The 60,948-nt window shown below is 32.5% G+C and overlaps 2 protein-coding genes across 2 annotated transcripts; one reads left to right on the top strand and one right to left on the bottom strand.

The window, feature by feature from the left end:
• Positions 1-31,434: 31,434 nt before the first annotated feature.
• On the top strand, positions 31,435-34,147 carry LOC145949316 (kinesin-like protein KIN-12C). Its single transcript, XM_083062082.1, has 6 exons — positions 31,435-32,086; positions 32,191-32,310; positions 32,416-32,526; positions 32,668-32,798; positions 33,362-33,405; positions 33,722-34,147. The coding sequence occupies exons 2-6, from the start codon at positions 32,191-32,193 to the stop codon at positions 33,865-33,867; spliced, it is 552 nt and encodes a 183-aa protein (XP_082918208.1). The 5' UTR covers positions 31,435-32,086; the 3' UTR covers positions 33,868-34,147.
• An 11,492-nt stretch (positions 34,148-45,639) lies between these two features.
• LOC109787990 (glutamate receptor 2.8) lies at positions 45,640-59,885 on the bottom strand. The gene is made up of 6 exons (XM_083061418.1): positions 59,565-59,885; positions 48,644-49,854; positions 47,642-47,960; positions 47,195-47,285; positions 46,597-47,056; positions 45,640-46,358 (listed from the first exon to the last, which is right to left on the bottom strand). The coding sequence occupies exons 1-6, from the start codon at positions 59,812-59,814 to the stop codon at positions 45,939-45,941; spliced, it is 2,751 nt and encodes a 916-aa protein (XP_082917544.1). The 5' UTR covers positions 59,815-59,885; the 3' UTR covers positions 45,640-45,938.
• Between the last annotated feature and the right edge of the window lie 1,063 nt (positions 59,886-60,948).

Raw genomic sequence — 60,948 nt, forward strand, 5'->3', positions numbered from 1 at the left:
GCAATCTTGACTTAGATGAGAAAGGAATTGTTGTTGATAGTTCAAAGTATAGAGGCATTATTGGATCACTCTTGTACTTAACAGCAAGTAGGCCTGACATAATGTTTATTGTGTGCCTATGTGCAAGATTCCAAGCTAATCCTAAAGAATCTCATATGAAGAGTGTGAAGAGAATCCTTAAGTATTTGAAAGGTACAACCAATGTGGGGTTGTGGTATCCAAAGGGAGTCTCACTAAGTCTGATAGGCTACTCAGATTCAGACTATGCTGGGTGTAGACTAGATAGAAAGAGCACAAGTGGAACTTGTCACTTACTAGGGAGTGCACTTGTTTCATGGCATAGCAAAAAGCAAGCTTGTGTTGCTTTGAGTACAGCTGAGGCTGAGTATATAGCTGCTGGAAGTTGTTGTGCTCAAATTCTTTGGATGAAACAACAATTAAAAGATTATGGAGTTGAGTTGAATAAAATTCCTTTGAGGTGTGACAATACTAGTGCAATAAATCTGACCAAGAATCCAATTTTGCACTCTAGGACAAAACATATTGAGATAAGACACCACTTTTTAAGAGATCATGTGCAAAGGAATGATTGTGTTGTAGAGTTTGTAGAAACTAGCAAACAACTAGCTGATATTTTTACAAAACCTCTACCAAGGGAAAGATTCAACCATTTGAGAATTGAATTGGGAATAATCAAAGAATCATGTTTAAATTGATTATGCTTTGAGAGTGATAGTTAGAGATGCTTGGAAGAGAGTATTTAAAGTGACAAATAAGACGGTAAAATTTGAGAAGTTAAAATTACTGAGAAGCAAAACTTCTCTGGAATAATCGATTATCTTAAGATATAATCGATTATCTTAAGTAATCTCATGGAAATAATCGATTATTTGGGTAATAATCGATTATCTGGAACATGAAGAATTCCAAGAGTCTCTGAAATAATCGATTATTTGGGCAATAATCGATTATCTGGTGGGAAGAAACTCAAGAGTCACTGTAATAATCGATTGTCTTGGGAAATAATCAATTATCTGAGTAGTGGAATTTGAAAGGCCACTGGAATAATCGATTATTCTATAAATAATCAGTTATCTGGGTTGTGTTAGGAGAAAATACCCTCTGTTATAATCGATTATCCTTAAAATAATCGATTATCCATATCAGATTGTGTTTTTAAGGGATTCTACTGATGCAAATAATCGATTATTTGCATAAATAATTGATTATCTGGACTGCTCTTAAAAAAATCCTGAAGCATTTTTAAACGGTTATCTCCGCGCCAACTTTTAAAACCACCCATTACTCTTATACCCAGAATGTGCTAGGGCATAAAACACTTCTCCCAACTTCTCTCATTCTCTCATTTTCTCTCAACCCACAAAACCCTAACTCTCTCAAATCTCTCATCTTCTTCATTTTCTTCAAGACCCATCCATGGCTTCTTCATCCAAAAGACCAAAGAAGCTTGAAGTGAGGGGGAGCAAGCGTCCTCTACCCTCTGGGTAGCTGATAATTAACTAAGTGGTTTGCTGATGAGAAAGCTCAAGAGTACTATTTTGAGTGGTACGCCGGACGGAGAATCATTCCTCCAAAGACCCTTAAACTTGATTGGTTTAAGAATGAGGGTTTCAGTTTTCCAACCCTTCTGGAGCACCAGGAGCTGAAGAGGTTTTTGGAAATGGAAGGTCCCTATTATCCTGAGTTAATTAGGTTATTTCTCTGTTTCGCCTCGAGTAATGAAGGAATCATGCAATCGGTGGTGAAAGGAAAGCTGATTCGGTTGGACGGGCCAACTTTGAAGGCGGTTGCGGGTCTGATCGGTATTGGACAAGAGAAACCCCAACCCTTCAATTTTGGGGATTTTGAAGAAATGATTACATTCCGGGACTGTCAAAGGAACCCGTTGAACACCAACTACGAGAAATTCTTGGCGGGAGGTATGAAAAAGAACTCTCGTTTAATTTCTTTTATTATTGCTTGGATGTTGAAACCCAGGTTGCACAACCATGCTCAGATGTCAAGAGATGACATTCTGTTGATGCATGTGATTAAAAAGAAAATAAAGATCGATTGGGTATCGGTCGTGAACGATTGTATGTGGAAGGCTAGACGGAAGGAAGACGGCCCAATTCCTTATGCTCTTTTGTTGTCTAAGATTTTTGAAGTTGCCGGTGTAGATTTATCTAGGGAAAGAAAAATAATTTTGCATGCCTCAAACAAAATAGCGAAGTCTTCATTGCATCACATGGGGATGCTTAAACAAGAAGACAAATGGGTGTTTAAAGGCGATGTACCCCCTACTCCGGAGCAGGCAACTGATGAAGACGGTGTTCCGTCACAAGATGAGGATCAGCCACCACAGGTGGAAGATGAACCAAGCAGGGAGTCTGAAGCGGAACCAAAACCATTTTCACCGTTTGAGCAAATAATGATCAACAAGATGGATGCAGTGATGGAAATGTCGAGAAGACATGAGTCTTTGTTTTCCGGTATTCTTGACAGATTTGATGATCTGGACCATGAAGTGAGGCTGATCAAGGCTCAACTTGGGATACTGGAAAATGAAGATTGATCTTTGTTTTGATTAGTTTTAATTAGGATTTTAAATTCTGGTTTGGAACAATTAATTTCAATTTGGTTGTAAGGTTTTTAATTTCTGAACAATTTTAATGCTTTTTGTTGAACAATTAAATTCTGATGAATTTGGAGTTTATTTTTCCGTTATGATGGCTTGATTGTGATTTCAAAGTGTGATTTGGAATGCTGGTGCTGAAATGCTCTATTTTTGTGAGCATGTGTGGTGATATTTTAGTTTTGATTTTGCTGATTGGAATGCTCTGTTTGTTTATATTGTGGTAATGTGTTTCTTGGCTTGACTTGTTCTGAATTGGTGTACAAATGATTCAATTTGGATAGCTGAGCCAAAGTTTTTTTTTTTTTTTTGGTTATTGCTGGACATACTTGTAGACCCCTAAAATTGTCCGGGTCGGAAATAAAGTTGGAAGACTCTCGAAGACCAAAGGAAAGTCAGCCGGAAGGACTCCCAGAAGACCATAGGATGACTATCTGTAGGTTTAGAGGTCTTAGAATAGCTAAAATAAGAAAAGTGGGAGGAATGAAGCCCAATACGGCCTCCCAGAGGTTCAGTACGGCCGTATTGAACATTTTGAACTTCAATACGGCCGCACTGAACTCAATACGGCCGTATTGAAGTTTCTGAACTTCAATACGGCTGCATTGAATTCAATACGGCTGCACTGAACTTCAATACGGCTGCACTGAACTTCAATACGGCTGCACTGAACTTCAATACGGCTGCACTGAACTTCAATACGGCCGTATTGAATTCAATACGGCCGTATTGTAGTTCAAAATTTCAATGTTGACCGTATTGACCCCCAGAGACCGTATTGAGCCTTTTCCCTATAAATATGATGTCAATGGGACGTCATTTCACACTTTTGGACGGAGTTTTAACCCTCTTCTTGAGTATTCTGGGTTTTTTTTGAGCAGTGCTCTGCCTAGAAATCACTCGGAGAGTTGATCCGACGAAGTTTTTGAGTTCTGAGCATTTTGCTTGAGTCTCAAACTAAGTCGAAGGGAAATCCATCGGATTTCCAAGTCAAAAATTATTTTTTAGGAGGGAGCGAGCGGTCTTGTAGAGGGAGGGAACGCCAAAACGCTTCCCAATTTCTGTCAAGATATATAAGAAAGCACGCTTCAAAGGTTTATATCTTTAAAGTCCCTTCTTTTACCGCTTTCTGTGTGTACATATTTAAACTGTCATCATGTAGATAGTTAATTTATAATTGCTTAGAATAAATAGGGGTAATTTAGTAATTTTGCACTATTATTTTTTAAATAATCTGTCATAGGAAACCCAAAAGGGGCGCTGTGGGGTGCTAACACCTTCCCCACGCGTAACCGACTCCCTTACCCGACTCTGGTTGTCATGGCCGAAGTTGATTTTTGAATCGATTGCCTTAAAACTTCTTTTTCCAATGTTTTGAGTAAAACATTGGTGGCGACTCCACGAACCCTTCCTTTTTATGAAAACCGCTGATCTATGGAGGGTCCCGCTTGGGATTAACATGGATTGGTGAGCCTTTTAATAAAATTGCTCGTTTGACAAGGTCTCAGTTTGAGAATAAGTCATTCTAGCAATCCATATATTTAAACAAATAAAAGAGTCCAACCATCCTTCGCGAATGCCGAAAGCCCGTTTCGGGCCGGTGGCGACAATACTCTGTACATGGCTTATAATTGTCAAACTTGGCTTACTTTGTTTTTGATAATGCCAAAGGGGGAGAAAAGGTTAAAAGGTTGTGTGTATAGTTGTTATAGTTGTTGTTTTTGCAGGTATTATGCTTGTGTGTGTGTATTGTGCAGGTTTTATACAGGTTTTGTATGTTGGAATTAAAGGGCACAATGGCTAAGAAGCCTTGAAGCACAATATCATTAGCATTGGATTGATATAATATGAATCATGGGTTGTCATCATCAAAAAGGGGGAGATTGTTGAGCTTAGTGAGTTTTGATGATCACAACACAAGTGTACAACAACAACTTACACAAGTGTACAACAACAACTTGGAAGCACAAAGACAAAGTCAAAGAAGAGTCAAGAGAATGTTATGTAATAAAGTATAGAGTTTATAAATTGTTTTGATTGAGTTTTTATGTTGTGTATGCTTTGTGCATGATCAAATCTATATCTAAACTAAGTAGAGAGTATATGATGATGAGTTAAAACATTGAAAAGTTATTTTGAGACTTAAAATGAAGTTTTAAGTACTAACTCAAAATAATCGATTATTGTTAAATATAATCGATTATTTCAGCAAATAGGCTGAGTAGAATGCCTTGCTGTAATAATCGATTATTTTCCAAAATAATCGATTATCCCAGGAGTAACTCTCTGGAATAATCGATTATCTAGCAAAATAATCGATTATATTGTTCTTGGTTGGTTTCCATAAAACCTGAAGAACAAAATAATCGATTATTCTTTAAAATAATCGATTATCTGTGTCTGAAACTTTTATAAATAGTTTGAACTTTGAGAAACTTCAGACAAGAGTTAGAACTGATAATCAATTGGTGAAAAACGTTTTGTGGAGTCTTTGTGACATCTTGGAGAGTTTTCTTTGCGAAATCCAAGAGTGAAAACGTTTGTGAAAAGCTTGTGAGAAGATAATCATCATCATATTCTTGAAAGGGGAAGATAAAGATTTGTTCAAGAATTCCAGGTTAATTCGTTCCTTTATTCTTTGTGAATCTTTGTAAAAATCTTGAGAAGGGTTTCTCAAATGGTAAGGGTTCTTGTAGTGGGTTCTACAAGGGGTGCTTTCTTGGGGTCAAGAAAGTGGTTATCTTTTGTGTTGAAGTATATGCATGTGTGTGTGCTTGTAAACCTTCTTGCTTAAGATAGTGGAACAAATCTTAATCAGGTGTTGATTAAGGACTGGATGTAGGTCACATGTGGAGTGGCTGAACTAGTATAAAAGACTTGTGCAATCTTCTTCTACCTTATCTTTTACTTTGAGTAATTGCTTGATTGAACATTAAAGAAGATAATTCTTGATTAACATGTGTATGTGAAAATTGTTGGTTTAAATCTGAATTAGAACATTATATTTGAACCTCACAATTTTGTAATCAAGAAAGCATATTGCATTCATACTTTCATAACAAGTCTTTGAGAGAGCTTCATTTGAAAAATTCAGTCTTAGAAAAGTTTAAGTGAAATAAAGATCGTAAATACTCTGATAATTTTTAAAGGGTCATAGAATCCAATTCACCCCCCCTCTTGGATTGTGCCATTCTTTTCTAACAAGAGTGAATAGGAAGAGGCGAAACCCAGTTGCCAGAAACAGCGATGGAGACTGAACGGAAGCGAAAGTGCAGGGAGCAGCTTGCGCAAGAGGCCAAAGGAGAAAGAAAACGAAAAGAGTAAAGTGGAAGGGGAAGAGGCGCGAGTGGGAGAAAAGAATACCTCAAAATTTAAAACGGTCACGACACGTGTCACCCAAGGGACGCGCCTGACCACGTATTAAATGAGGCCCATTATGATAGAAGAAGCCATCATTGCATAACCGCCATGCCCATTAACGCGCTGGCCTCGCGTTTCGAAATATGAAATGACAATTGCCACACGTGGCATCCCGACAGACAGACACACGCGAAAAGTCACTGCTCCTTAACGAGCTCGGTCCTTAACTCCTCGACCCACGGTCTTCGGAGCTCAGGGGGCTAGTGTACTATCTGTACTGCGAAGCCGAGCTCCCAGCTCGGCATCACAATGCAAGACGACCTCGAACATGCGCTGGGACGACCTCGGCCTGGACAAGATCCGCTATCTTATCAGATCATAACTGATCTCGGACCCAAGGCCCAACGCAATCCTAATTCACACCAAGGTACGTGTATTATTTATATGAGACTCGTACTCATACAAACCCTAACTTTAGCATCGGAGTCTCTTTTGCAGGTACTACCCCCATCTTGGAGCACCAACGTACCAGTGAAGGAGGCTCACCAACCTTACCCAGTAGATCAACTCTACCTCAGATCCCCGGTAAGAACAAATCTTATTATAATACTTATATATATATATATAATATAATATGATCTTATGCATTAAGTAATTAATTATAATATAATAAAATATATCACTTAATTATTTGTATTAAAATTATTTATTTAAAAAATATATATAAAAAAGAACTTGGATTGGGGGCTGAGGCAAGATCTCAATAATTTTTGCCGACCTTGCCTTAGCCACATCTCCGACCATAGAGTGCAGGTTAAAAAGGAAATTATTGAAATTAAAAATATATATATTATTTTATTAGTTAATATAAATTTTAGATATAAATTTTTTAACTATGTAATATAAATTTATTATTGTTTTTCTTACAACAAATAAGTTTATTATTGTTAGTAATACGATTTGTAAAGAAAAAAATATTATTACAAATATTTTGGGTATTTACATGTATATAATATTTATATCAATAATTTAACATTAATTTCTTCAAAACTTAGTTTAAAATGAATATTAAAACATTTATATTAAAATTAGAAAATGTAAAAACAATAATAAAATTAAATGAGTAAGAAAAATAATAAATCTATATTTATTACTCATAGTAAATATTTAAGTAAGAAATTTAATGCTATAAAATTAGTTATTTTGATTTATGTGTGATAGAAAAGAGATGAACTTCATAATAGATTAATAAGTTCAATTCACAATTTTTGGCACTCACTTCTAGCAATTTGTGGTAGAGTCTTAATTAAAAAAATTTCCATTATTCGTAAAGAGAATTTGTTTGTAAATATATTTATATTTATTTTACTCAAAATAAAAAAGAAATTAACTTAATAAATTATTTTAAAATAAAAAAAAAATTATACTAAAATAAATGTGTTCATTTAATGAAATTTCTTTCTACTTAAAGCTATTATGTTTTCAATAATTCATGCTCTATATTAAATTTCAACAATCCAACCGTTGCATTTAAAGTTTTTAATATATATATATATATATATATATATAGAAGAGATCCCTTCACTCCAGGAGTAAAACTACTTACTCCTTTCAATAACTCATGCTTTACATCAAATTTTAACGATCCAACCGTTCAATTTAAATTTCTTAATGCATAGTTCAAATCTGCAAATTTTTTAGAAAATTTGATGATTATTCGATACTTCATTTCATTAATTCAAATCAATATATAAAATGATTTTATGATTATCCGTTAATTTGAATTAATGAAACGAAATATCAAATGATTTTCAAATTTTCTAAAAATTTGCAGATTTGATCTATGCATTAAAAATTTTAAATTGAACGATTAGATCGTTAAAATTTGATGTAGAACATGAGTTATTAAACGGAGTAACTCTAGGTAATTTTATTCTTGGAGTAAAAGGATCCCTCCTTATATATATATATATATATATATATATATATATATATATATATATATATATATATATATATATATATATATATATATATATATATATATATATATATATCATATCTAAAGGTATATTATGTGTTGTCCTATTTTAACAACTTCATATAAAAAATTGTTATTTAAAATTAATATATATATTTTTTTATTAATGAACATAAATGTTAATTAATGATGATTTAAAAGTATCAGTTACTCTCTATGACTTTGTGTCGGCGTACTTGTGTGCCTTCATAGTGAGTGAGTGGTGGTGGTGCGAGTGAGACAGCGGAAACAGAAAAGAAAGGGAGCTCAGAAAATTGGACAAAGAAGACAATGTAGAATATCTTCGTTTTGGTCAATTTCTAATCCCTTATATTTAAGGGTATTTTGGTCATTTCATACTTTATATTTTGTAAAAAATAAATTAAAATATATTATTTTTTATATTATTAATTTATTAAAACATTATTTGTATCGTAAAATTCACGAAAGTTACTTTACAAGAACACTTTATTTATTTGGCAGCGGCTTTGGAGCATATTGTATTGTTCATGCTCATTGCTCACCACACACCACCTCGGACTTCATTTTCTCGGGTTCCTCATGCGGTGTCGCACCACAGGTCCCACACACATGTCCTTGTACAACAAATTATTGTTTGTTGTCGGTCCAACATATTTTTAAGGTCGAAGGCAAATATTAAAATGAGATATTTTAAAAATTTATAATAACATATTTTAATAAAAAATATTTTGATAAAAATATTTTTGTTAAAAGTTTTCTTTTAAACTTTTAAACATACAAATTATTTATCAAATTATTATATTCAATTTTTTATCAATTTTTTTTTATATTTTTAAAGTTAATTCATTTAAGCTTTTATGAGACATTGGTTTAATTAATTATAATTTTGAGAAAAAAAATTCAGTCCACGTAACACTTACCTAAATTGTTGACATTATTCTATATGCATTAACTAATACGTTTTTCTATTTTCCTGTTTATATTATTAATTTGTTCATTAAATGAGCAATCATTTATATTTTTAATTTGTTTTGATAAATGTATTTACAGTCCTTGACTTAATTAAAGCATCAAAGATTTTTAATATTTTTTTAAAATAACCAGATTTATATTTTGTAGTTGATATTTTAAAATAAAGTAATTAATATTTGATAATATATCAAAATATATATATATATATATATATATATATATTAGAATAATAAAATTTGATTATCAAATGACTATTTCACGCAAAAATTTCTTTAAGATGTTTTTGTCAAATGACTCTTTCCATCAATAAAAAATTGTTGATCAACTTTAAATATAGTAATTTTAAGACATAAATATCTCATATGCATAACATAAGTTCAAATTACTAGAATGAACATATATATATATATATATATATATATATATATATATATATATATATAAAAGTTCATTTACATAACATAAAATAATTGGTTAAAGGTAATCACATTTATATTATTGAATATAAAAAAATAAAATAACATCAACAATTTTATAAGCAATTTTTTATAAGTCACAAAAAAATATAAAAGAAACTAAAGTTAATTTATCAATATGAAAACAGTCTCAAGAAATAGTATCAAACAACAATACAATATAATTATAATTTTTATTTTATTTTAAAAAATTTGTGATAATAAACTTATAATTTTATGATATAAATGGCAAAGGATAAACCAATTCTATTACATTTTATAATCCTCGATTCCTTTTTACTAATTTCACTAACTTCCAATTTCATGTAATGAGTAATTGAGAAGGTAAGAATAATATAGAATCATAGAAATATGAGCAATTAAAATGAAAAAATCAATAATTTTTTTTATATAAATATAATATTCAAAAATAAAAATAATTAAAAATTAATACAAGAAAAATCTACCAAATTTAATAATAGGGATAGTCAAGTAGGTGTTAAGAATAATTTCACCTAGTTAAGAAAAACTTGTACTATTAAAGTTGTGCTATTAAAAGTCTCTCTTAACTTTTGTAGTTGTAGGTGTTGTGCTATTAAAAAGGCTTTTACTTCTGTTATTAAGTGATATTAAAAGAAACAAACAGGAACAAACCCTCTCTTAATTTTTAAAAAAATATAAATAAGATAAAGAAGACTTAAATTGGACGTGTGATTGAGGACGATTAGTTAAAAATATGAGTAGTTATTTTCTTATTTTATTATTTTTTCTTAAAAATTAAAAAATATTATTACTAAAAATTAAATGAAGATTAAAAATAATTATTTATTTGTATTTTCTTTAGAATAAGTAAATAATTAGTATAGACAAAAAATAAAAAATAAAAACCTCTTAATGAAGTGCTTTGTGCACGACAAAGAGAGGAAAAAATCTAGTGCTGACGTGTAGTGTTTTATCGCATAAAAGAGACCGAAAATCTTATTCATTTCTTTTTCCAAATAACATCAATCGAGGAGAGAGAGAAGGGGAAGGAAGTGATATTTGAAATCTCATTATCGTACTTAAATTTAATTATTTTAAACAAAAATAAATGATATTTTTAAAGATATTATCTTGTAAAAAAAATTAAATAAATCTTTGAAAGCTTTTCTTAAATTTGTATCTTGCTTTAAGATATTAATGTAGTAATCAATATTATTAATTAATATGAATATATTGAGAATCCACCCTTATATATAAAATGTAACATCCTGTTTTTTTAAAAATAATAATATTAATATATTATTATATTTTTTGGAGTTAAAAATATTTATTATTATTGTTGTTGTTGTTGTTGTTGAAGAAGAAGAGAGTATTTTATTTTATATTTTTCATTTATTTACTTAATTCTTTTTGGGAGAAAAGAGAAGTGGATCGAGAAGTGAAGCGCGTTGGGTTGATCCGACTCGAGAGAATGTTAAGAAGGGGGGTTAGCAAATTAATTAATTTTCATTTGGTATTCTAAAGGTGTGAGAGAAGAGGAGAGAAAAAACAGGAGTTTTGAGGAGGAGTGCTCAGGAAGTGATTCACATTGCATCAAAACTAGTTGGATTTACGCAACAAGGTAGGGGGGAAAAAGGGATCTTCATATACATAGTCACAAGAGGGAATAGGTAGATGAAGAGTTTCCTAAGATTCTTAGAAATTTTATAATTATTTTTGCATGTTTAATAATTCTAATGATTTATGTATGGATTTATATTGATATTTTCTGGTGTTAATTACTGTAATTTCTATTTTGGATGATGGATTAGATTGATTAAAATGTGCATGAGTTAAGGTTCATGAGGAATTGGGGATTCCATAATTGATGCATGTTTTTATGAAATTGATGTGTTATGATGTGTTTTCGAGTAATTGTGACGAGTTCTGACCGATTAGAATATGAAAATAGTGTTGTTTGATGATTGATGAATTATGAGATGTCTATTTGCATTTCTAGAATTGTAGAAAGTTGCATTGGTACCGAGCTTAGTTCTTCGCATCGAGCACACTTTCATGGAGATGAAGGTAGAACCCACAAGATTGTGCCAGGCAAAAATGTAATTTCGCTTGGCGTGATCCCTTGGAGTGGCCTTTCGCTAGGCGAAATTATAATTTTCCTTGGTGTAATTCCTTAAGGTGGTCTCTATTAAGCCTTAGCGTTAGGCGATATTTCTCGACGTTGGGCACGGGTGAGAACAGGAGCTCGGGTTAAGCTTGGCATCGGGCAAAATTGTAATTTTGCCAGGCATGAGTCAGAAATAGAATTGTAATTAGATGAAGTGTGTGTGCCTGAGTATGCTATTTATAGACGTCAAACCTGAAAATTGGGGTGTTACAACTCTCCCCCCCTTTTGAAATTTCATCCCCAAAATTTACCTGAAAATAGAAATGGGTAGGCTCCTCGTATCTTGCTTTCTAATTCGTAAGTCGTAGTCTCTCTAGTTCCTTTTCGGAAACTATACTAGTAGAAAAACCCATATAACCTCACTACCTCACTAATGTACAACTCTATCAATCTCTCTAAGGAATATCTATTATCAATAAGGGTAAGACAAGCAAACTTGGTGAGTCTATCTACTATAACCCAAAAGAATCAAATTTCTTAAGCATCTTTAGGCAAACCTACAACCAAGGTCTATCTACACACCATCTCACTTCCAAAATGGGACGTCTAAAGGCTGTAAAAATCCTAAAGACTTCTAGTGTTCTACCTTAGACTTTTGACATACTACACACGAATACACAAATTCCTCTACTCCCCTCTTCACCTTAGACCACCAGAATATCTCCCTAAGGTCCTGATACATCTTAGTAGCTCCTAAATGAATGCTAAGAGTACTCTTATGTCCTTCTTCTAAGATCATCTTCCTTAATTCAGGATTACTAGGTACATAGATTCTATCCTTGAACCCCAAAAGACCATCAACTTCCACTCGTAAAAGGCTATCTATACCCCTACCAATCCTCTCCACTTGGTTCACTAAGAAAGGATCTAACTCCTGGGCTTCTCTAATCTCATCCATTAATTCACTAGTCACTTTCAACATACTCAATTCAATGCTCCTAAGGGTAAGCTCACACACCAAGCTTAAGTGTCTAAACTCTTTAATCAAATCCAACCTTTAAATCATCAAAGATGATAGGTGAATGGTCATCCTAATCAAGGCATCTGCCACAATATTAGTTTTACTTTTATGACCCTCTCCAAGGATTAAGCGCCTAAGTGTAAGTTCACTACGTACTCATAGTGATCGGTCTCCAAGTCTTGTCACCAAAATGAATCAACTAATTATATTTCTCCATTTTCCTTCAACAATCCATTCGTTACTTGATCCATACCTAGTTTCACATTACTAAGAGTAATCTCATAAGTCAAACTTAAATCCTTAGATTGAGCCAAAAGGTCCATCTCTCTAATCTTAAGGGAAGTTAAATGTAGAGGTTTCCTACTCAAAGCATCGACCACCACATTGGCTTTACCCAGATAACAACTAAAATTAAAAGCCTAGTCCTTAAGAAATTCCAACTATCTCTTTTGTCTCATATCTAACTCCTTCGGGTCAAACGAATATTTAAGGCTCTTATGATCACTAAATACCTCGAGCTTAGAATCATATAGGTAGTGTCTCCAAATCCTATTAGAAATATTACAACCGCTTACTTAAGGTCATGGGTAAGGTAATTCCTCTCATGAATTTTCAATTTCCTAGAAATATAAGCTACTACCTTTTCTTCTTGCATCAAACTCCACCCAAACCCATCTTAGAAGCACTACTATATACCACATGGCTTACTAAAATATGATAATATTAACACTAGTCAATCTTGTCAAAGGTAATGTTATCTCGGAAATTTACTGAATAAATCTCCAATAATAAAGAACTAACCCAAGAAAACTTCTAACCTCACTAATTGACTTAGGTATCTCCCATTTAAGCACAACTTCTCCCTTAGATAGATCTACGTTATACCTCTACTAGAAATTACAGGACCTAGAAAACTCACTTCATACAATCAAAAATCATATTTAGATAACTCAGCATAAAACTGTCTTGGATACATCTTCACCTTGAACTTCCAATATGATGATATCACACCTTAAAGTCAATCTTACTAAACACACAAACATCCATTAATTAATCCATAAGGTCATCTATCCTTGTATCAACATACACACATATCAAATCATATTAGAATACCTGCTTTAAACATTCATATATACCATCCCTAAACATGTACGAATTAATCACCATTTACTCCATATAGCATGTACATGAACCAACTTTATCACATAGCATCATACAACCTTAAAAAACCTTTCAATCCACATGAAAACGCCTCAAAGCATCATAACCAAATTAGTTTTTATCCTTGCATTGCCTAACAACTCAAAAACATTATGACAGCATACATCTCCCTTCAAAAACTATCAAAGAAAATGATACACAGAGAGTTATACTCATTGAAATAAGGTCAAACCTATCTCAAAAGAAAGATAAGAGAATAAGTTACAACTCTTATGAAGACATGAGATTCTATAAAGATTATATTCGTAGCTAAAAATTTGAAAAACCGCAGCAAATATATTCAGCGCTTACAGCTAGATCTTCACTAAAACAGTCATATCTAAAGTTCCAGACCTCCGTTTTACATTATTCTAGTGCCATTGGAAAGATAACATCTAAGGCTAAAACTTTCATGAAGACTACAAAAGTTAATTCTGTCAATATAGCACTTGTCCTGGCATGACAAAACTGCAGCGAAAACATTTCCTGCACCAGACAAAAAACAGAGTGCACCAAAGTCCATGACCACGAAAATATCTTATAATACTTCCAAACTCACTTTTTTCCATCCCAAACTCATATCCAAGCTTCCCACCACAATCATAAACCAAAGAAACTCACATATTCAACAAAAAAAAAGACTCAGAACTAAACTAAAACCCAAATGCAACCCAAACCATAAAAAAGGTTAACATGCAAACATCAAAATTCAAAGAAATCACCAATATTTCAATCTCTAATAAAGAATTCCCAAAATCTCGCTTTTCAACATACAACCTCTTTGAATTCAATCGCTACAACTATGGATTTTGGAAACTCCATCAACCATAGGCTCTTAATACCTTTGACAAATTAATGTCTCAACCAAATCTAAGGTTCCAATAGTTTCTAGTTGATTAGCACAATATGTCGTCCACCACTACTTGCACATATGTTCACAGCACAAGCGATACCACCGAACCACTACTTCTTACATAAGGAAAGAGTATCAACGCAAATAAGAAATAATCAGAATGAAGTAATATAGATAGCATCAACTAAGCTATATCATATCTACTACCCATATTTTGATAACTCAACACACAATCAAAAACAACACTAACAACACAAGGAAACATCACATCATCACACAACAAGTAAAGCACTATCAGAGTACACAATAGAATCATGATAAGCACATAACACACACGTCCAGTTTGAATCAAACTGACTCTGATACCACTAAATGTGACACCCTCTACCCCAACATACATATATAATAATTATAAAAACATCTTCTTGTGTTAAATAAAATCTTTAGAATTAAAGCAATGGTTCCACTAACATAAGAGTAGAGAATTCACATTCGTAAACTGAAATCATGGTCAAATGCAGAATTTATAAGAAAATGAAACATGAGTTTTTCCAAAACAAAATAACAATAATGAAATCCTAAACTAAGCCTTGCTACGCCCCGATGTCACATATCCTATCAGAGCACGCCCAACTAAGGCCTAAGCCTCATCACCAACACCCTCATATTGATGATCACCTGCAACACAATAAAATACACATAGAATAACAAGGGAGTGAGAAACATCTCACTCAATTTCAGGTGCAGAAATAAAGGTTAGACAGCACACACCCACACAACAAACATAATACAAGTCACAAACACAAATCACATGTAAACAATACACATACACAATCAGTATCACATGCACACTCATTTATCATGCAATGATATCATGGACTCGACTCATAAATGCATGCATGTGGCGCCAATCACATATCACATATCACATATCACTAGTGTGCTGCCTAAACAACACACCTAAGGTAGTCTAGGAGTACATGTAGGGAGCTACCCATACACTCTCAACTAGAAGGATGTACTGCTAGGGTCTGGTCGGGATAGCGAAGCTGCGCAAGTTACGTCTCGTGCTCACAAACGGGCAGAATCGAGACATCCAAACCGTACTATCTCCTAGGACTCCCCTAAGCTGTTACATAAGGAGGGCCTTCCCTAACAGTGTACTCCATATTGTACCCATCACATAGATGCACATGATGCATGTCATAGACATTCACACTTCATGGACTCATCACTTCACTTATCATGGAATTTCATGTCTTATCTCATTTCATCATGTTTCACATTCTCATAGTCATAGTATTCACAATAGCATGCAGTTCACATCATGTCACATGTCACTTGTTCACATTTCACATTTCTCATAGTCATACTCATAAGATCATCATTTGAAGATCCTTGTCCTTATCATGCTCATAAAACACATCATTTATGTTAACAAAGTAATAAGGAAATTCCCACATAATTTGCACCTTCAAACAAGACATAAAACATGTAAAATACCGTAGGGATCATGCCCGACGCACCCCAACTCGCGCCCGACACATTAAATGTTGCACTAAAAGTGGAGCATCATGCCCGGTGTGCCCTGAGTGCGGCCGACGAATTAAATGTCCCGCTTAAAGCGGAGAAATTCGCCCGACAAGACTTTCTTGCGCCCGACTAAAAAAAATCGCTCGACTTAACTGTTAAGCCCGGCTTAAAAAATTTGCGCCTGACTTAAAAATTGCACCTGACGCTAAGAATTGCGCTCGGTGCCCCAACGCAAACCTGCATTGCTTAACTTCGCAAAATCTTGCGTATTTCACAACTAAACATGTAATATAGCATTCAATCGGTAAAAACACTTCAAATAACACCCAAATCACGAATCCATACTCAATTTTATGTAAACTACCTCAAATCTTGTCAAAAGATCATACCCTTAATTGTTTCTCATAGGGTTTCCCACAGGAACCCACAGAGCACTCTAATTCATATCAAAACTTATCTAATTTCAAAATCAAACACATATTCACACATCACATCCAACCAGAAACCCAATAGAAAACTCAGATATTAAAACAGAAAACTTTCATAATTTTTTTGTTCCTAAAACATGCATCAAGCAAGGGATTGGAGGTCAATCTTACTACCCAACAATTATTACCACACCCCCGAGCAAGGTTTCTCACTCCCCCTTACCTAGATGAGCAAAAGATGAAGCACGTGCAAAATCTGGTTGGTCTTCTTCTCTTGGTTCTCCTTGGTCTTTAGAGAGTGCAGAAAGAATACGTGAAATGGCTTGGTAACCTTTGATAACCTCTCTTAACCCTTTTTTTCTCAATTAATAAAATAAATATTAATAATAAATATCAAAAGACCTCCACGTCCCTCCTTCCTTTCTCATAAATAATAATAATAATAATAATAATAATAATAATAATAATAATAATAATAATATTAAACATACCTTCTCCCTTCGTGATAGGCGAGTGGCAGAAGGTGAGATCTCGAAGGTGTGATGGGCGGCGATCCAAAGTGAAAATTTATCCTACTTTTTACTTTACCAATTTCCCAAGTCAGTATGGGGAAGAAGCTATGCGGAGTGTTTTCACCAGGTGGGGAACAATCGGAAACCTTTTTATATCCGGTAGATTGAATAGAGGTGGTCAACGTTTCAACTTTGTTACAATTGGTCCAATGGAAGATGTGTTTTCTTTGGAACAAGAATTAGATTCTATCTGGATAGGTACGTTTAAACTAAGGGTGAACGTGCAGCGGTTCGATAGGAGGCAAAAGGATCAAGGCATGTTGATCTCACAAGAGGCGGTGATCGGCAAGGAGGGAGGTTCGGTACAGAATAAGGCTATGATTTCAATGAAATCATCTGTTCCAAAGGCAGATCCGAAGCCAGTCGTATCTCAGGTTGCTAGAGAGGTGTGGAGGGTGAAAAGGTCAGTGAAAGGAGAAGGTTGTGTCTTATCTGATTGGCATGGTTTATCTTTTCATGTGGAATCAGAGGAGGTAGCAATGTTGGAAACGTGTTATGTGGGCCGAGTTTCAGCGCTAGAATTAATTTATGCGTTGCAAGATTGTTTGCTTAGAGACGGCCTGTCGTCGTTTACTGTAGTCCCCATGGGAGGGGATACAGTGCTGCTTAAACCTTTGCCGGGTGAAGCGTTAGAAGATTTGGTGAAGGACGCCGAATCTATGTTGGCAAATTATTTTGTTTCGTTGTCAAAATGAAAGCCTGAGGAGGTGGCTACGGAGAGGCAGGTTTGGGTTCGTTTGAAGGGCGTTCCGGTTCATGCGTGGAAGGGTAGCTTTTTCAGCCTTGTGGCTGGCACAGTTGGTTCTTTTTTAACCTTGGACGAGTGCACAGCGCGTCAAACTAGATTGGACGTTGCAAGGATACTGATTTGCACTTCCAAGTGGACACCCATTAATAGGACAATGGAGGTGAAGATTAATAATTCAATTTTTTTGATTCAAATGGTGGAAGAAATATTTACGCCGGTGGATTTTTTGAACACACGTAGGCCGACAACTAAGGCTCAGTCGTCGGAAGTCAATTCCGAGTGGTGGTTACAAAGATGGGAGGCGTTTGAGGATCAACTGTTAGATTCAAATTTTGAATATCAAAATTCTGGAAGATTTTCTTTCGGCATGGTCACTATAGACCCAAATCATGTGGAGGATCATGTTAAAATTTTAAATGCTGAGGTGAGAGAAAATATGGCAGGTGCAGATTTGATGGGCGTCAAAGATTCTCACAACGCTTGCTTCGAAGTGCCGTTGAAAGTAGGATCGCGGGCATAAAAGTTTGTTATGGCTTCGGGTGGTGTGAAGAGCAATGTGTTGGGTGTGGACAGTAATGTTGTTTCTAGACCTAATGTGGGTCATATGTCATTGGGTGAAGGAACGCATTCTTCTCAGGCGGTTGGGTTTCAAGCGTGTTCATTGCCACCGAAACGGAACAACCATGTAAATTCCTCCAATCATGTTTTGTCCCCTCTAAAACATCAAGACGGTGTGATGGGGTCACGTATTTCCTACAAGAATCCTGTTCGTGGGTTGGTAGATGGTGAAGGTGATGTTGTGCGTGAGAAGGCATGTGGTGTTTTGAATGCAACTGTTCCTGAAGGTCACAAGGTGGTCGTGAGTCATGCTAATTTGGTTGGACAATCGGTGGGTTTTGGCATGACTAGGGAGGGGTTTGGGCAGGGTTTGACGAACCTTAAAGATAGGGATGTGGGTGTGCTAGATGGGGTCTCTAGTGAGCCCGGGGTCAGAAAGGTGATGAACACTAGGGGGAGGATGATGGGCAGGAGGTTAGTAGGGTGGTAGTAGGAGGTTTGGTGGATGGTGGGGTGGAGTTTGGTGGGGTAGAGGCTGGCGGGGTGGTGAGCGACGGGATGGTGGTCGGCGATGCGGTGGTCGGGGAGGTGGTGGCTGGTGGGGTAGAGGTTACTGGGTTAGAGGTTGGTGTGGTAGGTTCGGTGGAAAAGAGGGGGATGGACCAATACGTTAGTGAGGTGATGGGGGGAAGCATCTCGTGCGTTCCATGGGAGGATTTTGAGAAAAATTTGTTGAACGTAGAGGTGGAATATATGCTTGAGGATCGTGGGGTGCGAAGGGGGAGGCCTCGAAAGGTGGGTAAGGAAGGTAGAATTTGTGTAAAGTCAGAGGTTTTGCCACAATCTGGTAATACTGGACTTCATAAGGCTTTTATTGTTCCTAATAAAGTCCTAGAGCCGAGCGAGGTAGCTATTCAAATGAAGGAAATAGGGGAAAGGTTGGGGATTGTTTCATATAGTGATGATTATTTACGTAAACTGGAAGGATTGGAGGTTAGAGACAGGAACAGTAATCAATCGAGGAGGGGTGGGAATAAAACGGGTGTCAAACAAAATTAATCGTAATAATTCAATACAAAATTTCATTAAAACGTTTTAGAGATAATTTTTTTTTTAAAAAAAGCATAATATAACGTCAACAACAAATTTTTGTTTTTTCTGATGATTTTTTCTTTTTTCCGACAACCAATAAATCCTTGTCCCACAGATGAGGTTGACAACACAATTAAGTCACATGACATAAAGTATCATGATTAAAACAATTTACAAATAAATAATTTGATTGAATAATTTGAATAAATGTACGCTACGTGCTCAATGAGTGTTACATCTTCTCTTTGGATTCTTATAAATTAACCAAGTGGTGATTATGAACATTTCATAGATAAGCTACTCTAAAACATAACTATGTCTAATCTAGCCTCTTCCCTTCCAGTTTTCGCCCAGGATGCAAAACCACCCTCAAACATTCGACCTATTGCAGATTATCATCCTACCATTTGGGGGGATCATTTCATTTCATATGTTTCTAGTTCTGAGGTATATGCATTATCTTTGAGATTTAATTAGATATGTGAAACTTAAGATGTCATATTTATATATATTTAACATTTATTTTGGAATAAATTTTAGTAGTCACTAAAAAAAAATGTGTTATTTATGGAGGTTATCTTGGTGGTACAAATTGCATTACCGGCGTCATTAATAACCGCCGGATTTATGGTCGCCAAAAACCGTTTGTAGCGGATATTTTGTAAACGCTGGTTTTGAGCGTCAGAAAATTCAATCTGTTTGTGGCGGTCTAAAACCGCCACAAAATGCATTTTAATACCAATTTAAAAAGGTTACAATTGTAGTTTTTTTACTTGTTTGACATTTTCTGGCGGTTTAAAACCGCCACAAAATTCATTTTAATTATACCTAATTCATTATTTCTGACGGTTTTAAACCGCCACAAATGTTTTTTTTTTTTTTTTTTTTTTAAACTTTTTTACACAATGCTTAAACAAGTCATCTACTAGAGGATAAAAACAAGCATATAGAAAGTTGAAGATTCTTCACACTACTTGAAAAATCTAAAGTTTTTTTTTTCTACATACTGAAGGAAATATGATGCAACCACCAAACAAAATTTAGCATTATGGAAGACATAAAATTTACATTCGGAAGTGAAAATGATGACTAAAAATAACAAGAGAATAGTCAAAAGCAGAATAACAAGATTCTTTAAACTAGATAGCCTATAACAAGGTATATATATCTTCCTCCAAGAACAACACATTTATAAGATCTAAAATGAGCTATAAAATACAAAATTGAAAAGGAGAGCAAAGAAAAAGATATACAATCTTTGGGTGCAACTCAAGATAAATATTTGGGATTTTAACCTATCAACTTGGCTATCTCTCTGTTGAAAATACAAAGATCACATGAAGAAGTTTAGAGATGAACAAGAAGCAATAATTCATAAACCGATTCCAAAAAAACCACCAAAAAGAAATAAATTGAGATCAATACCATTTTTCTGATGGTTTTTCAAAAGAAAAAAAAAACACAGTAGGGCAAGTGAAGGAGACTAAAAAGAAGTAAATTTTGATAGCATTTTTCTGTAAAACGGAATATCATTCTACACTTAAATACTTGGTATAAAACTGAAGGCCTTCAGTAATGACATTTAAAAGTCCAGCTTTCCGCCTAAGTTATTTCAAAGAACTCAAAGTCCCATATATGAGAAAGATAACTACACACATGCTGGTGGACTAATGAGGAGTGTCTTATGCCAACCAGTGTTCCAATGCCTTTTCTACAGCGTATTCTCAACATTACACACGTTTCATAGATGTGTTCTATAAAGACAAAGATAACTACACACATGCTGGTGGACTAATGAAAGAATGTATTAAAGCTTTGCTAATAGATCCAGTGCCAATTTAAGCATTAATTTCTATCGTTTTTTTTTGTTGAATATGAAGTTGTTTAGAAAATTTGTTTGATAAGATGCATCTATCAAGTATATTGGAATGTATTTTCATTTTTTAATTTATTGTGAAAATATCTTTGACATTAGTTCTAGCCTTGCTAATTCTTGAATACCTGTTATAAACAAAGGACTATTGAATATTAATTTGATCAAAACATCATTAAGGTTTATGTGCTTTGGAGTTTCAACATGATATAATGTTTTCATACAAAAATTCAAGAAGGAAATCAATTAAAGAGTATCAAATCCTTGGAGCATAAATACGTACAATTAATTAAAGAATATTTTCAATAAATAAAGTCTCTCTTAAAGAAATTGATTCTCACAAGATGGAATTGAGTTCTAAGTGAAGGAATCAATTTTTGAATGCTAATTTTTAGATGCAACTTGATTTCTATTAGACTTTTTTTAAGCGTTTCTTGTAAGTAGTAAAATGAAAAAAGAAGTCAAAGTATTGAATGCATAAGGACTTGCGTTGTGATAATTAGGAAAGTTTGTAAAATTAATTGTTTGAAGAACACATAAAAGTAAAGAACGTTTTTTTTTATGGATTTCAAGAAAAGGAGGAGAGATAAAAAAATTAAGAATTGAAAATCAATTAATAAAGACTAATAGAGAATGAATTCACTAACCTTCCCCACATATGTCCTCCCAAATTCTCATTCAATTTCATAAATTAATCAATTAATTCAAAAACACTAAAATATATTCAAACCCCAATTCCTTGGTAAAATTTGTTGAGAAACACACATTAAGGTTAGGGGTATAAAAATTGACTAATAAGACATATTATTCTTAGTAATAAGCATTATTAACATTTTTACCAAAATCATAATTCTAAAAGGGTTTTCGAACGTCAAATAAAACTATAAAAACAAGTCATGGATGATCAAACCATAACATTAAGAGATAGATGAAGATGATTAACTAAATAAAAACCTTTTATTGAGTGAGAACGAGGAGAATTACATGGTTGTGACAACTACATCAACCTCTAACAATGGAGAACTTAGTAGCTTATGGCTATGGAATTCTCTTAGGTACAAAAGAAAATCTTCAAATGATCCATGATTACATGGTTTATCACTCTTACTCTCTCTAATCTCTATGAGTATACTAGAAAAATGAAGTGCCTTTCTGTCTAATTTTATAATGTTTTAAATAGGATTTCTTTCGTGAAAACTTGCTTAAAGTGACAAGGTGTGACACCCTCTACCCTGTATATCATATAACATATAATATATTGAATAATTGAATAATCTAAAATATAATAGATAAGCTCAAAATCATACAGCTAGGAAGAATCACATTTTAATATAAACTAGACTTAGCAGAAATATTAAATTATAAAGGAATTAAAATTTAACTACTCAAATTAAATAACATAAACCAAATCTTATCTAGTCCTAACTAATTCCCCAGTGTCACGTGTCTTATCAAAGCATAACCCTTCTATGAGGACTAAGCCTTGTCCCAACATCCTCAACATCATGCTCAAGATCACCTGCAACAACATATAAGAATAGCAACACAAAGCAAGAGGAATGAAAAACACCTCACTCTGGCTCACGACGTAAGATGTAGCCAAATAGTCAAACACAATTAAGACATATATCAACATAACACAAACATATCGATCATATAACATATTTCATTCATTCACAATATAACAACTAAATACCACATAACATTAAGATGCAATATGCAATGGACACAGACTAAATGTTACCACATGCATGTGACACTAGTAAAAACATCACGTATCACACTTGTGCATTGCCACTAGCAACACATGTAGAGTAGTCTAGGAGTGCATACTAGGTCATACCCTCTACACACTCTCACTAGAAGGACATACTACTAGGGTTTGGTCAGGATAGCTAAGTTGTGCAGGATACATCTTATGCTAACGAGGGCAGAACTGAGACTTCCAAACTGAGTTATCTCCAAGATTGGTTCCCAAGCTTTTTACACAAGGGACCTTTCTTGGTGGTGTATTCCATATCGTCTCCTTTAAAAACATTTGATACATATGATGCATGTTAAACATAATCTATGCATTACATTACACATGATCTCATTAATTCATTGTCAATTGATCCCATATCATAAAATCATTAACTATTCTTAATATAGCAATTAACAATTCAACTATATCAATTAAATATTAGCAATCAATGGCATAAGGGATCATATCACTATAACTCATACATAGCTTACAAGCATATCAATAGCACACTCACATACTACATTTTCATAACTTAATTTTCTATGATACCATCACATGGTCCAAACACCTTATTTAGAGCTATATATGTTGTTATAAGTTAATATTAATTTTATTAGAAATCTAAGACAATTATCTCCAACTTCTATTTTGACCTCAAGAGCTAATTATGCCATCTACTGTTTTAAATAAATACAAAACTACAACGTTTTAGCCTAAATATGATAACTTGACCTTTCCTCATTAATTTGATCATAATTTGAGTTATAAACTTCTTTTTAGTTGATTTTAATTGTATTTGAAACAAAAACCAACGCGGCCATCTACTTACTTAACCAAGGAAATCTTTCGCTTAAGCAAGATTAGCTTACTCAGAGCGAGATAAAACTCTCTTAAAGCGAGCATCACCCAAAACTCTTTGTCAGGCCTCACTTAAGTGAGCCTAAATTCGCTTGAAACAAGATAAATTCGCTTAGAATGAAACTATGGTCACTTGAAGTAGGACAAGATAGTCCCAAACACGAAATTACACTATTTATGAATTTCTATCCTTCCTTACACCATTCCCTAACATCTCCAACCCAAATCCAATTGGTAAGAACTTTCCATTGGTTATGTACACTTCTACAAGACACAATTTACGCATACATGCATACTCATACCATCTCCCACTACAAGAAAAATGCTAATTTCCAACGGAAATTTTCGACTGAAAAGGGTAAATTTCTGACGGATTTTGTTTTTTCCGATGGATTTTCGACGGATTTAAATCCATCGAAAAAAGTGGCGTCGGAAAAAAAAATCTGTCAGGAATAATTTAATCTGTCGAAAATTATAATATATTTTTTAATTTTAATAAATTTATTAATGTAACAGTCCTCATATTTGGCCTCTCTAGGGTTCTACTTCACGACATTTCACTTTTTAGCGTGTTTTATTCTTACTTGCGCAATTTCTGGAAAACTTCCCAGAAGGTCACCCATCCCAATACTACTCCAGGTCAAACAGGCTTAACTGTGAAGTTCTGATGAGTAAGCTACCGAAATGTATATGTATGTTGTCGGTATAACTTGTACAAATTAATTCATTTAAGTCATCCTCAAATATACAATCTCATACTTGTACTATAATAATAATATATAATAATTTTATATTACGAATAATAATAATAATAATAATATATTCAATTATTCTTTATTTATATGTACTTACTTTTATAATTAACATCTACTTATTTCTATTTAAAATTATAATTTAAATTATTTAATTTTATAATTTATAATGATAATATAATTTATAAAATTATAAATATTTATTTATTACATACTTATAAATTAATTTTTAACATTTTAAATAAATTATTAATTAATTTCATATATTTATTTACCTTAAATCAAACATATAAATTTTTAAAAATTTATTTATCCTTGTTTTATTTTCTAATTATCAACCACTAATAAAATACTAACTTAAAATCTTATCTAATTATATCATAATATTCTCATATCAAATTTAAAACTACATATTAGTTCTACAAAAATATTAAGATCATATAATAAATTGTCAATAAGATTTTAGTTAAATAATTTAAAATAATTAATGTTTCAATTATATTGTTAATTAGCAAATAATTTATTCCAAAGCTAATTAATTTTTTATATATTAATTATTAGTAAAATTTAATAACTTTTAATTTAACAATTAATTGGATCGATGAAATTCAACACACACCATGAGTTATTGAGCGGAATAACTTTATCAAGAGTTATTTTGTAAGTTATCTTAAATCAAACATATAAAATTCAAAAAAATGTATTTATCCTTGTTTCATTTTCTAATTATCAACCATTAATAAAATACTAACTTAAAATCTTATCTAATTATATCATAATATTTTCATATCAAATTTAAAACCAGTTCTTACATTTTCGACAAATATAAATTTGACGAAAATATTCCATCAATAATATAGCCTTTCCTACAAAAGAATTTTTCATCAAAAATATAAATTTTCTGACAGATTTAATTTTGTTTTATAAGAAATCATCTTCGATTAATATAACATTTTGTATATATGATTTAAGAGTAAAGAATTTTCAATTTATAAATGGTTGGATTTACAAAATTCACATTTAATATAAAGTTATTGAACGGTAAATTTACACCGTTGTAATTATAACCCCCCTCATTTATATATATATATATATATATATATATATATATATTAAATGTGACTTTGACTAAGTATTACACCGCTCAATAACTTTATATTAAATGTGAATTTTGTAAATCCAAGATGATTTGATACTTCATTTTTATAAAAACAAAAATGATGTAATATATTCATTTCAAAATACACTAAAATATGAACACTTTGATTACTTTCCAGTTGTTGTTCAATTTTAACAAAATTTGATATACACGTATAAAGTGATATGAACTTTCAATTTAACGGTTGGATTTACAAAATTCAAATTTAATATAAAGTTAATAAGCGGCGTAATACTTAGTAAAAGTTACACCGGTATAATTATAACCTCATATTATATATATATATATATATATATATATAGAGAGAGAGAGAGGAGGGTTCAAACGACACCGGTGTAACTTTTACTAAGTGTTACACCACTCAATAACTTTATATTAATTTTGAATTTTGAAAATCTAACCGTTAGATTGAAAGTCCATATCTCTAATTTGATATATATGATCTAAGAGATATGAACTTTTAATCTAACGGTTGGATTTTCAAAATTCACATTTAATATAAAGTTATTGAGCGGTGTAACACTTAATAAAAGTAACACCGGTGTCGTTTGAACCCTCCTCATATAGAGGAGGGTTCAAACGACACCGGTGTAACTTTTACTAAGTGTTACACCACTCAATAACTTTATATTAATTTTGAATTTTGAAAATCTAACCGTTAGATTGAAAGTCCATATCTCTTAGATCATATATATCAAATTTTGTTAAATTTGAACAACAACTTGAAGGTAATCAAACTGTTCATATTTTAGTGTATTTTGAAATGTATATATTACGTCAATTTTCTTTTATGAGAATGAAGTATCAAATCACCTTAGATTAATATAAAATTTGATATATATGATCTAAGAGATATGAACTTTTAATCTAACGGTTGGATTTTCAAAATTCACATTTAATATAAAGTTATTGAGCGGTGTAACACTTAATAAAAGTAACACCGGTGTCGTTTGAACCCTCCTCATATATATATATATATATATATATATATATATATATATATATATATATATGTTTGTGTGTGTGTGTGTGTGTGTGTAATTTTAAGCTTATTACTTCTAGAAAATCAAATAAAAAATTTCTTCTAAAATATAAAACTACTCTTTATGTTAAATAAACTAATATATGTACTAATTATTTAATAGAAAACTCATGAAACACACAAATATGAAAATATTCACACTTGAACTTGCTTATTATAATTTTAAAGACAATATACTAACATCTTGAAGTAGTTTATAAATATTTAAAAATAAATATTATTTATTTAAAATAATTGTTAAGATTGAAAATATTAATTTTAGAAAGTTAAAATATATTTTAGTCCTTATAAGATGGGTGATTTTGATTTTGGTCTTTGTAAATTTTTTTCTTTATTTTTCATCCTTGTAAGATTTATAAAGATTGTTTCCTACTTGTAAAATGAGTAAAATATTTTTCTTTGATTTTCATCCCTCTAAAATATAAATTCACTAGTTTGATTATTTTAAGGTAGATAAATAATATTTATTTTAAAAAACAAAAAAAAATTTAGAGGTGTTAAATATCAATACGATAATAGTACGTAATTGTTGTAGGAGACACCTAAGATAAATATTTATCTTTTTTTTAAAATAAAAAGTAGTTAAAAATTATTACATAAAAAATAAGAATTAAAAATAAAAATTTCAATTTTAGAAAATGAAAATAAGAATTTAAAATAAGAATTAAAAATAAGAAAATTCCGACGGAAATATCAGTCGGAAAATATAAATTTTTTGACGGATCCATATCCATTAGAAATTTTCCGTCGAAAATTTTTCGTCGAAAATTTGCATTTTTCTTGTAGTGTCCTCATAAATCACTAATACATTCCCCTAGGGTTTCTCACAAGAACCCATAGAAGCACTAAAATAAACAATTACAAGCCAAACTCGAAATTACCAATACCTTCATACTAATTACATCAATCAAAACATACAAGAAGAAATAGAGAAGATAAAGACACATTTGAGAAAAATCCCCTCATACATAGACATACCATAGAGACATGATTGGGGGCCAATCTCACTATCCAACATACATTTTCTTACCCAAAGCGAGGTTTCTCACTTCCCCCATTACCTAGATAAGCCCGACGGGTACACAATTCTGAAGTAATTTTCTTTTTGCTCTTATATTCTTCGAGTTTTGAAGCCTGAACTGTGACACCCTTACTACCCCTAACAAATATATTGTAATAATAAAACTAACGAATAAATTTCTCAACGTTGGTAAAATCTTTCACATAAAAACCTTCACAAATGTTCTTTAATATCCAAAATGATTGAAAATAAATAAATTAGAAAATAAAACATAAGACTTTACAAATTGTTTTCAAAATAATAAATACAACTCCAAATCTATATAAAAAAAATTTGTCCTAGAATTCGCTACCCCGATGTCACAATATCAGAGCACACCCATAATTCAATTGTTGGCATTCTAGATGCCACTCAGAGCTAGATCTTCCTCACCTAAAACATCCACAAATTATACGGTGAGAAAAGAAAATATCTATATGTAAAGCACATACAAACACACAACAATGTAATCTCATTACATAATAAAATATTTACAAGAATTTCTATATATCATAACTCTATCAATCATGCATCATCTTCACATCATAATTCGCAATCACACCCATTCATCTCAAATCTTGCAATTAAAATTATCATTTTCACATTCATAATTCACAAAAATATTACAATTAACACTATGTCAAGGCCATGCCACAACTGACATAAGTGATACGAGTTAATTGCCTCACTCATCCCACACCATGCCAGGGTCACGCCCTCCCTATAGCATCACTTACCCAAGGGTCGTGCCATCCCTGGTCATTGATGTGAGGAACCACAATCACATCACAATCCACACAATTCTTGCAATTAACCCTATGCCAAGGCTACCCCACATCTGATATAGGTGATACGTGTTAATTGTCTCACTCATCCCACACCATGCCAAGGTCCACTACAAGAAAAATTGTTATTATCTACGGAATATTATCTACGGAAATTTTTCCGTAGATAACATTTAATTATCTACGGAATATTATCTACGGAAATTTTTCCGTAGATAACATTTAATTATCTACGGAATATTATCTACGGAATATTTTCCGTAGATAATATTTAATTTTCTACGGAATATTATCTACGGAATTTTTTCCGTAGATAATTTCCAGTTATCTACGGAAATATCCGTAGATAAGTTATCTACGGAAATTTCCGTAGATAAGTTATCTACGGAAATTTCCGTAGATAACTTATCTACGGAAATTTCTGTAGATAACTTATCTACGGATATTTCCGTAGATAACTGGAAATTATCTACGGAACAAATTCCGTAGATAAATTCCGTAGGTAAAACATTTTTTTTTATAAAATAATTAAAATATTTAATTTAACATCATTAAAAAAAATAATCATTATAAAATTTATTTATTTTAGTTTAATTATTTATTATAATACTTTTTATTTACTAAAAAATTATTTTTAATTAAAATATAATTTAGAATAATGAATAGCTTTAACTTTTGTGTACCATATTTAATGAAAAACATAAAGAAAAGATGAATTCAGTTTTACTTTATTAAACGTAAGAAACAAATTAAAGATTGAATTTTTTTAACAAATAAAAACTAATATAACAATTAATAATTTATATTTCTATTTATATTAATTATAAATATTTCTTATATTATATAATAATTCATATAATTTATTTAATATTTTTTAAGTTAAATTTGATTATCTTATTTTTAAAAGATTCAATAATTAATTTTCTTATTTAAATATTAAATTTATTTTGAAAATACTCAATTGAGTCTTTAATTTTTTAAAATATATTAATTTAATCAAATTTCTTTTCCTTTTAACTTCAATTATTTTTAAAGATGAATTAAATATATATATTATTATTATTCATAATATATAATTAATTATCGAGTGGTGTGTAATACTTAATAAAAGTTACACCCGGTATTACTGTTAGTATAACCTGTTTGTCTATATATATAGAGACAGAGACAAAGAGACTGAGGAAATGAATGGAAGAAAAATAGTTAAATATATAGTTGTTTGATTATATGTATATAGTAATAGATAAAGGGAAATATATATACGTCATCTTGTAACTAATTTTTGTCTCCAAAATAATGGATAATTATATACCCTCAATTCTTAAGAAATAAATAAATAATTTTTAGTTATTAATTTAACTTTTTATTAAAAGATTTAAAGACATGAAATGTATAATGGTATGTGATAACCTAAATAAATAAATAATTTTTAATTATTATTAACGATCAAACTGTTCAATTTAAAAATTTTAATGCATAGATCAAATTTGCAAATTTGTAAAAAATTTAAAAATCATTTGATACTTCATTTCATTAATTCAAATTGACGGATAATCATAGAGTCATTTTATACATTGATTAAAATTAATGAAACGAAGTATCAAATGATTTTTAAATTTTCTAACAATTTACATATTTGATCTATGCATTAAGAACTTTAAATTGAACGGTTAGATAATTGAAATTTCATAGAGAAAATGAGTTATTGAACGGAGTAAGTCTATGTAACTCTTAGAGTAAAAAGATCCATCTTCTTTAATATATATATATATATAATTTGCTTTCCTTTTGTGTTTCATTTTCTGTTTATGGTTTTTTAGTTTATTAGTTGTCATCGTACATGTGTTTGTTACCTTTTTCTTTAATTTGGATTTTATACGATGTAAGTTTTAATTAGATATTCAGCGAATCATATTAATAAAGATTTCAACAAATTATATTACTATTAAACATCCGATAAATAAGGATATATTTAAAGAAATAACTTATTTAAGATATTATATAATAAATTTTTATGTAATAAGATCAATGAATAATGATATGTTTTAAGAAATAATACTTGTTTATCATGAAAATAAATTTTGATTGAAAATAAAATAAAAATATAAAAAGTAACTAAATAACTTTCAAAATGATATTCTATATCACAATAATATTAAAATGATTTTATCTAATTTTTTTTTTAAAAATAATATTAAAAATTAAATATTTTTATAAATACTAGAGATGTTAAATCACTTTGTGCCACTAATAATGATAGGTAGATAAAATATTAGAAGATTTTACGTAGTCATTTAGAGAGAATATAATTTTTTTTATATTCAAAGAAAAAGTGTTATACATAAAACTTTAAGATTTTGTTAAAATTTCAAAATTGAACTATTATTATTGTTATTATAAATATATTATTATTTTAAATTTGAAATACTATTATTTTGCATTTAAATTAAATTATATTAATCATTATTTTCAAGTTTAAATTAAAATATTATTTATATATTAATTTAATTAATAAAAAATATAATATAGTAATTTTAAAAATAATTGTATTTTAAAGATATTTATTTCCTATTATTTATAGGAGTTAAAATGATAGTTTTTTTTTTTAAATAAAAAATATATTCTTAAAACACAAAACGTCACAAAAAGAGAAGAGAGGCAAAGTTTAAACCCTGGTAAATCATACCCTCTCATCTCACAATTAGGGCTTCTCCTCAACACCTCAAGCAGCGCCGCTAACCCTCGCCGCCGCCACACCGGAGCTCTAAGGCAGAGCCACCCCCCACCGCCTCCGCCAGTCACGTCGCAGCCAGAGATCGCTGGGAATCCATGACCAACTCCACTTGCGCCGGCCATAACTCTAAGCTCTGCCAAGACGACTCCACCGCGCTCGTCCTCAAATTCGTTGCCATCGCCTCCATCCTCCTCGCCGGCATGACCTCCATCCTTCTCCAAGTTCCAATCCTCTGCTTCGCGCTCCTCTCCCTCGCCGTGGTCCTCTCCCCGGCGAACCCTCTCTCCACGCGCTCTGACCTCACGCGCCTCCTCCACCTCAACAAGCCCTCCATCGTCTTCACAGCAGCCTTTGTCGCGGAAAAAGTGCGCGAGCTTGGACTCCGAGTCGTGCTGCTCGACTCGCCCTAGTTCGAGTGACTCACCAGGACGCGAACGGACTCACCACGTGTTGGGGTTGATGTTCTATTTAAGGGCGATGACTTTGACGGAGACGGTGGTGGTGATGGAGGTAGCGGCAGACATGTAGAGAAATCATTATCCTATACAACAGAACCTTGAGGTAGGCATATGCTGGTATAATTTTTTATCAACATATTATTGTGTTTCTAGTTGCTACATCTTAAAATGCTTATTATAAATATGCCTTGGTCAAAATTATTGCAGATGAAGGATGATTTCAAAAATGCACCATATGTTGAGAATCTGATCGAGGAATACGTAACTAACTATGATGATGTAGCACAAATTCTGATTAAGGTAGGGAACCATCAAATTCTAATTAAGGTAGGGAACCATTGTTAGCTGATATTTTGTTCAAGCAATTCTATGCATTACTGCAGTTCTTTTTAATCTTTATCATCTAAATTCATTTGTTCATATATGCTGCAGGGCCTTTCAAGGAGAAAAATTGGAGCAACAAGCTTAAATTCTAATAGCTCCAGATCACATATCATTTTCACAATTGTCATTGAGTCGTTGTGCAAGGTGCTACCAAATTTTGTAATTCTACCTAACATTATCTGTAGACAGCAGTTGTGTAGGGAAACTTTTTTTTTTCCAAGATTGAGGGCAGGTCTATATTGTCAATTTTCCCTGTTAGTTTTTTTTGCTAAACATTATTTTCATAAATTGATGTTGCAGGGAACCAAAAAGGGTTTGAGTAGCTCAAAAACTAGCATAATCAGCCTTATTGATCTTGTTGGACCAGACAGGGATGAAGTTGATGATGGAGGTAGCGGCGGACATGCAGAGAAATCATTATCCCAGCTTGAGTAAGAAAATGCCACGACTAAATTGCTTCTTATGGTGTTTTTGGGTAAATGACTGAGTTAAGTACTTATTGAATAAGTTCTTATCACATACTTATTATTTATTAGTTTCTATAATCGAAGGGTAAATAGAATTAAACAATTTTCATGTAAGTTGTAAGCTGTTTTCATAAGCTAGCCTGGAGAGCATATTAAAATTAGCTGGAAACGCATTATAAGCTCTCCCAAACAGTTATATCATAAGGCAAGCACAAATATATTGTAGAAAGCTCTTTTGAAAAGCCTCCTAATTCTTATTTATAATTTCTACAGTCTGAGTGAATGGCTTTTGCTATTATTCAGGTTGAAACATAAAATGACAAATTACTTTTCTTATGTTACTATGCTAGATAATTCCATTTATTTAATGTAATATTTTCTTTTATTCTTTGTGGAGCAAAATAAACTCACATGGTCTGCTTTTCACCGCAGCATACCACTCGAATCCTTCAAGAGTGGAGCTTGATATGATCATTGATATTGTGGAGTAAGACCCTATTAATTTTGCAAATGCTAAATTTTGCTAGGACCAGAAGTCAGCCAAGGTCTACCAGATCTCTGTCTTTGGGAGGTAAGATTTTAAAATTGATAATAAATAGTGGTATAACTAACTCTCTGTTTATATTGAATCAAGCTTAGGTACTTTAAGCTTTAATCAATTTTAAAACTGTCTTTTCTAGCACTTCAGTATAGGGTAGTTTGGAGTCTTTGGACACTCTTGATGTGGCATATGTTGTTCGTAATTTGTGAATTCATTATTTGTCAAAATTCTGTAATTTATTTTATGTTTTGTTGGTTGTTTACTAATAATTCATCATTACATATCATTATAATTAAATTAATGTTTTAAGATAAATTTATTCTTTTTTCTATTTTTTGTCTTTTAGGCATGGATTATGTGGATCCAAAAAGGAAGAGCAATTTTGTTGGAAAAGTTCTTCTTGCTGCAGCATTAACAACACTATGCATTATCGTGATCACGAGACCTCCATCTTTGAATTCCCCTAGTCCGGTACCCTATATTCTTATGTGAGTTTTACTTAACAGTGGGTGTGGGTCTTATTCTTTATTTTGCGGGTTTTATTCCCAAATTAGTGGGATATATATGAATTTAAACTGATTGGTCGGAGGTATGAATAGATGTTGCTAACTCAATCCAGATTATTTGGAAGAAAGCATAGCCTGAGCGGAACCCCTATTGTGTTGATTGTTGAAGCGGATTTTATTTTCTTTTATTTTATTTGATTTGAATTGTTTGACTGTTTTGAATTTGAGTTGCTATTAGATATTTTGGTGCTGGTTTTCATTTTTAATTATTGTTATGCAGTTTTTTGTTACATTTTTTTTTCTGATTGGATCTTGTTTTTGAGTTGCGTTGCTGGTGCTTGTGTAGTTCTGTTGATAATTTAAGAGAAATTGTTGTTTTTTTTATTTTTTTTATTTTATGTTTTATCTACGGAAATTTCCGTAGATAACTTATCTACGGAAATTTCTGTAGGTAACTTATCTACGGAAATTTCCGTAGATAAGTTATCTACGGAAATTTCCGTAGGTAAGTTATCTACGGAAATTTCCGTAGGTAAGTTATCTACGGAAATTTCCGTAGATAAGTTATCTACGAAAATTTCCGTAGGTAAGTTATCTACGGAAATTTCCGTAGATAAACGCATCCGTAGATAAATTCCGTAGATAAACGCATCCGTAGATAAATTCCGTAGATAAACGCATCCGTAGATAAATTTTATATCCGTAGATAAAATCCGTAGATAACGTTATCTACGGAAAATTTTCCGTAGATAATGTTATCTACGACCTTATTATCTACGGATTTTTTTCCGTAGATAATCCGTAGATAATTATCAGTTATCTACGGATTTTCATCATTATCTACGGATTTTTTCCGTAGATAATGCTGATTTTTCTTGTAGTGGTCACGCCCCCCTTGTAGCATCACTTACCCAGGGGCTGTGCCATCCCTTGTCATTGATGTGAGCAACCACAATCATAATCATATTCACATTCATCACATCTCATCTTATAGCTCATTAACATATCACATACACACAACGGATAAGTTCAACAAAATAATGGTTCACATACCTCTTAAGAAATTCACATCTAGATCATCAATTTTTTTATCATATAATATAACAATAACATTTACAAATTAATATAATACTCAATCGAATCACCAATTTAATACAATATTAAATCAAATAGTAAAACTCCCAATTTTCCAAAACCTAACTCACAAGCACTTTTCTATAATTTCTCTCTCTCCCAAATCATCATTTTCACAAATTAAATATATATTTCTAATCCTCAACACATACAGAATTTAATGGGATCATCAATTCCTCAAACAGAAATAATCTAATTTTTCACAACCTAACTTACAGGCACTTTTCTATAATTTCGTTCTCTCTCCCAAATCATCATTCTTACAAATTAAATATATATTCATAATTCTAACACTAGTGCAAAAGAGGCTTTTTACGTCGGCTATTTTAGGTTTTTTACGTCAGAAAAATGTCCGACGTAAAAGCGGGAGACGTAAACTTACGTCAGGCGGTTTAGACCAACGTAAATTTACGTCGAAGATTGTCCAACCCCAACGTAAAAAAATTGCAAAAACCCAAAAAAAATTACGCTGGAACGGCCCGTTCTGCAAGGAGAACGGCCCGTTCCAGATGTAGAATCAACAAATAAGTAGAAGAAACGAGAGGGTGAAGATGGAAAGTAAACAAAAGGAGGTTCACTCACTTCTGCCTTGAGCTTCTTCTTCTCTGGCCACTGCTCTTAATCTCTTAAGTGAGAAGGGGGTGAGGTAAATAAGAGTGGCTTGGTCATCCATAGGCCTCTCCTTATTGGATTCATTCTGTAGGGCGGGGCTGCAGATCTAGACCAACAATCCAGCAAAAGGTAAGCATCAAAGCCCAACAAACCCAACCTATACAAAGAGTTCTTTTCAGCATACCTTGCTTGCTTCGTGGCCATGATCCTGGCGCCATCTCCCTGCTCCGTGAAGTGGTGGAAGATCTTCACGCCATCTCCCTGCTCTCGTTCCACTTCGTCGTGGCTCTTCATGAAGTACCAGTTCGAGAGGAGACCCTGATAATGTGTATATAGAAAGTAATTTTACGTCGGATATAATAGAGTCCGACGTAAAATATAAAATTTACGTCGGACACACTATTTGACCGACGTAGATTTTATATTTTACGTCGGACTCTATTAGGTCCGACGTAAAAAAGTTCACAAAAATTACAATACTGCCACCGCATTTTTTTTACGTCGACGTTGGCCTATTCCGAGTAATTTAGGTGACGTAAAAGGCTCTTTTTACACTAGTGTAAATTCATACAGTGTGACACCCTTACTACCCCATCACATATATCGTAATAATGTAATTAAATTAAGGAAAATAAAACTTTCAAAGTTGGTAAAAGGGTTCACATAAAAACCTTCACAAATGTTTTTCAATATCCAAAATGATTGAAAAATGAACATTGGAAAATAAAACATAAGAGTTTACAAATTATTTTTAAAAATAATAAATACAACTCCAAATCCATATAAAAATTCCATATCCTAGAATTTTCTGCCCCGATGTCACAATATCAGAGCACACCCACAATTCAATTGTTAGCATCCTAGATGCAACTCAAAGCCGGATCTTCCTCACTTAAAACATCCACAAATTGTACGGTGAGAAAAGAAAGAATCTATATATAAAGCACATAAGGAAAACCCAACATATCGTTTCATTATAACTCTATACTTAATAAAATATTCATAAACATTTCAACATATCATAACTCGATCAATCATGCATCATCATCACGTCATAATTCGCAATCACACCAATCATCACAAATCTTGCACTTCACACTATGCCAAGGTCACGTTACCCATTTAACAATCAAAGGCCGTGCTCACCCCTGATATAACATTGTGCCAAGGTCACGTTTCCCTTGTAGCATATCTAGCCCAAGGTCTTGCTCACCCCCGACATGTTATCCAAGGTCACGATACCCACGTAACAATCCAAGGCCGTGCTCACCCTTGATATAACACTGTGCCAAGGTCACGTTACCCCTAACCTACGGCCGTGCTCACCCCTGACATGTTATCCAAGGTCACGATACCCATGTAACAATCCAGGGCCGTGCTCACCCCTGGTCATAAGTGTGAAGAACCACAATCACATCACATTCACATTCCACACAACATCTCATCTCATGTTCACATACTCACATCATAATTAATTGGGCAGTTAAGTCATAACATACCATTCGCAACATCATGTTATCAATTAATATAATAATCAATGGAATTACACATTTAATATAATCTTAACATAAACAGTAAAACCCCCAATTGTTCTAAAACCTAACTCACAGGCACTTTTCTACAATTTCGTTCTCTCTCCCAAATCATCATTCTTACAAATTAAATATATATTTCTAATCTTCAACACATACAGAATCTAATGAGATCATTAATTCTTCAAACAGAAATAATCCAATTTTTCCAAAACCTAACTTACAGACACTTTTCTATAATTTTGTTCTCTCTCCCAGAGCATCATTTTTACAAATTAATCATATATTCGTAGTTCTAAATACAAACAGAGTCACATAAGACCAATAATTCTCCAAACATAAATAATTATAAAATTACTCATAATCCTAAAAGACACTTCCTCTACCCAATTCCCTCATGTAACTCTACATATAAATAATCCCATTTTCTCTCGTACCTGGATAAATAGCAATTGAAACAAAAATAGAGATCTTCTTAGTCTCCTCCTCTAAGTGCCCCTCGGTCTTCAGAGAGTGTAGAAGGGAAAGAAGAGAATGTAGAAGAAAGAAGTCAGAACTGAAAGAAGTCAGAACTAAAAAATATGATTTTGGGAGTGCCAGAGCACTCAATTTATAGGCATAAGGATTCGCGGAATGACTCGTTTCAAATCTAGAATGGCCCGTTCTGAAATCTCACGTCATATGTAAAATTCACATCCAAAACGACCCATTCTCAAACCAGAACGGCCCATTCTGGGGTTGCAATTAAACCCATAACGGCCATATTTGGAACGACCTGTTCTCATCTCTGGAACGGCCCGTTCTCATCTTTGAAACTAGGGTTATAGGCCATTTTGGTGGTTTAGAACGGCCCGTTCCAGTTTGGGAACAACCCATTCCGTGCTACCAAAAATAGGTCTTTTTAGTAGTTTGGAATGGCCCGTTCTGGGCTACTAAATTACCCCCTAAAAATTACTAAATTACCCTCAATAAAAGTATAAAAAATTGGGGTGTTACATACAGAATCACATAAGACCAATAATTCTCCAAACAGAAATAATTATAAAATTACTCATAATCCTACGAGCTTCCTCTTCTACCCAATTCCCTCATGTAACTTTGCATACAAATAATCCCTTTTTTCCCGTACCTGGATAAACAGTAGCTGAAACTAAGGATCTGGTTGATCTCCTCTGTTGGGTTCCCCTCGGTCTTTAGAGAGTGCAGAAGAAGAGAAGAGAAAAAAGAAGAAAGAGTCAGAAATGAAAGGTGTGCTTTTTGGGAGTGCTAGAGCACTCTATTTATAGGCATCAGGCATCATCGGAACGTCCTGCTTCAAATCTGGAATGGCCCGTTCTGGACTCTGACGACATGTGTAAAATTCACAACCAAAACGACCCGTTCTCAAACTAGAACGGCCCGTTCTGGGGTTGCATTTAATCCATAACGTCCATATTTGGAACGGGCCGTTCCCAACTAGGGTTATAGGCCTTTTTAGTAGTTTGGAACGGCCCATTCCAGTTTGGGAACGACCCGTTCTAGGCTACCAAATTACCGTTGGTTTAGTAGTTTGGAACGGCCCGTTCTGGGCTACTAAATCACCCTTGAAAATTACAATATTACCCCCATAAAAAAGTTTGAAAACTGGGGCATTACAATTCTCCCCTCCTTTTAGAAATTTCGTCCCCGAAATTACCTGAAGCAAATAAAGATGAATATGACCCTTTCATCTTTTCCTCTAGCTCCCAAGTAGCACTTTCAAGTGTAGCTCTTCCCCAAATTACCTTCACCAAAGGAATTTCCTTACCTCTAAGTTGCTTCACCATTCGATCCTCGACTCTCACTGGAGTAGTTTCCATTGTCAGGTTCTCCTTAACCTCAAGATGATCCGACTCGATCTCATACAAAGGATCATGGATGTATTTCTGAAGTTGGGAGTGTGGAAAACATCATGAAGATTTGACAAATTAGGAGGCAAAGCAATTTGGTAGGCAACACTACCGACTCTTTTCAAAATTTGGAAAGGACCAATAAATCGAGGAGTAAGTTTTCTGGATTTCAATGCCCTACCAACCCTAGTCCATGGAGTGAATTTCAAGAACACATGGTCACCTTCTTGAAATTCCAAGTCCTTCCTCCTCCTGTCAGCATAACTTTTTTGTCTACTCTGAGCTGCTCTCATCCTCTCTTGTATCATCCTAACCTTATCGGTGGTTTGTTGCACAATCTCAGGTCCTAAGATAACCTTATCACCTGGCTCACACCAACACAAAGGGGTCCTACACCTCCTACCATACAAGGCTTCATAAGGTGCCACACCTATACTAGAGTGGTAACTATTATTATAGGTAAAAAACTATCCCAACTACCTCCTTGATCCAACACACAAGCTCTAAGCAAATCCTCTAAGGATTGAATAGTCCTCTCAGTCTGACCATCAGTTTGAGGGTGATAAGCTGAACTAAGTCTAAGTTGGGTCCCCAAAGCTCGTTGTAGGCTCTCCCAAAACCTAGAGGTGAATCTAGGGTCTCTATTTGACACTATGCTAGATGGTATCCCATGCAATCTCATAATCTCATCAATATACACTCTAGTCAATCTCTCTGGAGAATACCTAATGTTAATAGGTAAGAAATGTGCACTCTTAGTCAACCTATCAACTATAACCCAAATGGAATCATGCCCTCTCCCAGTCCTAGGCAAAGAAACTACAAAGTCCATAGAAATACTATCTCAAAGGTTTCTGATGTTCTATCTTAGCCTTCTAACACACTAAGCAGGCATTAACAAATTCAACTATGTCTTTCTTCATCCTATGCCACCAAAATATCTTCCTAAGGTCACGATACATCTTAGTTGCTCCTGGTGAAAACTAAGCTTGCTCCTATGACCTTCCTCTAGGATCAACCGTCTAAGTGTAGGGTCACTAGGCACGCACACTCAATCTCTAAATCTTAGCACTCCATCTACACCCAAAGTAAATTCTCCTCCAATACCTTGTCCTATAGCATTACGTCTAGCAACTAAAAACAAATCCACTAACTGTGCCTCTCCAATTTCCCTCAATAATTCACTAGTCACCCGAATCATACCTAGTCTCGCACTACTAGGGGTCACCTCACAAGTCAAACTCAAGTCTCTAAATTGAGCCAAAAGGTCCATCTCCCTAATCATAAGAGAAGACAAATGAAAAGATTTCCTACTTAAAGCATCAACCACCACATTGGCTTTGCCTGGATGATAACTAAGATCAAAATCATAGTCCTTAAGGAACTCTAACCATCTCCTTTGCCTCATATTTAATTCCTTATGGTCAAATAAATACCTAAGACTCTTATGATCACTAAACACTTCAAATTTTGAACCATACAAATAATGTCTCCAAATCTTAAGTGTGAATACCACCGCTGCTAATTCAAGATCAAGGGTGGGGTAATTCTTCTCATGTATTTTCAATTGTCTAGATGCATAAGATACAACCTTTCCATCTTGCATTAACACTCCACCCAAACCCATCTTAGAAGTGTCACAATAAACCACAAAAGTCTTACTAAGGTCAGGTAACACTAAAACAGGTGCAGTAGTCAACTTCTCCTTAAGGGCTTGGAAACTATTCTCACATTTACTATCCCACACAAACACAACTCATTTCCTAGCTAAACTTTGTCAAGGGTAATTCTAACTTAGAGAATCCCTCTATGAATCTTCTATAGTACCCAGCCAATCCAAGGAAGCTTCTAATCTCACTAATTGACTTGGGTGCCTCCCACTTAAGCACTGCCTCAACTTTAGATGGATCTACAGCTATACCCTCACTGGAAATCACATGTCCTAAGAAACTCACATCCTCTAGCCAAAAATCACACTTAGACAACTTGGCATAAAGTTGTCTCTCCCTGAGGGTTTGAAGTACTACCTTTAAGTGTTCCTTATGCTCCTCTCTAGCCTTGGAATAAACTAGTATGTCGTCTATGAAGACAACTACAAATTTATCCAAGTACGGATGAAAAATTCGGTTCATGTAATCCATAAAAATTGTTGGAGCATTCGTCACACCAAAAGGCATTACTAGATACTCATAATGTCTATATCGAGTCCTAAATGCTGTCTTAGGTACATCCTCACCCTTAACTCTAATCTGGTGGTACCCCGATCTAAGATCAATTTTACTAAATACACAGGCACCCACCAACTAGTCCATAAGATCATCTATCCTAGGCAATGGATACTTATTCTTAATGGTTACCTTATTTAATTAGCGGTAATCTACACACAATCTCATGCTACCATCCTTCTTCTTAACTAAGAGTACAGGTGCTCCCCAAGGTGATACACTAGGCCTCACAAACCCCTTCTCCAACAAGTCTTCTATTTGTTTCTTAAGCTCCACTAACTCTACGGGTGACAGAAATAGGTCCTGTTCCTGGTACTAAGTCTATGGAAAACTCTACTTCTCTTGTAGGTGGTAAGCTAGACATATCATTAGAGAAGACATCCGAAAAGTCACACACAACAGGCAGTTCATTCACCAAAATATTACTCTCAGAATTCAAAGAAGCTAACAACATGTACACTTGGGTATCCTCTTGTAAAGATACCTTAACTTGGTTGGCAGTCAAATAGTCCATAATCACTTTTTCAACAGGCTCGCCAAAAATAATAGATTTATCAGCACAATTCAAATTGAAAGATAACCAGTCCATACCCAAAATAATATCTAGCTGACTTAGAGGCAAACAAATTAAGCCAACCATGAAATTTCTACCATCAATACTCAAAGGACAATTTAAACAGACATCAGAAGTAGAAACTAAACCACTAGTTGGTGTCCCTACTATTAATTCAAAAGACAAGGAAGAAACAGATAATTTTAACTTAGAAACACACGCATGTGATATGAAAGAGTGAGTCACACCAGAGTCATACAAAAACATTAGAGGAGTTCCATTGATGAAACACATACCCTAGATTAAGTCTTCGGATTGAGTAGCTTCAGCACCACTCAAGGCAAGCACCCTTCCTGTCGGCCTAGGTTTGCTAGCACTCCCTCCAACCTTTGTTGTTTCTTTCCTATTTTGGGGGCATTCACTAGCTTTGTGTCCCTTCTCTTGACATTTGAAGCATGTTATTACTCTTTGCCTCAGACACTCAACTGCCCTATGACCTGGCTTCCCACATTTGAAGCAGTTGTTGTGTGGAAAGTCAAGGAATTCTCTCCTTGCTTCAACTCAAGGAATTCCACCTATTTCCTATGTCTAACATCTCATGGAAAGTATTTCTCCAAGAATAGCCGCTTGAAATTCTCCCAGTTCACTTGGGTACATGCAGCCATCATTCTTTGCAAAGCACCTTGCCACCAGACCCCAGCCTCTCCAAAAAGCATGAAGGCAGCCAAAGTCACCTTTTGCACCAAAGGACATCCCATAGCTTGGAATATCTTTCCAACTACAAAAATCCAGTCAGCAGCTCCATCAAGATTATATCCCCCACAAAAGCTTGGTGGATTATTTCGCTGGAATCTCTCCAGCCAATCCACCTCTGGTCGTTGGTTCAAAGTACCAAGAGCCTGAGCCATCGCTTGTAGAGCATCAGCGATTGCACGATCATTCCTACCTCCTGCCATTACTTTTCTGATCTCCAGAAAAGTTAACAATTATACTATAATTAAATAAATAACAATTTTAATCAATCATCACACTAGCATATCAATAATTTCCACAATTAATTCATTCCATCATTCATCTACCAAACAAGCATAGCAGACTCATAACTAATGACCGATTGAATCGACCTGCTCTAATACCACTAAATGTGACACCCTTACTACTCCCAACACATATATTGTAATAATAAAACTAACGAATAAATTTCTCAACTTTGGTAAAAGGGTTCACATAAAAACCTTCACAAATGTTCTTCAATATCCAAAATGATTGAAAATAAATAAATTAGAAAATAAAACATAAGAGTTTACAAGTTGTTTTCAAAATAATAAATACAACTCCAAATCTATATAAAAAAAATTATGTCCTAGAATTCTCTGCCCTGATGTCACAATATCAGAGCACACCCACAATTCAATTGTTGACATTCTAGATGCCACTCAGAGCTAGATCTTCCTCACCTAAAATATCCATAAATTATACGGTGAGAAAAGAAAACATCTATATGTAAAGCACATACAAACACACAACAATGTAATCTCATTACATAATGAAATATTTACAAGCATTTCTATATATCATAACTCTATCAATCATGCATCATCTTCACATCATAATTCGCAATCACACTCATTCATCTCAAATCTTTCAATTAACATTATCATTTTCACATTCATAATTCACAAAAATCTTACAATTAACACTATGCCAAGGCCACGCCACAACTGACATAAGTGATACTGGTTAATTGCCTCACTCATCCCACACCATGCCAGGGTCATGCCCTCCCTGTAGCATCACTTACCTAGGGGTCGTGCCATCCCTGGTCATTGATGTGAGGAACCACAATCCACACAATTCTTGCAATTAACCCTATGCCAAGGCTACCCCACATCTGACATAAGTGATTCATGTTAATTATCTCACTCATCCCACACCATGCCAGGGTCACGCCCTCCTTGTAGCATCACTTACCCAGGGACCGTGCCATCCCTGGTCATTGATGTGTTGAACCACAATCATAATCATATTCACATTCATCACATCTCATCTTATAGCTCAATAACATATCACATACACACAACGGATAAGTCCAACAAAATAGTGGTTCACATACCTCTTAAGCAATTCACATCTAGATCATCAATTTTTTTATCATATAATATAACAATAACATTTACAAATTAATATAATACTCAACCGAATCACCAATTTGATACAATATTAAATCAAATAGTAAAACTCCCAATTTTCCAAAACCTAACTCACAGACACTTTTCTATAATTTCTTTCTCTCTCCCAAATCATCATTTTCAAAAATTAAATATATATTTTTAATCCTCAACACATACAGAATCTAATGGGATCATCAATTCCTCAAACAGAAATAATCCAATTTTCCACAACCTAACTTACAGGCACTTTTCTATAATTTCGTTCTCTCTCCCAAATCATCATTCTTACAAATTAAATAGATATTCATAATCCTAAAATCATACAGAATCACATAAGACCAATAATTCTCCAAACAGAAATAATTATAAAATTACTCATAATCCTACGAGCTTCCTCTTCTACCCAATTCCCTCATGTAACTTTGTATACAAATAATCCCCTTTTCCCCCGTACCTGGATAAATAGTAGCTGAAACTAAGGATCTGGTTGATCTCCTCCGCTGGGTTCCCCTCGGTCTTCATAGAGTGCAGAAGAAGAGAAGAAAGAAAAGAAGAAAGAGTCAGAAATGAAAGGTGTTCTTTTTGGGAGTGTCAGAACACTCTATTTATAGGCATCAGGCATCGTCGGAACAACCCGTTTCAAATCCGGAACGGCCCGTTTTGGACTTTGACGGCATGTGTAAAATTCACAACCAGAACGGCCCGTTCTCAAACTAGAACGGCCCGTTCTAGGGTTGCATTTAACCCATAATGTCCATATTTGGAATGACCCGTTCCCAACTAGGGTTATAGGCCTTTTTAGTAGTTTGGAACGGCCCGTTCCAGTTTGAGAACAACCCGTTCTGGACTACCAAATTACCCTTGTTTTAGTAATTTGGAACGACCCGTTCCAATTTAGGAACGACCCATTATGGACTACTAAATCACCCTTGAAAATTACAATATTACCCCCAATAAAAGTTTGAAAACGGGGGCGTTACATGAACGTGAAAAAATAAGGGAACATAAAGACATATCATAAATCCTTCTTTTTAAATCCTTAAACCCCCCTTTTAACCTCATAGTTAAGATAATTAACTATAATTACAAATTCCTTCTCTTTTAATAAAATATTATAACCTATTAATAAAATACATTATATTATATATCAAAACATACCAAACAATTAAATAAATATTAAATAGTTCCTATTAATAAAAATACCAAAATTATTAATAAAGTACTTATATTATATTATATAAAAAAAATGAAGTGTTACAAAAAGAATCCTTAAAAACTCTCGTATTAAATAAAAGCACCCTAAATACATTATCGTTAAAGAGAAGATCATAAAAATTTTCTTGCTCAAGATAATCTGTCCAATTAAATATATTGGGATGAATTAATGGGGAAATCTCAAACAAAACTTGAAGTCTGAACATAAATAAGTTGAACTGATGGAGAATATATTATTTGTGCAAATTTCTTTAAGCCTTTTTCTCTTACATATGATTAAATGTTTAATAATAATTATTTGAGTTGGGTCATGTTTCTTTGATTTTATTAATTCAAATTCATTTGGAGACCTTCTTAATCATCTCTTTTTAAAAAAAGATGCCTTTCGAATTAAAGCTTTCGGAGAGTCGAAAGCTTTTTAATTATAACTCAATTCAACACACTAGAATTATTACGCCAGTTGGTTAACATTGTTATGTGTAAATCGTTTCTTTCCCAGATCTGCCACGCTCCATGCCTTTCTGCTAAGGTGTGGACACATCCAAGAACTTTAATTTGTTCCCGCAAACGTGAATGTCACTATCATAATAGTTTTAGTAATGTGCCATTTCTACATGGGACAACACAGTAAAGGTCACAATATTTACAATGCATTAATGAGAAAGTTATGTAGTTAAAGGAGTGTTGACTTCACTGTTTAATTAAACCTCCTAATCCTTGTGCCACAATACTACATAACCTTCTTGTTTAAGCTAAATCTGGCAAATTAGAAATGTTGGAAGAACTTTCTGCAACATTGTGGACTCTTCTTGGAAACAGTGCCTTTTGGAATCTCCAACTTTTGATCACAGCCATCATTAGACTCCACGTTGCTCTCTGTCCAGGGCATAAATAATTCATAGGAAATATGTAAATTAAGAGAGCAGTTGTTGAAGTGCCTCCAGTTAGGATGAAGAGAACCATGAAGCTTGTAGGGCTAAGGCTAGTTGTGTCTTCACCTGGCTCAATTATGTCTTTACATTCCTCTGATGCAAGCATATTGTTTTCTAGATTACGTAGTGTGCCAATTTCTGATATGTCTAGTAGGGCTTGGTTTACACCATGAAGCAATGGAGATCCCTTTGGAAATACCTGCAAAGACATTCCAGTTATTGCATGATACAATATCTATAGGTTTATGTTTTTGGTATTATTCTTCAGTTAGAATTTGAAGTTTCGACTGATCTTTAATATAAACACAAAATAAAATTTCAACTCTGACCAAAGAATAGTATGCAAAATACCTAAAGAATTGCATCTATATTTTGTCCTAAAATAATAATCAAGTTTGTGTTGATGTCCTTGCCGAAATTATTTCAATGCTCTTTCAATATTTTGATTGGTTGTGCATATAGCAATAAAATTACTCTGAAACTAAAACAGGAAAAAAGTGAAAGAAATGTTGAAGCAATACAAATCCATATCCTCCAATTTTGTATGTTGGCCCTGCTTGAACAAACCCTTTACAGTTCTTTGCAAGGAAGATTTTGGCCTCAGGGATATCAAGGAAGGCAGCTGCTATTTCTTTGTTTCTTAGGGCATCAGCATAGCTCTCTTGTGAGTCAAATTGCTTGATGTTTTCAGCATTGATGCCCAATACATCTTGGAGATATCTTTTTAAGTAGGATCCTCTATCATATCCTACCATGGCATTGTTGTTCTTTAGCTGCTGAATGCTGTCTATGGTTGGTTCAAATCTTTCAACAGTCAACATGCTGGCAAGGTTAGCAGTGTAAATCTGTGTAATTATTAGAGCCACAAAAAGCCACACCACCGTTGCCACCCTTGATAAATTGCTATGTAACTTGTCCCCTGTGTCAGCAGATTAAGCAAAGTAATGTTACTTGAGAATTGAGATTGTTGTTAGTGTTACTTGTTAGTTTGTAACAAGAACCAAATTGTGAGAATTTTTTTTCACTCAATGCTAAACTTAATTGATTTTTTCCACACAATATAGTACTGACTTGTTTTCTTTGGAAGCTTTATGTCCAAATGACTTGTGTAAGGAAACATGATATTCTAAGAGTTTGTTCACGAGTTTGAGTGTTAAATTTACTGAAATAAGTTAATAAAAATACTAGTACAGTTTTTCCATCAAATTTGTTAAAATGAACTTAAAATTCACAATTCATTTTGGTAAGAGTAAAGAATTTTCCTAAAAGTACTTCTCAACACCTCTTAAAACTATTTTTCAACTAACAAGTAAGCTTTCCAAATAGTTAGTTCTTGTCAGGTAAAATCAACTAAATCATGACAAAGTTCTAAATTCTAATAGATGTTAGAGGCATCATGGTCCGCTGCAAATATAAAATATAAATGTTCAGTCTTCAACTCTTCATCCAAAATGTGAATGCATGAAATTCCTAACTGCTGCAAATCCAGATCAAAGCTTGAGAGCCTTAGATATTAGCAATTACCATTCAATGAGAACAGAGAATAGAAAGCCAACCACAACATAGTTGTTGTTTGATGCAGAATAGGGCCCTTCAGTTCAGGGCGGTGGTTTCTTTCAATCAGCCATACAACAAAGCCATTGTAGACAATGATGACCAATATGAGAATCCACATGACTTTTGTGAAAGGCTTCAAGAATAACCATGCTCTATTGCCTGTCTTTGATTTAACAGGAACAATCATCACCACTCCGGGATCTGTATAGGACTGAGTGAATGAAACATATTCATAACGCGTGGATACTATTGCTACATCTCCAACAACTAAATCATATTTCTGCATCAAGCATAAATCATTCTGATGAGCAAATCAAGTATTATTAGGCTAAAAGAGTTTCTAGGGGCTACCATATACTGCATGTTACTATGTTAGACTAGGACCAGATAGTTTCGCATCAAATAATCTTGAGAATGAAGGTGTAAAAGATAAAGTATTAAAATTAGTTGTTATGGAAATAAACTCACTCGAGGTTATTTTTCTATCAGTATATTAAGGTCCAATGAAACAAAGATATGATCATAGGACATGGCAGAGTTATAATATAATTTATATGATTAACTTATTGTAGGCATAATAAAACATTAAAGTTAATTTAAATATTATGGTATTCTAATTTGTATAAGTGTATAAGTTTAAAAAATAAAAGTAAAAGAAATTACAGAAAGAAACAAGAGTGTTCAAAGTGTGCATATACTATGAGATAATATATAACCAAAATTCGATGTTGATAAATAGTCACAAATCGGCTGATTTGTTAAGTGACATTTCACTTGACAAATATGTCGATCTCATTATTAATATCGAACAATTTTTTTTTATAACAATTGACATAGATGTGTATCTAACATGGTTGCAACATGGCATGACTATCATTTAAAAGTGTTTTTCCTTTACAGTTTCTTATCAATGATTTTCAATAAGTGAGGTAAAGCATACAAGGGTAATAAACAAAAACTTACCTTTAAATAAACTTGCTTCACCAATTTATCATATGTGTCATTATAGGAAAAATAATCATATTCCAGATGGTATGGCAATTTTTTTACTGTTTCCTCGAAAAGATCTATGGAAAATCCCTTGAACTTGAAGGAAGTAACATTTTCAGAATGATCTTGAATAACATCAACATACTGTTTGAATGTTGATGTGGAGGGGACACCAATTCTTAGTCTTAAGGAACATGTTGGATTAACTACTTTTCCTAATTCCTCCACTGAAGGGCTGTAAGAAGCATTTTGATCTAAAGATTTTGAGAAACCAAGTCCATCTGACCAGAACCCAATTTCCCTGTAGCTCCTCCCAATCACATTAATAATTTGAAAAGTATGTGTTGGTGCTATTTTATGTTCAGTGAACTGAATTTTTCCACTTAAGCCAGTAAAATTACTAAGCAAAATCTTATCTAGCAAAAATTGACCCCCTTTTTGGTTGGTTTCCCTCATTGCATCAACCACATTCCATGTAGCATCATAAGCCTGGGCTGCAAAGATCCCAGGCTCATAACTAAACTCTTCAAAATTCTCTGAGCTAAATTTTTTCCGAAATTTATGGTAGAAGTTCCCATACTGGTGCCATAGATTTGGGATATAACTCTTTACTCCAATAATCCCTTGCATATTGGAGATGGTGGATGCATTCAAGGAATGAACAAGGCTTGTAAATGTGCTAGTAGTAATCCATACATTACCTTCCCCCATCATATTCATTCTTTTTGCAGTTTCAAACAGTTTTAGTGTCAAAGGAAAAGACAAATGGACTATAAAGACTCTACATTGTCCTTCTCTTAGCTTCTCAAGTTGCTGGGACATAGAAAAAGAAACTAGAGGTGGGATTGCTACAACATTGTTTAATTTTGTGTCAACTTCTGTAAGAGCTTCAGAGAGCTTAGATAAAACTTCAGTGGATGATGAGTCTCCATCTTCATATATCATGCTAACATTATAGAGTTTCCAGTATTTTACAATTTCAGCTATAGCTTTCATCTGCATAATTTGGCTAGGTGAGGATTGCAGCAGAATGCGCCACTTCTTCATTGCCCATTCAGGAGTATCTGCTAGAGAAAGGAGGGGTATGCTTTTTTTGCTACAGATTTCAGCCACTAAAGATGTCTCTTGCCATGTTTGTGGTCCAATGATGGCTTGTACCTTTTGATTATCAATCAGATCTCTAGCTGCCAGACAATTTGTCAAGAAACCCTCATTAGTAGTTAGTTACAATATGTAAGAGTTGGTGGTTGAGATTTTTGTAACTTTCAAAATAAAATATTTTAAAGTCATTGTACCTTTTTATTTTGCTTATAAGTTTTGTTAAAGTTTCTTATATCATAAAAAACTAGTTGTGTAGGCAAATGATGCTTGTTTATTAAGTTGGTCATTATTTGTTTTTTACTTTACTCAATCAGGGGTCAAATATCTAGTTTTAATATTTAAGAACTTATTCTCAATGTGTGCAAAACTAAGTTTATTCATTGTATTTGCTTCATCTATTCATTTTATCCCTTCATCTGTTTGGTTTGTCTCTTTGTCTGTTTGGTTTGTTGTATAGTCTACTCAAGCTAAAGTATAGTTTGACCAGTATCTTAATTTGATAGCTATTTTCTATTCATTCTTACACCTTGTTTTTTATGACTTACTTTTTTCTAACATGGTATCAAGAGCTTAATTGATCTTTAAGGGTTTATGGGGGACGGGTAAAAATAGAGTTTTTGAGGGAGAGAAAACCAGTAAGAAAATTGACACAAAAATGACTTCCAACAGTAGTTCTTTACCTCCGTCTCCTATATTCATTTTTGAAAACTATCACTTGTGGGCTACGAAAATAAGGACTTATCTCAGAGCTCAAAGTTTGTGAGAAGTAATCCACCTCTATTACTAGAAAATCCAACAATAGCTTAAATGAGGAGTCACAATGATGAAATGATAAAGGAAGGCAAAACACTTGTCGTTAAACAAGTAGCACTATATGATGGTGTATTTATTAAGATTGTGACTCTTGAGACTACAAAACAAGCATGAGTTAAGTTAGAGAAGGAGTTTTAGCAGAAAGTTGTTGTGCATAGGTGTGCATGGCTCATGTTCAATTGGCAGGCAAATGTTGAAATAGAGCATATTGAACTTACGTCGTCTATTTGTTGAGTTAAAAACTAATTGGGTTGGAGTGTAGGGCTATGCCCTCTTATAAAGATGAATATTAGAAACACAACCACATACAGATATTTGTATATGGTGTCAGAGATAGGTTAAGGCTTTGAGAATGACTATCTAGAATGGCGGAGTAGGCTCTAAGATGATCCACTCAAGAGAAGGTAATTCCAATTTGGCTGGATTAACTATTGAACAATGGTAGATGCTAATAGATTTGTTGAAAGGTCAATAAAGAAGTTGTAATGAGAAGATGACAAGTGAAAGCAACATCATTGTATGGATCATTGATACAGGGGCATCAAATCATATGACAGGAAGTTTAAAAAGGATCAATAAACCTTGATGGGTTTTAAACTTGAAAAATGCTTTAAATTGCAATAAATTTAGTGTTTGTGTCGCAATTAATTGATGAATCAAACAATATTGTGCAATTCACTAATAATTTTTGCATCATACAGGACCGCACTATGAGGATGTTGATTGGAATAAGTGAACGAAGGAATGAACTTTATTTTTTTCAAGGGGTTCCAAGAATACTGAAGGCTTTCAAGACTAATGCAATAAGCCAACTTAATCTCTAGCATAGACATTTGGGACACTCCTCATTGAAAACTACTCAATTGGTTTCTAATATTGGTTGTGATAATAGTAGTAAGTTGTTAACTAAAGTATGTGATGTATCTCAACGAGCAAAATAGACTAGAGACAAAATTTCTTTGAGTTATCATAAAGCTTCTCAGGTTTTTGAATTAATTCATCATGATTTGTGGGACTGTATAAAACTCCCTCTTCTTGTGGTGCTTCATTTTTTTTTTTACAATAGTAGATGATTATTTTCATGTTGTTTGGACATTTTTGTTAGTTGACAAGAAAAAAGTGTCGCATACATTGATAAATTTTTGTGCTATGAAAGTATAATAAACAAGTCAAAATTATTTGAAGTGATAATGGGACGAAATTTGTGTGTATGGAAAATTCTTTTCTTGAACATGGCATTTTTTTTCCCAAACTTCCTATATAAGGGCACCATAACAAAATGGAAGAGTAAGAGGAAACACTGACATATCTTGAATGTGGCACGAGTAGAATGCTTCCAAGGGAATCTTCCCATCGATTTTTGGGTGAGTGTGGGTTAACCAATGCATACTTAATTAATAAAATTTCATCCTTAATTTTGAATGGAAAACTCCATATGAAATCCGTTATGGAAAAATGTCGTTATATGATCACTTGAAGGTGTTTGGCTCATTGTGTTATACAAACAATCAAGGCAAGAAAAGAGACAAATTTGCCAACAAGATTTGTAAGTTATTTTTGTTGAGTATCCTTACTGTAAGAAGGGTTGAAAATTATATGATCTCGAATCAAAGGAATATTTTGTGTCATGAGATGTTAATTTTTTTGAAACAAAATTTTATTTTTCTAAGAAATATCTATGATTGGGGAGATCTTTGACACAAGCATTGTTCGTGAAGGAGTTGAAGAAGAGTCTAGGACACCATATTTCGGACCTAAGACTATTCTTTGTAACATTTGTGGAAAAACTAATCAATCCCATAATAGATGCAAAAATAAATAGAGAAGCAAGTCTAAGGTCAAGGGTACTAGTAGAAAAAGACCCAAAATGATTTGGCTACCAAAGTCTCAAATAATTCTTGTTGCATATATCTTTCATGGAAAAAGGAAGAATTCACATTGGTACCTGGATAGTGGCTATTCATGACACATAATGACATTGAGGCTTATCAATCAGTAGCGCCATGAACTTGAAGACAAATGTCATTTCGAGGTTGCTACGGAGTTAATTTATGAGGGAACTCCTCATAATCTTCCTCTAATGATTGGTAGATTAAGAAGATCATGCATGATCAACCTTGGAACAAATTCTTCCTAGTGAGTGTAGGACAAGGTTGTGCATCATTCTGTCTACAAAGGTAAAGACAAGAAAGCCAACTATCTTAAGGATGTCAAGAAGATAAGGATTGGTAAGTGCCATCAGTCTGGTGGTTCTAACACAAATAAGGATTATTCTCTATATGCCATGGGAAACTACTACCAACAGACTCCACCTCCTCCTACCACTTTGCCCTTTGACAACAATGCTCTTTAGCAACCACATCAAACATTCCATTATCCCTTTCTTCTTTCTCCAACTACACCTAAATCATAACAACTTGATCAAGTCATAATCTTGACACATTTAGTGGGTTTTCTAAGTACAACACTCCTAGCCACCATCCAAAGGCAATGACAAATTGAACACTGCCACCAAAAGCTTTTTGCATGACTGAATATTGATCTTAGCTTGGATGAGGACTTTAGCTGGCTAGGCCTAGTTTTTATTGGTACAAAAAGGGGGAGTACAATACTATTTTTTTAAAGTTTTCTTATATACGTAGTATTTGAACAAGTTGCTCCATCTTAGGGAGAGCTAAAATATTTCAGTTTACTTAAAATTTCATTTTAGTATAGATGCATGTTATATATCCATACCCATATTCTCTAATAGATTATATGCTCTGATAAACATGACTAATTCTCTTATGAACATGCATAAATTCTTTAATATACACGAGTAGATTTCTATGACTCGGAAAATCTCTAATACATGTGAAGAAAATTCTTTGATTGTATGCTCTGATATAAAATGATATGCTCTGATTATGATATTATAGTATAACTCTTATGCATGATATATATACATATGTGTGTGTGTGTGCTTTGTTATTTGTATGCTTTGATAGGAAAGCCTAAGCATGACATGGGAAACTTTATGTTCTAATATTGATAAATCTGATAAAAACATTTATTTGATACAAATGTGCATTTTTCTCTAATAGACAAATTTTCGTTAAACAAACATTTACATTTTTCTAGAGAAAAGTTTTCAAAATCAATCATTAAGACGAAATGGTATAAGATGATCTATAAGACGATTAGTTGTCTTGACATTGAGTCTTACAGATGAAGTACTTCATCTATAAGACATTTATTTTGAATCCATATCAATTTATGATGTTTGATAACAAAATTAGTCTTTGTTCTCATGATTCCTTAACATATCAAAGTGAAAAAGCTTCTTTGGTACTCATAAATAACGAAAGGAACAAAAGACATACTTTGTGTCAAAAAAGGATAAACAGATCCTTTAAATCACATAATTCCTCAAAAAAAGTTGTTTTGGCTTGAAACACACATGGCTTTACTTTTTTGGTACTTATAAGTTGATAAGTAGCTTCCATGATTAGATAAGAAGTGACAATTTGGTGAAATACATTTAATGCAAGCAATTAATACAGCAATGAACACTTCTCCCCACAAGGAACAAAAATGACGAAGAGAGACAAAGCAAGCCTATGAGAGACACTCAATGATTTGCAATGGTCATCTTCATTCAATTACATAAAGAAGCTTAAAGATTCCAAAAGAAAAGGAGAATACAACATAGAGAACATTTTGTAAAAATCTATTCTTTCTATTAATAAGCTTTGTACTTATTTGGTTATATCACATCTTGATAGTAAGATGAAACAACACAATAATCTTACCCATTTTTAACTTAGTGTTATTGTTTTGAGCTTGGAGAGGCTTGATTATAAAAGAATAATTGGTTGATTGAAGCCTTAAGAGACTTTGTGTTCAAAGAATACTTGATTGTTTGAAGTTTGGAAAGGCTTTGTGTTCAAAGAATATTTGATTGTTTGAAGCTTGGAGAGGCCTTGTGTTCAAAGAACACTTGGGTAGTTGCTTGAAGAGGCAAGTTAAAGAATACTTAGGTTGAACCAGAAGTAACTTATGAAAGAATACTTGTATATTTGTAAAAGATAGTTGAACTTGATCGGGTTGACCAAGAACTAGATGTAGTCTCAGTGGTTGAGATGAACCTTTATAAAAACACCTTGTGTTATTCTTTCTTATCCATTCGTTTTCACTCTTATAGTCACATTACTATTTTGTTGTTTCAAAAAGTGTTTAGTTTCTTATCGATACTATTCAACCTCCCTTCTAGAGTCTAACTTTTCTCCATAATATATTATAATTTAATTTTTGTCTATACTTGTATAATTGTTTGAGTTTGAACATGTTTTTTAGAAAATGGAAAAGAGAAACAAATTGAAACAAATATAGAATTTTTGTATAGTATTGAAAAACTTATATTATTATCTTATAAGGACTTGAAATTATGTTTCAAACATTGAAACTTATCTAAAACATGATAATTCTTATGATCTTGATGATGGAATTTTATTTGATGAATTAAAATTCAATAGAAAAGTTTTAAAATTTAAATCAAAATCAAGCTTTATGATATTGAGTGTTTTGAAGACATTTAATTGTTTTCCTAATGCATGTATAGCTTATAGAATAATCTTAACTATTCTTGCTATTGTTGCATCTGCTAAAAAAAGTATTTCAAAATTGAAATTGTTAAAATTTTACTTGCAGTCAACCATTCACAAGGTAGATTAAATAGTGTTTTAATTTTTATTGAAGATAATTTTTTAAAGAATCTTGACTATTAGGAAAGGATTATTGATGATTTTGTAGAGAAAAAAAATAAGAACAATACATAGATAATTGTATGAGGGAACCCTTTTTTCTGTTTGTCTAAGACACCAAAAAACTCAAGGTCAGCCCTCGTTGCACTAAAGATGGTTGGTTATTTAAAAGGTAGTCTAGGACAAGGTATTATGTTGCGTCATGATTGTGATTTGCGATTGTACGAGTGGTGTGATTTTGACGGTGCAAGTTGCCTTTTGACTAGAAGGTCTATCATTGGGGTGGTTTGTGATATTATAAGTGGTTCTCCAATTTCTTGGAAGACTCAAAAGCAACATATAATGTCACGATCACTTGAAGAAATAGAATATAGATCTATGACGGAAACCATTTGTGAATTGAAGTGGTTGAACGAGATTTTGTTCAATCTAGGTGTGACACACTCTACACCAATTCAACTTTATTGTGATAGTTAAGTAGCATTGCATATAACCAAGAATCCATTTTTTTACTAGCGAACCAAACACATTGAAATTAATTGTCATGTTATAGATGAAGTATTGAAAGACAACATACATATGTCCTATGTTTCTACTCACACAACTAATAGATATTTTTACAAAACTACTAGGCAAACCTAAATTTTATTATTTCCTTGACAAGTTGGACATTCAAAACTTTCATGCCTTAACTTAAGGGGGTAATAAAAATTTGTTGTGCATGGTTGTGTATGAATCATATTCATAATGGGTAGACAAATGTTGGAGTAGAGTAGATTAAACTACTAGAAAATTGCAAAATAGCGACCGAAATTTATCAGTCGCGATTTTGCGACTGATTTTGCGACCAAAATAAGTCGTTGCTAGAAAATGATCTCTATTTTGGTCGCTAAATAAGAAATATTGAACTTTTTAGCGACGAAATTAAATTCGGTCGCTAAATTAGAAATTAATATTGATTTTTTTAGCGACAGAATTGAATTCGGTCGCTAAATAATAATTAAATTTAGCGACCGAATTCAATTCCGTCGCTAAATATAACTAATATTTAGCCACCGAATTAAATTCGATCGCTAAAGTAGAAATTTTGATTTTTTTACGACGGAATTAAATTCGGTCGCTAAATATTAGTTAAAATTAGCGACAAAATTAAATTTGGTCGCTAAATATTAGTTAAAATTAACGACGAAATTGAATTTGGTCGCTAAATTAGAAATTTTGATTTTTTAGCGACGAAATTGAATTCGGTGGCTAAATATTAGTTAAAATTCGCTAAATCAAAAAAATTGACTTTTTTAGCGACAAAATTGAATTCGGTCGCTAAATATTAGTTAAAATTAGCAATGGAATTGAATTCAGTCGCTAAATAAGAAATTTTAATTTTTTAACGACGGAATTAAATTCGATCGCTAAATATTAGTTACAATTAGCTATGTAATTCTATTCGGTAGCTAAATATTAGTTAAAATTATCAACAAAATTCTATTCAGTCACTATATAAAACTTAAAAAAAATTATAAATTGCTTAAAAGTGATGATGATAATATTGTTGTTGAGTATCAATCCCATTTTCTTTTTTTATAAGAGCAAGAAATTAATTTATAATAAAAAAATATTTATATGCACTCCTACATAATTAATACCAATAGTTATTTATGTGAAAAAATATTTAGAGATTTTTTTTTACAATTAGATTTTTAGGCAGTTTTTTAATTAGAGTATATGAATTTTTTAAAATTATTTATTTATTTTGATCCATATTTATAATTAATATATATTTCTAACTTATGAAAACTTTATTTTTAAATAAATTTTTATATTTAAATTTTATTGATAGAAGAGATGTGATATCTTAAGGAAAAGAAGAATTATAACATTCTTTCTTTTTCTAATAGGAAGAGTATAGATGTATTTTCTTAACTATTAGTATTTCTTTATTGTTGTGTGATAAAATTGATTATTTTAAATTATTTTAAATTATTTAACTAGAATCTTATTAATAATTTACTATATGATTTTAATATTTTTGTATAACTAATATCTTATTTTAAACTTGATATGAAAATATTATGATATAACTAGATAAGATTTTAAATTAGTATTTTATTAATGGTTGATAATTAGAAAATAAAACAAGGATAAATACATTTTTTGAATTTTATATCTTAGATTTAAGATGAATAAATATATTAAGTTAATTAATAATTTATTTAAAATGTTAAAATTTAATTTTTAAAAATAATATTTTAAAAGAGAAGGGTTATAATAACATCGGTGTAACTTTTACTAAGTATTACATTTCTCAATAACTTTATATTAAATGTGAATTTTATAAATTCAACCGTTAGATTGAAAGTTTTTTACTCTTAAATCATATATACAAAATCTTATATGAATTTAAGATGATTTGATACTTCATTCTTGTAAAACAAAAATGATGTAATATATACATTTCAAATAAAATATGAGCACTTTGATTACTTTTAAGTTGTTGTTCAATTTTAACAAAAATTGATATAAACATATAAAGTGATATGAACTTTCAATCTAACGGTTGGATTTACAAAATTCACATTTAATATAAAGTTATTGAGCGGTGTAATACTTAGTAAAAGTTATACCAGTGTTATTATAACCCTTCTCATTTTAAAATATATAAATTATTACTTAAATTTTTAAATTTATAATAAATAATTTAAATTTTATCATAAAATTTAAATAGAAATAAGTAGATTGTTATTTATAAAAGTAAGTATATATATAAATAAATATTAATTAAATATAATATAATAATTATTATTCATAATATAATTATTATATATTTATAAAGGTCCGGATACACCAAAATGATAAGGATCCAAAGATAATATAAGTATGAGATTGGATAGTTGAGGATGACTTAAATGAATTAATTTGTACTACTTATACTAACAACATGCATCTGTTTTTCGGTAGCTTATCTCATAAGAACTTCATAGTTAAGCGTGATTGACTTGGAGTAATATAGGGATGAGTGACCTTCTGAGAAGCTTCTAAAAATTGTGTAATTATGGACAAAACATGTTAAAAAGTTAAGTATTGTGAAATAAAATCCTTAAGAGGCCAAATATGAGTGGTTCGTAACGACCAAATTTGCGTCGTCTATAAAATTTAATAAAATAAAAAATAAATATTTAGCGACCGATTTATTCGGTCACTAATTTGGTCCCATACACTTTAACGACTAAAATCATTGCAACCATTTTGCGACCGAACTAGCGACTGAAAATTTTTCCATCACTAAATAGCTTAGCGACCAGGGTTTTAGCAATTGATTAAATTCGGTCGTTAATTCGGTCGCTAAGGTAAATAGCGACCGATTTTAGCAATTTAGCGACCGATTTTAGTGGTCACTAAATTGCATATTTTTTTTTATAAGCTTAGTTCTTCTATTTATTGGGCTACAAACTAATTGGGTTGAGGTGCAGGGTTATGCCTTCATAATTTATATATATTTGATGTAACCCTAGTTGTAAAGATGAATAATAGAAATACAAAGATATACCTATATTTTTATAAATTTCAAGAGAGTGAAAGAACAAAAAGAATGCAAGTGTTAAACTTGAGAAGAGAGTTTGAAGTATTAAAAAGGAAAGAAAGTCAATTTGTGAAAGATTTTACTAAAAGACTTTTAAAGGTGGTTATTTAAATCAAATTGCATGGTGAGGTGCTTAGTAATTAAAGAATTAAAGAGAAAATCTTGATGTGTCTTTTAAAGAAGTTTGGATCTAAAATCCATTGTTAAGAAAAAATAAGAATTTTAAAAAAAATATCAGTTGCAGAACTTTTGAATGCTTTGCAAACTATAAAATAAAGAAGATTTTTGAGAAAGAAAAAAAACATTGAAAGTTTCCTTGTGGCACAAAGTAACCAAAGACAAAACCTGAAACTTTAGTAGTTATGGGAAAAAACCATTTGATGGGGAGAAAGAAGAAGGCAACATAGGAGGAGGTTGGATTAATAAGTTTCCACCTTATCCTCTTTATAAAAAGCACAATCATACTAAAAATTAATTAACGCTTATCAAACGATATAACAGGTTTAATTTTACAATAAACCCAACAGTTTACATGATTTTGAAAGGTCATATCATTGTATATGGTAAAGACCTTAAAGAGACATCTGGAAATAATATGCACATAGAAAATTATATATGAATTATTTAAAGCAGTAGGAAAGACAAAGGATGAAAGATAGACCTGCAATAGCTGCCAAAAGAGGATCTCCTTGAGAGTTTCTTATATGCAGATCAAAAGTCAGATTGTTTTTGTGATTAAAGTCTTCCAATGCCAGATTCATAGCCACTGCATGCTCTTGGCCTATGCGAGAACTGCTATCTATAATAGCTCCTATTATGCCCTTAGCATCAGAACTCTCATTAGCTGCAGTGTTAACAAGTATAAGCATATGCATGTTGAAAAAGCAAAGCAGAAAAACGAACTTGTACATTTTTACGATAACAGAATATTGTTAGTGTGTAGGCACGCATGCCATTATATAAATACAAATACCGTGTATCGTTTAAAGAACACTTTTCAAACCAAGAACGTGTGCTTTCTCTTTGGGTTGAAGTCAATCTTCATATTAGTATAATCTACTTGATCATATATTGTTCATTAGGAATATTTGTTTTAGTTTTAACGGGTCAACCCCAAGATTCTAGCAAAAGTTTCCAAGCAATTGATAAGGTTTTTGGAAACATCAATGTATGAATAGTCTGCATTAATTAATTTCAAATGTCTTTTTTTAATATATATATATATATATATATATATATATATATATATATATATATATATAAAAGGAGGAATCTGTTTATTTCAAGAATAAATTTATATAAACTTATTCCATTTAATAATTCATGTTTTATATCAAATTTTATCGATTCAACTGTTTAATTTAAAATTCTTAATCCATAGATTAAACATGCAAATTTATAAGAAATTTGAAAACCATTTGATACTTCGTTTCATTAATTCAAATTGACGGGCAATCATAAAATCATTTTATACATTAATTTGAATTAATGAAATGAAATATCAAATGTTCTTTAAATTTTTTAAAAATTTACAGGATTGATATATACATTAAAAACTTTAAGTTCAATTGTAGAATTGTTAAAATTTAATGTAAAATATGAATTATTAAATAAAATAAGTCTAGATAAACTTACTTCTAGAGTAAACGGATCTTTCTCTCTCTATATATATAATTGTCTCTTTTTTAGGATCTTAGAATTTTATTTTAAACTTAAATATGTTTTATTTTCTACTCCATCTAGACTTATATATAAGCAACATATTAACTTAAATACATTTAGTTTTCACAATTTCATATAAAATATATATTATTTTATTAAAATATTCTTAATTATATTTATTATAAATAATGTTCTTATTTATTGTCTAAGAGATATTTTTGAATTAAAAATATTAAATAAAATTGACTTAGTTGGAATTTATATATATTTAAGTCCAAAATGTTTAAGTATCTTTTTCTTATATATAGGTTTAGGGGAGTACAAAATTAGCAAGTTTTGATTTTGTTTCCATTAAAAAATATTTCTTTGTTTTTCAACCCACT

The sequence above is a fragment of the Cajanus cajan genome, chromosome 8 (assembly GCF_000230855.2).
Source record: "Cajanus cajan strain Asha chromosome 8, NIPB_CcT2T_4, whole genome shotgun sequence".
Taxonomy (NCBI): Eukaryota; Viridiplantae; Streptophyta; class Magnoliopsida; order Fabales; family Fabaceae; genus Cajanus; species Cajanus cajan.

Coding starts and splice junctions, on each gene's coding strand:
- LOC145949316 (XM_083062082.1), top strand. CDS start 32,191: ATGAAGGATGATTTCAAAAATGCACCATATGTTGAGAATCTGATCGAG. Junction 32,311..32,415: donor ACCATCAAATTCTAATTAAG/GTAGGGAACCAT, acceptor TATATGCTGCAG/GGCCTTTCAAGGAGAAAAAT. Junction 32,799..33,361: donor AAATCATTATCCCAGCTTGA/GTAAGAAAATGC, acceptor AAATTTTGCTAG/GACCAGAAGTCAGCCAAGGT.
- LOC109787990 (XM_083061418.1), bottom strand. CDS start 59,814: ATGTACAAGTTCGTTTTTCTGCTTTGCTTTTTCAACATGCATATGCTT. Junction 47,961..48,643: donor TGAAGCAAGTTTATTTAAAG/GTAAGTTTTTGT, acceptor TGCTTGATGCAG/AAATATGATTTAGTTGTTGG. Junction 46,359..46,596: donor TTCCTGTTTTAGTTTCAGAG/TAATTTTATTGC, acceptor ATAAACCTATAG/ATATTGTATCATGCAATAAC.